Below are 58705 nucleotides of genomic sequence, written 5' to 3'. Positions count from 1 at the left end.
TATACACATAGTTTGATTGAAACAGAATCATTCCTGAAGGTTAAGTGCAATATTAACTTTTTTGCTATCAGCAAATTTGCTTTTCCCAGAGCCAAAGTCACACAGTAAAATCTTCCACTCTGCTATTTCTTCATGGTAGAAATCTCTCAAGACTTCTGTGTAAATTCCTCAGCCATCAGTCATAGGTAGATAGGTTAATTTGGACATATTTTCCTACATCCTGTTCAAATTCAGATTGATGCCTTGATGTGTGATGGTTGAGAACCTCCACAGGACAAAAGTAAATCCTGTCAGGAGAGGGGTGCTCACAAGTACAGCCCAACAACTTCTGTTCATTCACTTACTGCAGCAGCTTTTCTTGTTTCCTTCTGTGCTGCTCTATGAACTGCTGTGAATTCTGATACTTGATTTCAGGACATTCCTAAAACACTTGAACTCTTCCCAGTTGCAGCCAAGAGAAGGGAAATTGCTGTCTGCCCTGATATTTATATAACAGCATCTCTCTGCTGTTATATCAAGGGATGGACATCAGAAATATAATCAGATTTCTTGTTTCCTATTTTTCATTCCTGCTCTGTGCTACCATCATATGTTACTGTACCAATGAGATCAGGAACACAAATCTGTCAGAGGTATGCAATGGTAATTGCTCTTTGTTCTGCTGAGGAAAAATCCCCAACAAAACTGCAAAGCTGAATTTCGGGACACTTTGTAATCTTGGAGATATGGCAGCAGATGTTACAGTGCTAGTGTATTTATCTATATATAGCTCAAAGCACTGCTTCACCAGGATGGAACTCTGCCTTTGAAGGTATTGGCCTTCTTGTTGTCCACAACTTTTTCTCAATTGCATTCAGTAGAACTTGGTCTGTTATCATTTGGGATAAATGTAATCAGTGTAAATCAGAGATCACAATATTTAATGCAATTTCTGCACCATTGTAAGGTCCCTAGTGGACTCTCACCAGAAGAGTTGCTTCTTTCTGGATTTGTTGATTCACAGTTCTTTTCAGTTTGCTGTTTGGGTACAATTGATTGTAGTATTTCTTTTTTTTTTCCCTCATTGCATATTAATTGTATTTTTCTTTACTTGGCCTCTTCACTGTTCTTCTTTTCCATTGCACAATACCATACTGTAAATCAAAATGGACTGAATATTCTTTTTCAAGACTATTTTTTAAACACTTTTTTAAAAATATAAGATTACTTTAGTCAGATTTAAGTGACTCAAGACTTCACTGAGTGGGACATAAATCCAACAATATATAAATACAGATAAACAGTTTTAAATTATCTATTAATCTTTTTTTTTTTTTTGTCTGAAACATTTTGAAGCTATAAAAAGAAAGATGTAGGAAGACATCTTACCAAGAGTGGACTTTAGGTTTTGTCTTTCTGTTACTTGTTTTTTGTAGATTTTCTTCACAGAAAGACATTAGTAACTCCTAACTACCAGCTAAAGCAAATCTGATTATAAAAGAAAGCACAATAGAAAAAACTGGGAGACATGTTTGCTCAGCTGAAATCTAGCAAATAACAGTAGTGCAATGAGTCTTAGGGAAAAAATAAAAAAGACCTTCTCAGAGCTATTTTAAGATCTTAGGTCATGAGTTAGGTCATGTGCTTCTTAGCATTTGGTGTGGTATCTGAGTAGACCCTCGGATTACAGATCAGGGCAGGTGCAGAAGACTGTGCTATAAATAATTTTTTACTTAAGGAGTTCACTCCTTTCTTGAATGACCAAACAAACATTAGTTCTGAAGAGCAAAATTATTAAAATAATTTGAAGCTTAATTTTCCAATAAATCATTCCATAGTTCTTAATTACAAAAGCTAAACTGCTCTCCACCATTACCTAGGAAATGTTACAGCAAACCTTTACAGGGTTACAGCATGTGCTAAGCATGACTGGCATGTTCTGGAGTATTTCTGGACTTATTTGCTGCCTACTGAGCTGTGCAGAGAAGTGGCCATTGGGATTCCACCTTCTGCTTTAGGGCCTTCCCTTCCCTTATGGCTGAAGCATAGATGACCAATTTCCCCAGGGGAAATTTGGTCCTTTTATGCTTCTTTCAGAAATATTGTCCCTCAGTTTCTGTAGTACAAAGCTCTTGGAGATCCTTACAGGATAAAATACGCTGACTGTACTAGTAAAACCTTTCTGATTTCATCAGTATTATTTTATTTGTTTTTCTAGGTGAATGCAGATGTTTTCAATTTCCTATTTTTGATAATATCCTACACTCATGTTGTTGGCTTCCTTTGTCCAAAAGGAACATTCCTGTTTTACAAGGGCAGCAGAGGTCTCAGAGGCCTTTGGAAATTGGTTTATATTTCATTTATATTTGCCTCCATGTGAGGGAACACTCCACTTTTCAAATGACATACAGGCCTGTGAGTTCAGTCTGACTGACCTAACTTGAATCCTTAATAGTCTTTTAGGAGGCATGTTTTATAGAACTGGCAGAACCAGTTGTTAGGTGTCATTTCCTGTATATTCCTTAAAACCCACACACACACAAAAAAAACCCCAACCCACAACCCAAAACAAAGAGAGACCTAGGAGAAGAATAAGAAGTAGGAAAAGCAACTCCAAAGGCATGTTTGAAGTTTTTCCAAGTGAGTATGTCCATCTCCCCTTTTGTCTGTTCTCACAATCAACCCCCTATGACCAACCCAACCTATGCCCAAAGAGCAGATCCTCCTCAAGGCAAATTTCTGCCCATGCCAAGGGATAGGTGGCATGACAGAAACATCATTATATGAACAAGTCTCAGCCTTGCTCCTTACTGTATTGTCAGTAAGCCTGAACTGTGGCATCACCTGCTCACAGGAGGAGTTGGCAATTTCAAAACTAGGTATTCCTTTCTTGGTGCTTTGAGCTTGCTGTCTTGATTTTCTGAAGAGCCCAATTAAATTAACAGAATTCAAAATCAGTTCAGTAGGTACTCCCCAGAAGAAAGTGAAACTACTGCTAGGGAGTTCCTGCACCATTTATCAATGAGAGGGGATGAGATGAGATTAGATGAGCCATTGTGGTGAAAAACAAGAGGTGACAAGTGACATTAGAGAATTGCTACTATGTCATAAAAACAAAGTTGTTCTGCCTTCTTTTTTCAATAAGTAAAACTAATTTGCATACAATCTGTCTTCACATATCAATTAAAGAGGGAGAGACTATACAAGCTATTTCATTTCTAAACCTATCTTTCTTGGCCAGCTGGAACAGAAGTTTCCAAGTAATTGAAATTGTTAATGAAAGGTATAGCAAGCATGTTAACACATGTCTGTACTTTTCATATTCTCTCCAGGAGGAAAACAAAAATTAAATCAGCATCAGCCAGTTCAGCCCCATGGATACAGGTCATCTTGCTATAAACAAAGCTTATTAACTGGACATTTTCATGTAAGTAGAACCTCAAGATTTTTTTTTTTTTTTGTGAAGGTGATACCATCCTTCACTTTTTTTTTTAATTAAAAAAAAAAAATTTTGTTAATTTTTTTTAAAACTTCAAGTTCTTTCCTTCTGCCTGTACCTCATACTTTCTCCTATATCCTAGAGGCTCCCATGTCATGGCTAACATTCTTTTAGAAAACTCCAACAGGAGCTGCACAGGCATTCTTTTAGGAGCCTATCAGCTACCACTCCCAAATTACCCAGACAGTTGTTTGTTTAATTTTGCAAAACATTTTCTTTCCCCAAAGTGAGAAGAGCTACCTCAGTGAATTCCCAGCCATGACACTCTATGTTTTTAAGGCACCCTCTGTGGCAGAGGAATATGTTCTCCTAAACTAGGGTTAAAACATACTGACCTAAACTAGGGTTAAAACATACTGATACATTTTACAAAGCAGTCAGGTTGTTGAACAATATGTAACTAGGTATCTTTTAAATATTCACTATACTTCCCTCAGAAAGGCCCTAATCTGTTCTACCTGACTATAGTGTAAAATCAAGGTAAGTGCAAAGAGAAAAACTACACTTTAGAGTGGTTGCAACTAAATCTGTAGACTTTTTCAATACTCTTGTGGTTTAAAACATTCTGTGGAAGTGCAATAATTTTTTCTGTTATTGTTGGAGTAGTTTGGTTATTAAACCAATGCAGTGAGAAATCATCTTTTCTTTAAGTAGGCATAAGGAAAGCTTCTGTATTGACAGTGGAGTTCTGCTCCCTAGGAGCAGTACACATGAATCCCCATGCCAAATCATGAGCCTCTGAATTTTGTATAGCACCTAGGTTAATTCAGATTATGGCTTTTCTGAGCACCTGGGGACTGTAACTGTTGGTCTGAAGCCTCATCAGGGGCTTTGCTATCTCGTAGAGCTGAGGCTTTGTGGTGCAGCCTGTTTAAGCTCTCCAGGAGCTGGCCTCCATGGCCTGCTTTGCAAATCCAGCCCTTATCTGCCCTGCTAAGTACCATGGGCCAGAAGTTGTAGGACATTCCCTCCTCCTGCTAAGTAACATCAGCTCAGCTGATGCAGTGACAGCACCAGGGAGGAATTTTCTGCTACAAGGATTGAGTGTAGACAAAGGCTGCCTAATTTTCTCTTTGTGTAACCCACATCCTGTGGGACTCATGCACATCCCTGTACTTTCTACCCTGTACAGGGGAGCGTGCGTCCTGAGGACAACATGTTGTGTCTTGCTCACTCTGCTGATGAGACTGTGAGAGACATGCCAGAAGTGAATTAAATAGGTCTTCACTTAATTATATGTAATTTTGTTAATTATCTATCTGCTGCTGTCCCTCGCTGGCATTACGAAAGGGTGCAAGCCACTCTGTAGCTAGATTCCCTGGCCCAGCTTTTCCTGGGCTCGTTCCCTCGGAGCCCTGGATACCCCTGGCAGGTCCTGGCCCCAGCAGTGTTCCCGTTGAGGGTCTCAGTAGCTCCCGTTCGCTTTTTTTGTTCACTCCTTGCGTGTGCAGCACCGAGGCGCGTCTCTCTGCAGGGCCAGGAGCCCCGGCCAGGTGCTGCACAGAGAGCGGTGCACTTCGGAAGCTCTGCCAGCCGCTGGCACCTCTGCCTGCCCCGGCACTGCTCCGGGGCTCGGGGTCGCACCTCAGCCCCTTCCCCTGGCCGTGGGTCCCGGCGGAAGGCCAGCCCTGCCCGGGTCTCTCCGCAGAGTCTGCGATTCGTGCCCGGCGCTGCCCGCATCAGCAGCAGCCTGGCTGTCGAGCAGAGGTGCCCCCTCCTCCTCTCCTGCTCCGGCTGCCGGGGGGAGGTCTCGGAACGCATTCATTCCGTACGTGCATGCGATTAACCCCTTAGTGCCCGTCCTGCAGCCCCCGTGCCCCGCCTTCCCCTGCCGCCTGATGCGGTCGGCTCCGCCACCCTCCTGCTGTGGAACCGATTGATTTCCACGGGCGGGGACGGCTCCAGCACGGGGCCGGTGTCACCCACACAGGCTGCCCGCTGCGAGCAGCCTTCGCGCCCGTCTCCTCCGCTCCCCGCCGAGCTGCCTTCGTTTTTTTTCTTTTTTTTTTTTTTTTTCTCCCAGGAGTAGCAGCGAAATGTCCCGTCCTGCCTATTTGGAAATGGGAACAAATTGCTCCCCCGCCTTACCTCGCCCATCGCATCCCATATATAGTCATATCTGCGGTCAAATGGCAGGCGGCAGCGAATGGGAAAGCTGTGCCTCCCAAAAAAACCCGGGGGGCAGTGAGAGAGGGAAAGGGGTAGGGACGAAAGGAGGAGGGAGGGAGGGAAGAAAAAAAAGCCCTTTCCAAAAAAGTATTGGATGTCTTGAGGAATGCAGTCAGCCCCCTGGGAAAGTACATATCTGTGAGGCGCTCGCTGCCCGCCGCTTGCATTCGGCCGGCGCCCCGTCCCGCACGGATCAACCCTGCCCGGCAGCTCCGCTCCGCTCCCCCGGGGCCTGCGTCCGGACTTGGGGCTCTCCCGCAACTTTTCAAGTTTTTCTTTCGGAAGGAGTTCGCGCGGGGACGCGCCCTAGACCACTGCCACCATGGATGCCATCAAGAAGAAGATGCAGATGCTGAAGCTGGACAAGGAGAACGCCTTGGACAGAGCCGAGCAAGCCGAAGCGGACAAGAAGGCAGCGGAGGAGAGAAGCAAGCAGGTCTGCACCGAGGGCCCGGGCGCAGCGAGCGCCGGGGCGCAAATCTTTCCAGACTATTCTTCTCTTTTTTTTACCTCCACCCCTCTTCTTCCCCCCTCACCGTACTTTGTTATATTCCACCCCCGCGCCCCTGCAGAACTGGTTGAACTTTCCCTAAGGCAGAGCTTCAGCCTGGCAGCCGCCGGCTGGAGGTTCCCAGGGGCGAGGCAGGAGGTTCTTCCCCCTTCCCCACCGTTCCAGCTGGGGAGCAGGGCCCTGGGACGGCTGCGTGGCCTCTGTGCCTTTGTCACAGGGGGAAGGACGGCTTAGAGAGGCTGCCCAGAACGCCTGGTTAGCACTGGGCAGATGTGCGGCGGTTTGGCAAAGGACGGTGAAAGCTGTGTTCGCCCACTCCAGCATCACTCAGCTGATGTGTCCGATTCGAGCTGCCCTCCCGCCCCTCTCCGGACGCATGCCCCACTTTTTTGTCCTCCTCCAAGCCCCTTCTTTACACCTGGGGCTTCTCGATTCAGGGAGGGGGATGCATTGATTGCACGTTTCTGGGAGATCCTGAAGGAGGAGGGAGAAAGGAAGAGTGATTTTATGAATTAGTTTCCGTTTTCTAAGCCAAGGGAGAAACATATTTGTGCGTTATATTTCCTCTTGTGCACCTAGTTAGAGAATGACATTGTGCAATTGGAAAAGCAATTGCGTGGGACGGAGGATACAAGGGACCAAGTGCTGGAAGAGCTACACAAGTCTGAGGACAGCCTCCTCTCGGCAGAGGAGAATGCTGCCAAGGTATCGTGCCCTTGCTGCAAGCAAAGAGGATCTAACTGTCTCTCCTTCTTTCTCTCTCTGTCTGTCTGTCCTTTTCTGTCTCTTCTGCACTCGCACCTCTCCGTTTGCACGATCACGCTGCCTGCTGCACCTTTTCCCGCCCGCCCTCCCCTCTCCACCACTTTCCACCCATATCACAGCTGGAGGACGAGCTGGTGGCTCTGCAAAAGAAGCTGAAGGCCACTGAGGATGAGCTGGACAAATACTCCGAGTCCCTTAAAGATGCACAGGAAAAGTTGGAACTGGCTGACAAAAAGGCCACAGATGTAAGTTACCCCCATCCCTTTCACCACAAACCCAACAGAGAAACCACAAACTCCCTCTGCTCAGGACAGCCTGGACTCCTACTCAGCAGCACTGCAAAGCTTTGCTGAAGGCAGGGTCCAGGCACCTCCTGGACAGGGAGGTGGGAAACACAGCACTTCCTCCCTGCATGAGGTTTGCACACTATCAGAGGCGTCTGATTGGGTTTCTGCTCACTTGACGTGTGCTTTTTATGTGTACTTGCCACTCTAGATGTGAAATGGTGACTTATCTATTCAGGTGATGGGTAAAACAACTCAGGGTGGAACAACACTGTCTTGATAGTGAAACAGAAGCAGAGAGTTAACAGTGAGTAGGTGCAGGAGAGGGAGATCCAGAAGAGCAAGGGCTTCTAGTTCTGATTTCAAGAGAGCTGTTCCTAGGTATGCATGTGTTAGAACTGCTGGTAGATACTGGTTTGACTCACTAGTCCCTGAGATAAAAGGTTCTCTCCTGTTTTTTTTTGGTTTTTTTCCCTTGGAAATCAGTGGAACTGCTTCACTTGTCAAAGAAAAGCTCAGTCTTGTGTGACAGGAGATTGTCCGGAAGATGATACTTGCTAGTTCTGCAGTTCAGAGGACAGGGATCTTGGGAGCAAGCTGGGAGATATATATAGCTCAGCACTTTATATGGTAATAAGGCAAGAGCTTGTGCCTCTCCCAGGCCCTCATCCCTCCCACCTGTCTGTTCCTGACATGCATTTAGTGGATCGCATGCATGGAACCATAAGGGTCTGTGTAGTTAAGGTCTTGGTTTCTATTGCTGCTGTTGGACAATTCAATTCTCCTTGAGTAAATCTCAGGTCTGAATTACAAGATTAGATGAAACTACAGTATTTCCAAAGCAGTCACCCTCCTTTTCCTATAGCTCAACTTTAAAAGTCAACTTCAAAGCCAAAATGAAAAGGAGTTTCAAATGAAGCAAGCAAAGTATTTCAGGATACCTTCAGAAATGGAAACGTTACAAACTCCACATAGAAGACAACATTTTTTTATCTTATTTTACTTCTAAAAGGCATAAAGAAAGAAAAGGCTTAGCTTCAGTATGGCAACTAAGTTATAGAGCTTTGAAAGAGAACCCAAGAACTTAACAAACAGAAGTGTTCAAAGGAACAGGGGAGAGGGATCCGTGTATAATGTGGATCAGATGTCTGCTCTGTGCGGGCTGCCATAGGAGAGGCAGCTTCCTAGCAGGACATTTATTTAGCTTGTTCAAAGGAACCACATATAGATCCAAGGGAGATATTCCTTATATGGAAAAGTATGCAGACTATTTGGAAATAGCTTGCCTTGGATGAAGACTGGAGAAATGCTACTAGATTCCCTTTCTGAAACTAAGGATCTTCCTAACTGATCCCCATGCCACCTGCCCCTGCTGGAAAGCAGTGTTTGGAAGCTAGCTGAGGGCAATTTTATTTGCAGTCTTCCCTGAGGTGGAGGGTGGGAGAGTGTCTGGCTTGTTTTCATTGAGGTAAATGTCTTATTTATTTGTATGCATGGAATATGTCTGACAGTTTAGGATGTATTTCTTTTTTTGGCAATGAAGAGTATATTTGGGGCATTGCAGTTGACCCAGTATTTACCTTATTAGTTTGGATAGTTCCAAGCCTTAGGAAAAGGGCAGAGGCAGGGGAGGGAGTGTCGGCTCGCAGGGATGGACTCACCTTTCACTGGGACGAGAAAATCTTACCTGTCCGGTATGACTCATGTCGCAAAAGCCAGGCACATCCCGGGACCCACCCCACCTGAGAGGGGGCAGCTGCAGCCCCCTGTGCCCTGCCCGTGTCTCAGGAGCCAGGCCGGGTGCAGCAGCCCGTCCCTCGATGGCGTTTGGTGACACCGCTCATACGGGGGCGGTGTGCGGGGGCAAAGGTGGCTCCGCTCCGCTCCGCTCCGCTCCGGGGCAGCTCTCGTGCTGTGCCGCCAGGCGGCGCTGCTGCCTCGGCACATCCACGGGGCAGGACCGGCCCATCCCCGGCCACGACCACCCCAACCGCTGTGGGATCGGGCCAGGCCCGGCCCATTCCCCACCACGACCGGCCCATCCCGGTTCAGGACCGGCCCATCCCTAGGACGGCTGGACCGTCCTCCGTCCCCGCCCCGGTCCCAGCCCGGTGCCGCAGCCCCGCCCCGGAGCGCTGCGGCGCGGGGGGACTTCCGGGGCTGCGGCGAGCGGAGGGAGGCGGCGCGGGCTGGGCGAGGTACGGGCATGGCGGCGATGAGCTCGCTCGAGGCCGTGCGCAGGAAGATCCGCAGCCTGCAGGAGCAGGCGGACGCCGCCGAGGAGCGGGCGGGACGGCTGCAGCGGGAGGTGGACCAGGAGCGGGCGTTGCGGGAGGAGGTAGGGCCGCCCCTCGGCCCGGCTTGGGCCCGGGGCTTCGTGGTGCGGGTCCCGGGGCGCGGCTGTCCCGCCTGCCTCCCCGGCCGGGGGACGGGCGGCCGCTTCCTTGGCCGCCGTGCCCGACAGGGTGGCTGTTACCTGCCCGGCTGGTGGCTGTTACCTGCCGGGCTGGCGGCGGGGCCGGCCCGCGGCGCTGCCTTCCCCGGCTCGGTAACCCGAGCGCTGCGTGGGCCGGGCCCAGGTGAGCGCGCCCGGAGCCAGCGCTGGGTGTGCTGGGCAACAGCAAAACCCCGATCTGGAGTGAGCAAGGACTTAGGCGAGATGCTTGAGATGACTTGTTTTGTATTAGGCTATGGGCAAGGTTTTATGGGGTGTTTCTCCCCACAAGTCCTAGTTCTCGTATCCCATCCAGACGAGTTCATTTGTGAGAGACGTCAGCATGGCGACTGTTGGGAGGTACGCAGGAGTGCACCTGCGATGGCCCATGGTACCTGACAGCACCCCAACAATGCCAGGGCACAGCCCCGGTCACTGAACATCTGCAGTGTGTGCTGTTCATCAAAGCTGCTCGCCAGGAGGGGAAAGGAACAGTAGGCTTGGTTTTAGACAGAGGCAGGATCAGGTGTGAGCAGCACAGGCTTACAGAGCAGAGAGATGTAATTATGGGTGGCAATCACAATAAAAGAAACCTGATAGGGCTGTTCTTTGTCTTATCACTGACCTTTGGGAGTTCCAGCAGCTGTAGCTGAATGTTTCCTGCTGTAAAATGTACAGTGTTCTTTGAGGCAGTCTTCAGTGGTTGCATAAAAACAAAGCAAAAGAGCAAAGCTCTTGTGTAGTTTATTACAATAGAAAAAAAATGTGATTATTTGATTTCCTTATAATATGGGCCTTTCTACACATTGTGGGCAGTAAGTTCAGAAGAAGAGCCTCCTGATTACTTGCAGGTGATCTTCCTTCTGGAGCAAAATATGGCCACTTATGCTTGTGTAACTATTGCATTCTTGCAGATCACTTGGCATATCTGGCTTTTTCAGCAAAGAGCCATTAGTCATTTCATAAGGGTTTCTGTTTTTAAAAAACTTGTGCTTGTTTTCTAAGCTTTGTGGAATAAAGGACACAAAAAATCCTACTTTCAGTAACATGTATTATTCTGACCAGCATATTAAGGAATTTCTATTGAAAAGGAAAGTTTTGCTGTTAACTTTTGTGGCAGAAGGAATAGTGCTGGAGAAGTGGTTACAGTCTCCTGGTGAAGCCTTCCCTTAAGAGTTCAGCTACATTGCAGTAAGGCTTAGGACCCTAAAGGTTAATGTTTGTCTCTTCCCTGGAGTTGGTTTATGTGGATGATGTGGAAGTCTGCAGAGTACATTTACATGGTATTTAGGTTTTTGTGTGGAGGGGTCGGTGCTGGGGTGAATAAAGGCTGAAAAAGCTGAACTCCCAGGCACATGTAGACGTGTGCTTTTCTGCAGTGCTGGCTACAGATGAGGGGTTTTATTGTTGCAGCTGTGTTTCTGCATGCCTGAGGAGGGAGGCTGTGAGAGCTCTGCAGCAAGCGAGCTGAGGTGTGAATCTGCTCTTTCCCTGTAAGGCCTTACATGTATGGCTTGTGACCAGCTAGGGTTGTTAGGTGAGGGTTTTCTTCTTCCTGTGCAAGGTACAAATATGCAAACAACAAAAAAGCTACAGCTGTGGCCAAAACATAGCACAGCCTCCAGCTTTTGATTGTTATACCAGATTGTTAAAAGTTTCAAGGCTGTGATTAGCAGCCTTAAAGAAGAATCTTGGTTTGAGTACATGCATCTCAAGGGGCTGTTGGTAACCACTTTTTCAAAATGCATTTTTCTTCCTCCTTCTGGAAAACAGAATCTCCCTTATAATAGTGATAATTAACACCCAGTGGTAACTTACCCATGTCATCACTCATTGTAAAAGTATGTGGTGTGTAAGTGCTGCTGCAGAAACATAGGTTATGTTTGCATGGTAGCAGTGGGAGTGCCCCGAATGTCACTGGGGTTTTTTCCTTCCTTGCCATATAAGGAGAGAAGTCCTGCTCTGCAGAAGAGTAACTGGGGCCATATAAGGCTGATTGGTAAATCCTTAGTGAGTTACTGGAGCAGGAAGTGAAAACTTGAACTTTAGTCACCCTGTGTTTTGAAGCACATTTTATGCTCTTATCATGATGAGCAGTCTTGACATGATAATAATTAACTTGAACATTACAAATTTCCCTAGGGTAGCCCTTATGAAGGGTCATTTTCTTTCTTAAATGTGAAAGTTCAAATTCTTACTGTTTTAAAGCCAGAAGTCCAAAACCAGAGATTTTGAACATTTCTGCTTGATTACATAGCTAAATATTTTATATTTGGATTAATGTGGATTTCTAAGGATGAAGTCTCTTCTCCTTCTGGTTCTGTGTTCGTTGCCAATGCATATTAATGTTCAAAGATATAATTGCTTCCCTGTTCATGTGTTACTTTCAGTCATTCTAGCTGGACATTGTTACTTTTATGTCAAAGGTTGTTTTATTTGTCTGGTCTGTAAGTTGTTCCTTTTTGTGTTATGAACAGCAGAATCTTTGATATGGACAACTCTATCCAGCTACCTCTGGTTAGAGAAGAAAAAGTACCAAACTGATACTTTTGGTATCCACTTTTGCCAGAGGGTTGGTTTTCCCCTCAACTAGACATCATAGGAAATTCAGATGTGTACTTCCTCATATATAGCAAATATATATCATATATGTTTTCAGTACTAATTAAGTGTTATTCTCTGAAGTAATAAACCTTTTAGAATAGTTACCCTTTTATATATACTTTGTGCTTAATATAGTTTTGAAAGAAAGTAAGTTTAACGGTGAGGTTACCATAAGAAGAATGTTTTAGAACTTACTCTGCAGCTTAGGCCAAGTGCAGGTTTGGAGCTGTAATATAAAATAGCTTGTAGTGATAAGAGGCAGATGAGTTGCAAGTGTTGTACACAAAGTTAAGTGAACAGGTAATTCAAGAAAGGCAAATTTAGGGGAAGATTGAGGATGGAACTATGGGAGGAAAAAAAAAAGGATGTTTTAAGGGATTGCTGCCTGTACTAGGGTCCTTGCTGGTGCCTTTTTTGTCAACTCTTGCACAGCTTGCCTGTAAACAAAACCTCTGGGCATTGGGGCACTTTTTAAATGTTCTCAAACTCTCTCTTTGGCAGCTGTCTCGTTGCAAATGCTGATCCAGGTGTGTTTTTACATGTTTACACTGAACCCTTCCTACAGGACTCAAGGAAATGTCGGGACAATTCTTGCCAAATACGGTGAAAGGTCATAAATAAAGGAATTGGGGTAACAGAAGAATTGAGTAATTAGCTTGTGTTGGTTTGATTTAAAAAAGAGATGGTCTGTAATTAATGTCTGCAAATACAATAACAGAAAATATTTGGGTAATGGTGCATAATTCTTCCTGTGCAGTTCTTTCTAGTACAAATTGTACAGTCCTTGATGTGCTTCATTGAAAGCAAGCATTAATCACTTTTTTCCTCTGTTAAGCAATAACTTCACAATTCAGTCATGCACATCTCTGTGTATGGACTTTCTAGTGGACAAAGTTAGAAATGACAAAGTGCTGTTAAATGGCACTAGCAGGTAATGGGGTAACCTTGTACAAGGGAAGATGTGTGCCTTACAATGAATTCATTTCTGTTTCTTCCTGTGCTTAGGCTGAGAGTGAAGTAGCTTCTCTGAACAGACGCATCCAGCTGGTTGAGGAAGAGTTGGATCGGGCTCAGGAGCGCTTGGCCACTGCCCTGCAGAAGCTGGAGGAGGCTGAGAAGGCTGCAGATGAGAGTGAAAGGTTGGTGGAGCCACACCTGAATGGATTGTTACCCTTATGACAAAGATCATAATTGCCAGGGTGTGGGTTAGGGACATAAATTAAGCCACTCCTAGGTCTCTGAATATGTGTAATCTGCTCTTCCTTTGTGTACATGGACTTCAGTTGCAGCTTGTCTGTAGAAATGTCCAAAATATCTGGGCTTGGATTCTTTTCCAGCTGTGAAGATGAGATTTAAGTGTGGTAGTAGATGTATCATTCACATCCTGGGAAAACTGCTTGGCCCAGCCCAGACTTCTCTGGTTGGATGACAACTCCTTGTGCTACTCTTGTGCTGTTGGGTGATTCTTGCTTTCATTGTGGGTAGAAAATCTCACCTGGAGAGTAGTGAAGTGCTGGAAGAGGCTTTGGTTCTCCTGTTGGCAAGATTGGTACGTGAAGGTGAACAAAGGAAAGAGACAGATAATTCCTGCACATTTCCAGAAATCTGTAGTGTAAGTTAGGAACTCCAGCTTCGTGACTTTGGAAGATCTGTCTTCTTCCAATGGTACATTATGGCTGTGATAGAACCTTTTATTGTGAAAGAAACCCACACATTCTGCATGTGTACTTCTACCTTACCAAGAATGGAGTCTGTTCCAAAGAAATTTGCCAGAGACTCCCAGTGTGTTTTGAAACACTTAAGGTAATTTTATATCAGACGTGTGCAACATACAGTGTTTCTTGTTATGAAGGATTTAAATTTTGCTTTTAGAGAGCACAGGGAGCTTCTAGGTCTCTGACATGGCAAAACCCAGGGGAGTCTGGCCCACAGACATGGTTCTTTTCAGTTCTGCAAGGGTTCTACATGCTGTTGATGAGTGTAAAAGCACAGATGCTTTCAGTCTTATTAGGTTTTTAGAAGCAACACCCTTTGTTAACCTTTCTATAAGAGGAGTTTTTCCTGCAATTTAAAATGAAAAAGAATTCTACAGCTGAATTACAGTAAGATATAAACAAATCACACTTTTTCTTTCTTCCTAAGACATGTTTTGTTCCTTGAACTTCTGAAATCTAAGTGCACAGGACTAAATCTATGGTGTGAGGACTCATGTGTCTGATGTGCTTCACTCACCTGAATACCACTGTCTGAAAGTCACATACCACAAGGAGTAGAGCTGGAGATAAACTGGCAAACCCTGAACCTTGCATTTCCTGTTTTTCACGTTTTTCAGAGGAATGAAGGTCATTGAAAATAGGGCCCAGAAGGATGAAGAGAAGATGGAAATCCAGGAGATCCAGCTCAAAGAGGCCAAGCACATTGCTGAAGAGGCTGACCGCAAGTATGAAGAGGTCAGTTCTTGAGTGCAGGTCATCTCTCTCTGAAGCCCATGAGGCTGGGCCTGGAATTTTTGTTTTTCTCTTTTGCCTTTTAAGTTCAAAAGTTCACAAACACCCCTCTCCACAGCTGTGGAAGGAAAATCAGGCACTCAGATACCTCAAGGGACAAGGTGACAGGAGATCTGATCTTAGATCTTTCACTAAAATGTTTGAGAGTATTCCCTAAGCTCTTAGGGAGAGAAATATTTTTCAGTTGCCTTCTGGTGAATGAAAGGGAGGTCTTGAAAAATGTCAGATAACTTAGTCTCAAATGAATAATGAAGATATCACATAATCAAAACTCATGTGTTGACCAAGAAATGAAGAGGCCTGGCCTCCTGCTTTGTAGGTTGTAGGAGCAGGTGAGGTGCAGTGCAGCAACATAACATCCCTGATGGATTGTGCCCTGCCTGTCCTTGCAGGTGGCTCGGAAGCTGGTGATCATTGAGAGCGACCTGGAGCGCGCTGAGGAGCGTGCTGAGCTATCAGAAAGGTAAGTGTGCAACTGCCCTGGGTGTATGTGAGGTGCTAGAAGAGAACTATAACTGCATGAAACGTTGGCAGCACACTGTGTGTTCAGCTCCAAGCTATGTTTTGCTCATTTACTGTAATGGTTGAGAGAAATGGTCGGTGCCAAAGTAAATGTGTTCTCTGTGTGTGCGCGTGTTTTGTCACTGCATGCTGTACCTGCACACTGATTTTGTGAATGGCTTTTGTGCATTTCATGTGTTCACTAACAGCCAAGTCCGACAGCTGGAAGAACAGTTAAGAATAATGGATCAAACCTTGAAAGCATTAATGGCTGCAGAGGATAAGGTACTGATACTAATAAACAGTTTTTAGGTTTAACTGCAACCCAAGTGTTTCAGCTTCCATAGCCAGTTAGCTCACTCAGTAGTAACAAATAAGTCCTTGCTATGCTCTTTACTCTCTCTTTGCATCTCGCTTTGGTGGTTTTCTTTGGTCTCCTTTTTTGTTTATTGATTTTTATCTTTAAAACTGATCTCCTGTGCAGCCAAAAGAAGCTGAACTGTCTCACGTGTAAAAGCTCTGTAAATGTTTCTGTGTAAGCCAAGAGCTGTAGATAAATTTCTGTCTGGTCATTGTCTTAATGTGCACTTGAACTGGTATTTGGCATCACAAAGAGCTGCTTTCAGTCTGTGATGGATCAGCTGCTTTTGAGGCCATTCTTTTGCCCTGTAATGGTTTTCATTTTTCTCTATCTTTTCCCCCTATTTTCTCCTATTTCTTTTGCTTGACTGAATCTTCCATCCTCCCCTTTCCTGCCTTACCTCCGAAATAACAGCAAATGTGCTGAGCTTGAAGAGGAGTTGAAAACTGTGACCAACAACCTGAAGTCGCTGGAGGCTCAGGCTGAGAAGGTAGGCTAGAGACTTCTGTGAGAATGTGTCCCCTACACTGTCATCTGGCCCATGGGGTTTTCTTTGTATGCCAATCACTTTGCAGCACTTCTTCAGGGCTCTTGTCAGTAGAGGCATTTGGATTTACTACTCAATTCCTATTTGGCTCCTACTGGAACATAGCATATCTTGTCATTCCAAATAGGTCAGTATTATTTGGCCACATGTTTTGTTGAGTATTCTGACAAGATTAAGTGTTAATTCTAGAATGTCCCTCCGAATGGCATTGTGTACTAGCATTTAATTTCTCCAGAAGACATTCCTCTTTAAAACTGCAGTACTAATTTCTTCTCCAAGTTCCCACCATATTGCACTGGAATGTAACTCAAGGAAAGATTGACTCTTGTAATAAACCATACTGCCACAGCCTTCCAAGTGGAATTAATTTTGTTTTACCTATAACAATTTCTTGTGTACAGATAATCTGTTACAAGAGTTTCAAAGTGGGGGTTTTTTGGGTATATTTAGAATACCCATCTAATACCAGTGATCCTCTTTCTAATTACAGTACTCACAGAAAGAAGACAAGTATGAAGAGGAGATTAAAGTTCTGACTGACAAACTGAAGGAGGTAAAATGAGAGCTGTTCTTTGACACATAGCTTCCAATGCACCTTTGATTCTTTTAGTATAAACACTACTTTGATGGTTTAAGGATGAACATACCATTTTGGAAACAGTTTACTGTTAAATATCTCCCCTAGAAATTAGTTTATATTTGCCTCTTCTCGCTGTGCTTTTTTCCTCACTTGAATTATTTCTTTTCTACTCCTAAGTGCTGTGTGTGTTTCCTAAAGTAGTCTGTATTTGTCCTGACTGCAGGCTGAGACCCGTGCTGAGTTTGCTGAGAGGTCAGTAACCAAGCTGGAGAAGAGCATTGATGACCTAGAAGGTATGTGGGGCTGTTTTTCTACTTACTGTGGAAATACAGATCTCTTATTCTTCTCTTGTGTGAGGGTTTTTGTTGGTTTTTTTTAATACCCAGTTCCACTGGGCTGACTTGTCCTGCTTATATAAATGTGTCTGCCTAAAGAGTAGACAGAATTTTTTCTAAATGAAATGTATTGATATCTTAAATGCTTCAGGTGAACAGTGTTTTGCTCTTGCCTGTTGCTTTTTCTCTTATATTCTCAAGACTCCTTCCATTTTTTTGCTTTATACTCTTCTATTTGGAAGTATATAAATGTTACAGGGTAAATGATCAGATGACAAGTGTTATTATCATCTTAGTGAAGAGCTGATGAAGAGTTGCATTATGTTTGCAATAGTTAGGAATGTAGCAAGCTAACCTAATTTCTTACTGTGTTAAGTGTGGGTTGGGGCAGGCATTTTGTGACCTAGACCAGTTATTGGGTTTTGGTAAAGCTAATAGATTGTATACATAATCAGAAGGATTATTCAACTTCAGAGGATTTGTTTGTAAGGTTTTGATAAATCTGCCAGAACTGCAGCAGAGAAGTAGAATGTGCTTTCTGCCTCTGGAGAAAACAATCCAGTAGGACTTTGTAATTTGAAGTTATGTGGAGTTTGCTATTTAGAGGCATTACACTAAGTGTAGGATTTGAAGAAGCTAAATTGCATGGTGTGGCAGCCTGGATTCTGCATGAAGGTGATGAAATGCCTAAGTAGCTGCTGAAAATTTATGATCCCTGACTCAGGAAGGAAGCAGAGAAGAAAGATAAGTGTTTAGAAGGAACAAAAATTGCTGTAAGAAGCTGAGTTTGACAACACACAAGCCAGAGTGGTTTGAAAAAAAAAAAGGTAGAAAATGGTAACATCCTCCTTGAGTCCCATTTTTGATCTTTTCTCCCTAGCTCCTGTGTCCCCTCTTGATTAAAACAAAAAAGCATTAAAACAAAAATCCAGGGCAGTGAAACATGGATTTTTGCTTCTTTTGTACTCTCTTTTCTTGGTTTTCTGTATATCACAGGTTGCCCCGTTGGCAGTGCAGTTAATGAACCTGTTGCATAAAACTGTTCACTATTTTCTTTCTTTTATTCTTCTCTAATTTTGTTTCATTTTGTCTGTCACAACACCTCTTTCTGTGCACTCTTCCCATTTCCTATGGCTTCTGGATGGTATCCCCATGCCACCACCTTCACCTTCCATCCCATGATCCTGCTCCATTTCCTTGCACACCTCTGCTTTTCCTGGGGGAACACCAGATGAGCTCTATGCTCAGAAACTGAAGTACAAAGCCATCAGTGAGGAGCTGGACCACGCTCTCAATGATATGACTTCCATGTAAATGTCCTCCCAGCCTGTGCCCGCTGCTGCTTCCCTGCCCTCACTGATTGCGCAGTTCCGCCCTTGTGAAATGATGCTCCCTGTGTAGTGGGAGATGCTTTCCTTTAGAGAGAATAGGTGTACAAAATACCATGAACAATTGCTTTACCCTGGCAAAGTGTGGGTGAGTGTTGTGCCAAGCCTGGTAAATACTCATGGTGATTTTGTAAGCTTGTGGTTACTTTTTGATTCTGTGTCTGCAATCCTTGTGTCTTGTGGTGGTTGCCCTTTGTTTGTAGCTCTGTGTTTATCCTTTCAGTTCACCTCTGTTCAAACATTATCTACCAGGCACATCATGTTTGTTTTACCAAAGAAAATTGCTGTGGTACATGTTGCATTCAGAGTGTATTCCTTTGCCTGCTGTCACAATTTTTGCTCTGACAAAGTTCCTGCAAAAATGTCAGAGAAATTTAGATTTAGCTGTATTCTCTGTTAATGACAGTAGAAAGTCTTTATCTAAATTTTCATAGCTGCTCTGAAAATTTCAGCTGTTATCACTGAATTCCATGTGTGAAAATGGATTGAAAATACCTTGTCATTTAAACCCATAAAAGCAACACTTGAATTGTAGGTTTCTTCTGTGTGTTTTCTGGATAGCAGTAGTAATTTTATTTGCATACACCAAAAATGTGGTAACACCAACTTTAGTCATAAGGAGAAAAAGAAAGAGTGGCAGGAAAGTAGGAGAGTCAACAGCTGTAAGGTGTGAGTGCCCAGTGCAGAGTTTGCACCAAGTGACTCTTGTTCCATGGACTCTGAACAGAGGTCAGCTGTGCCACCTCCACCTCCCCGTGCATGAGCACTGCAGCTGACATGGGAGAGGGGAAGGGCTCTGAGGTGCAATGTTTAGTCCCAGCATTCCCTTTTGGAAACCCAGGCATGCTTTCAACAGGACATAAGGTTTGCTTATGTCTTAGAGCTTGAAACCTATTTTGTTTGCACCCGGATTTTAAATGGTTTTTTCTTCATGTTGGTTTTGTCCCCATGTCTGTTCATTACTTTCCTCCTTCTCTCTCTACCAACATTTTAGTAGAGGTCTCATGTTGCCTGCTTTGTATGCTTTGATTCTTTTGTTTTTAAATTCCTCCCCGACATATGGTTTTGCTTAGTGGCTTATCAAGCAAATGGATTTCTTTTTTCCTCCTCTTTATACAGAGATTACAATATTTCTTCAATTTGGGATATTTCTAAGTGGAAAGCAGACTTAAAATTGTAGTCTACTGGTATATGAGGACGTGACTGTACCATTCCAGTCCCAGCATGGTGTGCTGTTTCTCTAGCATAGTCATCTCAGCATGCTGGGCTCTGCTGTGCCATTGCTGCTTTTTGGAAAGTCTTTACTGCACCTTTTTTCATTTTCTACCTTATCTCACTTTTTCTTTTCACGCAGATAATTTTCTTTGCTTCAGTTCTCCAAAGACATCTTCATCGGGTTGGATAAAACATCTTTCCAAGCTTTGGATGTTTCATGGGCTCATTGTCCTGTCTTCTAGCTTAGTTGACTCTTCCTCTATCACCTGTCTCAGAACATGCTCTGTTTGTGCTCTGCTGTACAGAAACTACATTTCTCAATGTAAAATAAATATCCCAGCTGTATCCCTTTTGCTATTCCTTTGCCTTTTATTTATTTCAGTAACTATTTAAGTTATTAATAAAATTTGCCCTTTTATGCCATTAGGGATTTCATTTTTTTGGTGTTTTCATTTTTTAGCTGAAAACACTTTTGCCTGAATGTTGACAATGCCAAGCCAGCAAGTACAGTGTGTGAAAACTGAAAAACTGACCAGTTATTATCTTAGTTTTTCTCAAACTCTGCTGCAGCTAAAATGACAAATAGATGTAATAGGAACTCTTCCAGTTGTTATTGTTAGGACAAAATTTGCAGGGTCACTACTTCCTTGGGGTCATTGGTCGTGGGAGCATGGCTGAGGGAGCAGTTACATCCTTGATGTAACCAGATTTTTCACTTTAAAGCTGAAATCTTTTCCTAGCTTTATGCTGAAGACTTCTTATCTCTATTTAAATTATTTTTATCTCTATTTAATGTCTTTGTTCATTAACTAATATATTTGAAACAGATTTAAAGAGGCAGCATCATAAACTTTAAATTATTTTTTTCACCCAAAAATAATCCTTGAAATGTCTTGCAAAAAAGGTTTTCCCTCTTTCACAGCTCAGTTATTCAGCAAAGATGATGCTTGCTAACATTCTGGGGATTTTACAATATATTTTTCTTGAGTGGCATGATAGTATTGGAAGTTCATTGGGGAGGTTTCAGTAGCTTTCCACTTGTGCTTAGTTCAGACTTGTGAGTTTGAATTGCAGACTCATGAGAAATGTTTCAAAGCTGGAGTAGGAAAATTCTAGTGATTATGATATTCTTGAAATTACTCTGCTGCAAAGTGGAACATCATGGATTTCAGGTTTCAGCTGATTTGTCACTGTCTGATTAAGGATGAAGCATTAAATACTGACATCTTGTGCTCTTTTTGTATTGTTATTTGCAACTAGGGAGTTTATTGCCTTATTTTAACTTTATTTACATCACAGTGGAAGAAGTTATTTTCCATGGAAGCAAAAACCAGATTGATTTCTGGTGATACTGTAACTCTATATATTGCTAAAGTTCCTAAGTCACCAAAGCTAAATAAATTCATTATGCCATAGCTGAACTTTTAGTTTTTAACTTTTAGAATAATGTAAATGTCTCTTTCTTGTTCAGCTTCAAGATAATTCAACAGTGCAGTCTAAACTAGATTTTCTCCCCTCCTCAAAACTTGTTTTCCCAATAAGGCTTGGGATGGATGCATGCCCTTCCTGGCCTGCCATCCTTGGATAACTTTGGCATATCCCACTTTTCTACCTCTGCCACATCCTAATGTTGCTGGCTGGGGGCAGAACCCCAAATACAGGATAGAAATCAGCAATCACAGGCAGTTCAAGTAATAAAGTTCAGTAACTTACCACTCCTTAATTGACACAGTAAATGGCTGTGTGTGAAGGGTAACCAGATAGAATGGGATATATAAAAGTTAACCAAATATAATGGGATGAGCATTTGTAAAATGACTGAGGCTAATAGCTTCACAAATGCAGGAGTTAGGGGATTGTGGTCAACTGTAACTTGGCATCTGAGCCAGAGTGAAATATGCTACAGCAACTCCAGCTTCTTACTATATTGTGTTTTGGTTCATTGTTTTAGCAAAGTTTTTTGTCCCCTCAATTCCTTGCAATACTGGTGTTTCTTAAGAAAAGTAAACATAAAAGCAAAATGCATTGTAGGAACCTGTCAATTTTTAACATAGTGATTTTAACCATCAGTATTAACATTTTGCCTTTTGTGTCAGTCACACATGATCAGCTCTGCACTGAGGGCTGACAGATTGCTGACCAAGTACTGGAAATGAGCAGTGGCAGAATTCCTGGCTGCTCCTGCTGCTCTCACCTTCACTGCAGGGAGCTGTTGTGGTCCCTGCTCTGCTGTGGCTCAGCACTCCTGTCACCCTCACTTGTGCCATTGGACCTGCCATGTCTGGCTGGTTTTGTGCCTGAGGCTTCTTCCTGGGCTCTGCTGAGCTTTTCTGACTCTGCACAGAGCCAGAAGTCCCTGCTTGGCTGCTGGGGCTCCTGCAGAGCCAGCCCCTGCCTCTGGAGCAGATGGACACATGGCCCATGGGGAATCCAGGGCTCACTGTACTCTTGGGAAGTGCTTTCCCTGCTTTACTGGGGGATTTACTTGTTTTGGAAATAGAGAGTGTAAATCTCTGCCTCAGTCAGAGAGGAGATTTCTGTGATGATAGTAAAGAGTAATTTCACATGATTCATTTTTGAATAACAACTATATACATTTTGCTAGACAAAGTGAAATTTTAGTTACTCTAAGGCTTTGTTTTTTCCCACATATGGTGAGAGGGACAAGATCCATTTGTTACTGGAGGATCTGCAGGATCAGAGCTGTGAAATGTCCTGGCTTTACTGAGCTGCCTGTGGGAGTCTGGGCTGGGGAGGAAGCTGGGAGGAGTTGCTCACCATGCAAGCATGTCCTGCAGACCAGCTCACTGCACAGCTTTGCCTTGGCTGTGTCCAGTGCCTGCAGGGAAAGGGGATTCCTGTGGAAAAGAGTCAGAAACAGTCATTTCCTGTAGGGGAATAATCTGGGATCAAGAGGTCAGGAGTGCAGTTATTGAGAAGAGCATGGACAATTTGAGAGCACAAGATAGTGAAAAGCCATTGTGGAACATTTTTTTCACTCTGCAGAGCAACTCTCACTTAATGTGCTGTCACAACATGGCTGTGGCTGTTCTGTTCCAACACAAATTGTCCTCTCTGTTGGCTGTTTTTGAGCAAAGTGTTCATCCTTCCTTTTCATTTTCACCAAATGTGAGTCCGTTTTCATACAAAGTAAAACTCGGCAACTTAAAGGTATTAAAATGTGTGGATTCCACAGTAATATTTACCTATCAGAAATAACATTTCAGCCCATCAGACTTCCTAGGAAAGGAGTATGGGCTGAGCCAGACCTGGTGGTAGTTGCCTACTGGCACCTCTCCTGCTGTTACTTATGCTGGCTGTGGTGCAGTTGCTTTCTCTCTACTGGCAGATGAGCTTCCACTACACTTTAAATAGTTTGCAAAGAAAAATGGCACTCACAAAACAAATTCACACCCTGTACAGAAGAGTAAAGTAAGACTTAGCACTACTAGGAGTACAGCTGCAGTTCTTCCATTTCCATTCCAGTTTTGCCTCACAGCTGTTGCCCACAGCAGGATTCTTAGCCAGTTCTTGCTATGGTACAATAGCTGTTCCTTGGAGTAGCTATTCCTAGAGTTGTAGAAACAGAGGTAAAATGTTTCTCTCTATGTTACTGAACTGTCTGTCATGTGACCAGTTTCTTTAGTAACTCTTATTTAACTGTTTTCTCTGTCTAATCTGTCTTCATTCTGCCTCTTTTTTTCCCTTCTAACCTGCTTGCTGCCTGTACAGACCAACTCTACCAGCAACTTGAGCAAAACAGTCGCCTAACTAATGAACTAAAGCTGGCATTGAATGAGGATTAAACTTTAGTGGGACTGTATTGTTAACTTGTTTGAAACCACCTTCTTCCAAATTTCCTTTAAGAATGAATCAGTAATTGTAGAAATAAGCAAGAAACTTAGAAATTGATTTTTTTTTCTGTTAATTCTGTGGTAAATTAATGAAAGAAAGTCTCTTGGGAAAATCTGGAAATGCTTCTTCTGGATGAGGCTTTTCATTCTGTGTCTGCACACCTCTTTTGGAAGAGCACTAAGCTTTTCTGCTGTGCAGTAGCTTCTTTCCACTTAAGTAAAGAGCTACAGCATTTCATTAACAGTATTTAAAAAATAACAGCCTGTGTTGCAGAAAGGCACTCAGTTTATCCAACATGAATTGGCCCTAAGATTTTTACCACAGTGAGAGAAAAATATTCACTAGAATCCATATTTCTGTACTTCAAAACCAACTTAAAGGATACTACAGCTGTTTTGTCTGGAGACTTTGATAAGATAATTTTGCCTTACTATGAATTTGGCTTGTATTTGACATAAAAAAAAAAAAGAATGGGAGCTCCATCTGACAATACCCAATCAGTTAAAGGTATGCTTGCCTAGTATGAAGTTACTCTTACTGGATTCTGGTGGGATGCACCTCCAGAACATTATGCTCATTTATTGCATTAACTATGTGTGTTAAGTGATTGTCCTAGAAAAGTGTGCATGCAACATAAGGCTACTAACTTTGAGTTAATTTATTTTCTAAAAGAAATAAATTTCTTAAAGGTCACTTCACCAAAAACTATAATAATTTTAATTTTTTTGTTCTTTGTGTTTTTGAAATCTATGAAACTATTAATTGTGTATCTGCAAAGAACTTATTTTCTTTATTGCCTACTTAAAAAAAAAAAAGAAGAAAAAAAAGCTGCTTTTTTATCTCACCTATAAGCGAAGAGTTTCCAGGGCATTGTGTCTCTGTTGGCAGTGCATTTTCTTAACAACTGCAGCTGTGAACAGTTCCAAACTTGCATTATTTGCTGTTTGTTTTATTAATTTGGAATTCTCTCTAGTTGTGTTATCTGGAAACATTGATATTTATGAGCATGCACATTTCTTAACTTTCTAAACCCTCTGAGAGAAGTGATGATTGCATGCCTTCATGTTCAGTGCCTCCAAAGAACTGCTATTCATGTTTCAATTTTCTAATCCCACAACAGAGAAAGTGGCGCATGCCAAAGAAGAAAACCTTAATATGCATCAGATGCTGGATCAAACTTTACTGGAGTTAAACAACATGTGAAAACCTTCTTAGTGGCAACCACACTATTTGTTTGTTTCTTTTTACACCTGCTTGCCGTGAAGCCCCATAAACATGTCTTTATTTTAGTTTCACCACAGTCACAAGAACATCTGCTAAATTATGGAGCAGGGGTCAGGGAAACACCAAAATGGGCAAGCCATATGCGGGTTAAATGACATTACTTTATGGTTTCAACGTGCCATTTCCCAACAAAAATGTTACCTACACTTTGTAGAGAGTTCAGCAATTTGGTAGGCTTAGTCTTTGAAGAATCCTGGCTGTGGCAGAAAGTGTCCCACCTCAAGTGCCAACTACAGTTTTTACACAATAAGAATGATTGGTGTTCAAGAGAGATCAGGTGGAAATGGTGCTATTTTGAACAAAAGGTTCTACTTGAAGTCTTTTGTTTGATATCAAACAAGTCAGGAGTTGTCCAGCACGGTAATTTATTTTTATCAGAACTTGACTGGTCTGTGAGAATTTGGACTTTCTGTGCCTTCTAATTCAGTAAAAGGAAGATATATAAGCAGTGGAGACAAGTGAAGGCTTCTGAAGGTTTTAAATTGTATTCTTGCAACTCAATACAGAAGTGTAGGTCAGCATTTCACCTTGAGTTTTCATTCGATTGTATTTTTCATGTTGAAATGAAAGATTCAATAAATTCAGGACAAAACATTAATTTGGAAGAGATTGTGTTAAAATGTATTTTATTTGTGGGGTTTTGGGGTAGGGGAGGAATTTTTAAACTGATATTTGCCTCACTTTTTTCACACTTTCTTTGAGCAGTCTTAAAAGTATACCTGTATGTAAACATTGTATAATGATATGAAATAAAATGCACATTTTAGGACATTTTGTAAATCTTGTCCTCCTGTGGTTTGTTTTTCATCACATCAGTTTCCTGTGCATCCCTGTGTGAGCTCTGCACGTGTGCAGTGTCTCTCATGGTGTGAACCACTCTTAAAGCACTGGCTCTGGGTCTTTGCTGGGTTCTTAGGCCCAGCTATGGAAATGGGGGCCTTTGGACAGATGTGGATGTGCAGCTGCTCAGAGGGGCCCTTGGAGGGCCAGACTGCAGGAGCCTGGCCCTGTCACTTCAGTGCATGCCCAGCTCTGTGCAGGATGCAGTTATCAATAGCAGATGGTAGAACTTTCCAGAATTACCCATCATTGACCAAAATGGTTTTGGTAAGACCATTGCAGAGCTCTCTGGGAAATGAGTCCTGAAGGCCATGCTCTTGCAAACACTATCATCTATTTGTGTATCTTCCCTGGAATAAGTGCTAATTTACTCAATACAGTGATAAACCTTTGAAAATCATGTTCACAAGAGGTACTTCCACTCAGCTTTTCACTACTGGTTGCTAATTTCTACATCTGTAGGTGGCTTTATTTGAATTGTTAGGTCTGTCAATAGGCAGCTTCAGGACTTGAAAAATAATTTTTTTTCCTTCTTTTTCTGTAGTATATTACTGAAAGCAGATGCTGTCCATCCCTCTAGAAGCAAGGAGCTTGGTAGGAGACAGGTACAGATACCTTCCAGATCACCAAAGAATTTCCATTAGTGAGTCCTTAGCAAGCCACTGAAAACAGATGACTTTATCAGCCCCTGGTGTAAGCTGATGAAGGGGTAAAGTAATACACAATAATTTCAGGTTAAGTGGGAGTCAGAGAGGGAAGATGTACTGGTATGAGCCTGGGGGTTTTTTTTTTATTATGTTTTAAATGGAGGAACTTCGTAACATTTCAAGTTTTTGTGTGATTTATTGACTGCTGCAAAGTCATCCTAAGTAGAAAGGATGAAATCCCTGGCTTCATGTTTCTCTTGTGTTTTTGGGAAGCAAAATACATGTTACAAGGCCTTAGCTTGTACTGAAGACTGACAGATAAAATTCCCACCACAAAGTGCTGAGGTAAGTTACTCTAATCTCTTGCTCCTTCCTTGCTTAGCACAAGGATGAGGTTTCAGGTAGTTGGGCTCTAAGAATTCAAGTCCCCTCCATGTGTGGCTTCCCCTGGTGCTGCTGGAGTCAGGAGGGCTTCCCATAGCAAAGTCTGTGCTGGGAATTGTTTGTGGAGTGGGGCCCAGGGCCACCCAGAGAGTCAGAGGCTGTGCAGGAGTAGAGCAGAGGAGCTCTTGGCCCTGGGCTGTGAGTCTGACCCAGCTGAGTGTGCAGCCAGCCCCCCTTCATTGCTGCTATGGGCCCTTGGGATGTGCTTGAGTCCTAAACAATGGCTCTGAGTGAGCTCAGACCCTTTGTTTGCTGCTTAGATTGCTTTTCAGGAGACCACAAACTGCCTTGTGGTTGGGGGAATCTGAGTTCAGCTCTCCCAGTGTGTAAGGATGTGATAGGCCTGTGGTTTTCCTATCTCTTAATGGTATCATGTCACCATTAATAGGGCAAGCATGTGCAGGCAAGGAGATAAGAATTCATCTGAAAAAAATCTGTTGGCAGACAGGACTTCCCCAAAGTGCACTGTTGCAGATGAATCCATAAAGCTTCATAAAGGGTAAGTAAAAGCTTTCCAGTTTCAAGGAGAGCTGAATGGAGCAGTGAACATGATAATGATGAATCTCACCAAGTTGCTTTTTGCTGACTAGCAACAGACACATAAATACAAATAAGAGCATATTTGCTGGAGCAGGAAAATTGTTTTTACCATATCTCATAAGCTACTGCCCCTCTTGGGGTGTCTAATCAGACAAAAGTCAGTGAAGCTACAAAGCACTGGCTTGTAAAAACAAGCTGAGCCTTGATTTAACCCAATTCTAGAAAATTTGCAGCTACTTTGCTACTTCAACTAAAAATTTGTTAACTCACAGAACCCTGCATCGTTCAGCATTCCTCAAGATGTATGTCCTGGTTTGGAGAGTTACTCAGCCCTTCTTTTAATCCAAAAACCTATTTGGCAGTCTGAAATGTATCCTAATTGTGCAGCCATGCTCTGTAATTGTCTGGTTTGGTTTTTGAGCTGACCTCTCTCAGTGAAATGAGTGGTTCTGAGAGCACCAGAACTGGCAAAACCTGCCTTCTTGCAGATTCCTATCTCATGGTTGGCTGTAAACTTGGAATTAATTATTTTCCAGATATGGATGCACTTTTGTTGTCTCCTGCTCCCTCTTGGGATATTTGGTGTCAGAATACCAAATAATGTACAAGGCCTGCTGCAGGGTGTGCTTTCCTTCCATCATTACCCTCAGAGGCTGTTCTATCTTAATGGTTCCTTATGTTCACAGAACTTGCAGAAATGTATTTTAGAGTTCTGTGGGGTCAATCAGTTCACTCCAGAGTTATTGAATGGGTGAGAGCTAAGAAAGAACAGGAACTTTGATTAGGAAGCAAGGCTAAAGCAGTAGCTGCACCTGTAGAGCACTGCTTCTCAGCTCTGGGTCTGTTCAGTATTTTGTGTATTAAATGCCACTCAAAATCTGGGTTGTCAAACTTCACTGTACTGTTCATATCACAGGAATATCTGTTACACTGGGCTGTCACTGACTGCTAGAATGTTCTTTAGTGACAGAAAAAGAAAAAGTGATTAGCCAACTAAATTTTAATTTTGAGGAAGGAATATTTCACATTACTCAGCACATAGAAAAAGAGAGTACTTTTTCCTTCAGGTGTTCCTCTGGGTGGGCTTCTTTTAATAATAAAACAGGAACATCAGTGAAAGATTAAGTGGGAATTGCAGCAAAAAGGTCAAAGTGGAGGAACCAAGGATAATGCCTTTTATCTTCATGGAGGATTTTTTGAAAATGCACCCAGCAATAGCTCCTTTAATGGAGGGAAGCTGTATAACTTACTGTCTTCAGTGTGTGTTGTGTTCTTTCCAAGGTACAGAGGATCTCTACAAGTTTGCATCATCTCCTTGGCTTCAGTTGCAAACCCATCCAGTTCTCTGTGAGTCAGAGCCTTGCCAATTCATAACTGCAGCTGAGAATGACATAAATGCAGGGTGCCCCTCAATGCCAGCAGCTTAGTGAGCAGTGCAGATAGTCCAGATGGAAACAATGGGAAGCAGAAGCAGATAGAAATCTTACAGACACATAAAAGCCCATCACTCCTTTCCATTTGTTATTTCCTGACTCATAATGCACCAGAATGAAAGCACATTCTACAGTATTTTGGATTTGAGTATTGTGGGCCTTAAGGACACCACAGCACTGGCTTCTTCCTGTATCTTTGCTGGTTTGAGGAATAACTGGATAAAGACTAAACAGCCTCTTTTTCATTAAAAAAATAAAGCAAAGACACACAAAAACCCCAAGTCCTGCAGACTGAGCTGCAGCTGCCAAAAGCACATGTCATAACACACTGACATGCAGGGTTGGGAGAACATTTCTCTATTCTCCACAGCAAGACTATATGGATCATGGGTGTAAAGGGTTGGTACATGTTTGAGTGTTTGGAGAACCTTCTATTCCAGGGCCTGACTATGATCTGCTTCTTGGGATTGTTCCTTTCTTAGATGTAGTTTTGATGCTTTGCCCTGAGACACAAAGGGAAATGTCAAGAATCCATCCATGTGGTCGGTCACAGCCAAAGCTCATGGCAAACAGTGTTTCCTTGGCTAAAAGCTGCCAAGTGCTGCATCTAATGACAGCTGGCTGTGCCACTGAGGAAAAAACTATGCAGGTCTGGTGAAAGAATAATCAGGGTGGAGAAACTACAAAGCTCTGGTAAGTTGTTTTAACTGGGGACACATTGGTATTGATATTAACAGGGAGATCTGGGTGAGTTTCCAGTTTAAAAATAGAGCATTTCTTTGCAGGCCCAATGGATAGTTTATTATGTTTTTCTTGACAAGAATATTACTTGGAGAAATAGCCTGGGAAAATGCTTCAGAATCTTTCCTCTGCTTTCAGGATTATGGTTTTTTGCAGCCAGCAAGGAAGAGCCTGCCAGACTTCTTTCTACTTAATCTGGATTGCTGTGCTACTTCCTTATTTTTTATTGTACACATGTAGACCATGAAATAGGATAAAAGGGTGATGTAATTGCTGCAGGCTTTCCAGAAAAAAAAAAAATCTGGAACATGAATTAGGTGAGAAAATAGGAAGGGAAACAAGATGATAGAATTGCACATGGGGGCTAAGGGCCAGTTGGGAGGGTATAGAGAACACAAAGATGATCTACAGAGGGATGAAGCCTCCCCTCTAAATGCTGCTGTGTTTTCTTTTGTCCTCTCCTGCAGCCTCCACATGTCTGTGCAGCCACCACATTCCTTTGCCATAGGGGAAGATGTTTGCTAAGGTCTAGGTAACAGGAATTCTTTATCAACCTTGTCTGGGTTTAAAGTATGCAGGAAATTTTTCTGTAAAAATCCTTTCAGTGGTTCTTGCCACACTGGCAGAATCTGGGTAAAATTTCACTATGCTAGGACTTCATTATCAATTATCTTAACCAGGAAATTACAACACTTCAAAAAACAAAAAAGTTAACCCACCATTTCTTGCTGCTTGTCAGCAGGTAGCAAACGTGCAGCACATGTGTGTGTGCTTTCATTGCACTCACATGCTGCTAAATCTGAGAGTAAGGCATTTCCAGGGAATTAACAACTGCTGGGAAGGAATTGTGGATACAGGAGACAGCTCAGCTAACCACCCCAACTGGCTGGTAGTCAATGGGAGGTGCTCAGTGCTGAGACTTACTGTCATAAATTGGAATGAAAAGCACATGAGCTTCTGAGTCTGTGTGCAGGAGATTCAGACATTCCTGTCATTTTGAGCAATTAAGTTATTGCCTCCTCCCTCTGCATCTCCTTCAGTTTTTGTGCTGCCAGCAGTAGGAGCACTACAGCTGGCAAAAGGACTGATAGGAAGGGTTTGCTCTAGATCCATTATATTTGTGAATCACAAGCTATTAACAGTTTGGATTTAATTAGAGAAAAATTACAAAATCCAAGTTTAAATTGAGTGCAGATTGTGTAGGGATTTGTGCCATTTCAGCTCAGTTGTTTTAAAGATCATTTTACCAAACCACCCAGGTGCATTCACAGCTTTGGCCATACACACATATGGAGCACACACAGCTCAGGCCTGCCTGTTTGACTAAGCCTTAGTCAAACAAACAGTTCCATTAGAGCAAAGTCTCAGTGTTGCAGAATTGAGCTTTAATAGCCATTGCACAATGAAAAGTTCTCTCTTGTGTCAAAGCTGCTGGATCTTTAGCTGCTGTGACATTTGGTATGTAGGTTTAAAAACCAAACAGTGCCCACAGTGAGCAGTGCAATGTTATATTTCAATTTCTAGAGAAAAAGCTGGTGTTCAGAAATGCTGAGAATTTTTTTCTTAATCTGAGCAGGACATCTGCATACTGTATTAAAGGTGTGAGATGGCAGAAGTCCCTTTTCAAGCTACTTTAAACCCAGGAAGCCCTAATGTCTGTTTTCCCTGTGAATCAATAATGAAGACATTGCTCTCTCACATCAGGTGTGTCACTTATCAGTTATACATGTATTTCTCAGACAACATGGGGATTTAGCTTTGGTTCTATTTTATTTCCCTGGTTGAGAATTTAGAAGAACACAACAGCCCACATAAAAAATGGGTTTTTTACCCACACCTGTTGGTTAAATTTGCCAGGCACCAAGTCAAGTAGGAACTTGTTAGCTTTCATTACAGCACTTGGAAAAAATGTCATCATCCACTAAGTAGAGCACAGCCTCCCTTCCAGCACCAGCAAGCCTTGAGCTTGATTCTCCTCTGATGGATGTGTCCTTATCTCGCTTGTCTTCACACTGCAGATTGCTTTTATTGGTGATGAAAGGATGAGAAGAGCCCAAGCTGGGTGGCAGACACTGAGATGAGTGTGCAGGTAGTGAAACTGTTCCACTGAGTAATGTTAATCACACTGAGGCATAACTGGATATTGCTATACACCAGAAAGTACAAGTAGCATCTAAAACAAGGAAATGGTCCTAGTTGTGTTCAAGGTAAAAGAAATAAATGACAGTATTTCCAATTCAAGCAGTTGATGAGTACTCCAAGTCACCAGAGAGAGGAACTGTCTTACACTTAGAGCACATTAGAGAAGTTACTCATCCCAGGGAGTTGTCTTCCCTCAGTAGCAAAGTTTTTAAAATTTTCTTAGTTGTTTCCCACAGCCCTGCTTGCAAAGGTACAAAAGAAATACCTCCTTTAGTTTTTGCAAATATCCTATTGCAATATAAACCTGTGCAAATGTCATTATACTTGGTTTATCCTGTATGAAAATGGAGTAAAGTAAAATGCCTGCTTAGCAATTTGTGTAGCATACAGTAATTAGATATCTTTAGAGGGGCTTTTTTGAAATACATCTAAGTTTGGGAAGAAAAATATGAAGCAAAGGAATGGAGTTTGTAGTATTCATGGGCTCAGTCCCATAAGAATATGCAAGCCCAGTGCCAAATGCCTCCACCCAAATACCCGAGACGTTACTAATTTGATAAGAGTCCTTTTCCTGTTTTTTACTGGCCTGTGCAGTTTCTCAAGCTATCTGTACTCCTTTCCCACGAGGAGCAATTTTAGTGGCACAGAACACGTCTGCAAAGCAGAATGAAGGTGTAGTTGCAGCACAGGTAGGTGAAAGGACACGAGAATGGGTGGTCAGAGCAGTAAATGTGTGGAAATTGGGCTGGCAACCAGCCTGCACTTAAAGCTGGGGATTTGGCATCAGCTGCAGAGAAGCTTTTGCTTGTGGCAGTAGATATCAGTAAAAATACCTGCTGGGGCTTCAAATAATGTTGAATGGCTTGGAAAAACTGCTGGACAAGGTACTGAGCAGGATCCAGAGTCTTCTGTCTAGAAGAACAGATAAGTACAGTAAATGCAAATCAGGACTGCATTCTTCAGACAGGGCATGCCTGAAGATTCACACAGAAAATCTGGAACCACGTTTTTCCTTCTGCTGCCGTATCTGTCCAAGCAAATGTGCCTGTTGTCTTTCTTGCTGACTTGGAGACTCCTGCTGTGGAGGTGGCACTTGGTGCTGGCCCCTCAGGATGGCTGAATGCAGTGCCTGGCCCACTTCTCTCAGCAGTAAGTGTCAGGCTGAGAGTCCTCACAGCCACATCTTTGACTCTGGGCCATGTTCATTCCATTAAACTTTGTGTTTTGGGGAGAAAGGGTGGGGAGAGAGGTCGTTATCACCTACCTGTGAGGAGTGTGACCATGTTCACAGGGGTCTGAGGGTGAGGGAAGAGAGGAGGATCTGACTCCATGTTTCAGAAGGCTGATTTATTATTTTATGATATATATTATATTAAAACTATACTAAAAGAATAGAAGAAAGGATTTCATCAGAAGGCTGGCTAAGAATAGAAAAAGAAGGAATGATAACAAAGGTTTGTGGCTCAGACAGAGAGTCCGAGCCAGCTGGGCTGTGATTGGCCATTAATTAGGAACAACCACATGAGCCCAATCCCAGGTGCACCTGTTGCATTCCACAGCAGCAGATAACCATTGGTTACATTTTGTTCCTGAGGCCTCTCAGCTTCTCAGGAGGAAAAATCCTAAGGAAAGGATTTTTCATAAAATATCATGGCTACAGAGGAGCTCTGTCTAGAGCAAACTAGAAAGCTTTCCCAAGTGCCTGCACATGTAATTCTATCTTTGGGCATATGAGCCTCACAATACCTTGTTAATATGTTTAATCTTTCAAGTCCTTTACACCTTCCATGGCTCTTACTTTGTTTTGAAACATGTTTGAGTCTGAAAAGATACAACTGGAAAGGGAAACTCTCTGATGCTGTGTGGTGCTTCTGGCACTCTGGGTGGTGATGCACAACATCATTTTCCATGGTGTCTTGTACCTCTGCCCAGTAAGTGGGAGAAAAGCTGCAGAAGGTAAAAAGGTTACACACAGCAATGGAATGCTAATGATAAATGTGAGTACATTCTCAGGCACAAAATTGTCCAGTGCTCTCTGTGCTGTTTTCTACCAGAAGGGATTGTTACCTGGAGAATAACTTCAGGAAAAACAGAAAAAAAAATCTGCATGTTTTCTTTTCTTTGGAGGGAGAGTGCACGTGTGGTGGTTTTCTCTTTTTATACACTGATGTATTTCACAAATATTCCTTCACTACATACTTTCAGCTGGTGAAAATTATTTTTCCACTGGGTCCAAAAAAGTTTCAAGTAGACCCTGAATTAAAACTATGGGAAAATCACCACTGCAAAACTGGAATTTTAAAACCAATGTTTTTGCAAAGAAGAAAAATAAGTGTGTGTGCCCTTTGGCTGATCTGTAACCATAGCATGCTCATTTCAGCATTCCTTTTTTTAACATGCAAAAAATTTTCCAAACTCCCATCCTGTTTTTTTAGGAACTGTGTCAGACTACATGCAGCTTCTGAAACTAAGGCAGTAACAGTGTGGCACTATAATCTTGCATATTCTATTTCATTGAAAATATATAATGCCCAGATGATACATGCTGAGCACACAGGAAAATGAAGCAAATTAAGCAGAGCTGATGATAAATGTGTTGATCTCACTGAAGACCCACTGCTGTTAATCCTGCTCTTTCTCTTGGTTCTCTTGTAAGATGCCTTACATGCTTAAAGATTTGTTCCTGGCTAATGTTTCTCAGCTGAGCTTATGGAAAAGACCCAAACCAACCCAAACAACCTGGGGAAGATTTCAATGCTAAACTCGAGCTGTGAGTGTGCCTTTATTTCTGTCCCTTTAGAGGGATCGTGCCTGGGTTTCTGGCTGCCTCTGACTGCCCCAGCACAGAATGTTACAGGTGCAGATTGGCAGTGCAGCTCTGTTCTGCAGTGTACATACACTGACATCATGCTGTTCTTACCTTATTTGATAAATAATAATACTCTGAGGCCTGCTACACTCACCAAAACCAAGCAAAATAAAAAATGTATTGGGTGAGGAGACTGTAATAACTGAGATCAGTAACTCTGGGACAACCGAGGAAGTTCCCACAGCAGTGGAACCACTCCCTTTGCAGCAACTGCTTAAACTGGTGAGAGTTTTTACTGCCATCTACTGTGCAAATGCTTCAAGCCAGAGGGAAATAAACGTTCTGTCTCTTGGGTCTCAAATAAATGAAATTACTTCTGAAAAGAGAGAGAAAGCAGAGCTTGATTTCTCTCTACATCTAATATTCTCTTTATTTATCTTCTTTTCTAAATCAGAAATAATTTGGGTCTTTTATTTCCTTCCTGTGCTGAGAGTAGAATCATCAGGTTTGAGCAAGGTAATTGTTATCCCTTTACTCTTTGCATTTTCCATCAACATAAGTTTTCCACATATCTATCTATGTATACACAGATAGTATTTTTAATTTTTCTTCATTTTATCTAGTACAAATATAAATTATAATCCTTTTTGACAACTTTAGCTCTTCTCTGTGAATTATATTCCATTAGATTCAACACTTTTAGATCTAGAAATCTTTACAGAAGTTAGTCTTTAATTATTGGAATCCAGTTGGAACAATGGGAATCCATTGGACCATTTCATTGTTTCACAATAAATCCAAAAAAGAAAACAAAGGAGCTTCCTTACACTACTACATTCTTCATTTTTAAGAGACCTTTCCTACACATGCATCCTCCAAGCTTCAGTCTGGGTCTGGGGCAGTTACAAATGGCATTTAACAATGTGATAGAGCAGAGATGGGCTCATGATTGCAGGTCTGCCCAGCCTTTTATCAGGGGAATACTGATACTGATCACTTGTTTTCTATCTTTCAAACCTTACATGTTATTTGTTAAAAACTTTACCCATTTTTTCAATGGAAGGGTTACATTTAAGGGCGTGCCACTGCAGAGTATGTCAGTGAGCTAGAAAAGCAAATGAGATCATCATAGCAAGAAATAATGTGACCAAAGTCCAGGCCTACAAGCAGGAACAGCCATAATAACATCTCTTATTATTGCTGAGACATCAGAATCCACAAAAGCATTTGCAGAAATGCAGGAGGACTGATAGAAGTGATGCCATTATTTTCAAAATCCCCAATTTCTTTTTTTGCTGCAGGAGTTATGTTTTAGGAAATGTTGATGAAGCCTCACAATTTGCAAATGCCTGATGTTTCCACAAACTGGTGACCATCAGCAGCAGAGTGAGCATATTGTACCTTTTGCTGGTGGGCTACAGCCCTGCAGAACAGCACAAAGCTGCTGCCCACCTTGCTGTGGTTCCCCAGCTCACCTCATCAATGTTATGAAAAAGCCAGTGAATGCTGTGGCATGCAGCTGAAGAGCAAGGCAGCTTTGTTTGGAGATCTTGCATTATTGAGCATTTGGTGTTTGTCTTAGTGTTGTCCTCTCATGGCAAAGGTTCCCATGGCTTCTTGGTGATTTCTCATGGGCATCTCCTTGCAGTACTGACTCCTTCACAGCACAGCAACAAACTCCAGCTCTTCTGTAGCACTCATCTTCTTATTGGACACAGCTGAGCCTGTTAAGGGCAGGCCTGTTCCTATCTTTGGTGATTTGTACAGCTGCAACTCCTCAGGGGTGAGATTACCTTCTGCACTATTTTCTTACATTCTATCCCCCCACATCTTAGAGGCTCTAAAACCTTAAGGGATTCTTGATGGTGAGACTCCAGAACTGGGCCCAAGTGGAGGAGAGTGAGCACAGCCCTGCCTTGCTGAGAGACCCATTGTCTCACACCATTCTTTATCATCTCAATAAGGCATATCTCAACACAAATCCAGCAAGTAGAGCAGAGCAGGAGAAAAATCAGCTGGTTTAGTACTAAACCAACCATGTGGAGATTTTTCTACCATGCCAGGGGGGTCTCCAGATTGACTTTTCTGGTTATGTTACATAAAGAAGATGGATTACAGCTGAGACTCTGTGCCTGTACTTCTGAGTCACTGATGGACAAGAATGGAAGAAAAACATTGTCTTTTTTATTAAATTAGAATTGGATAAGCCTAGTGCTTGCTGTCCTCATTTTCTATTGCAATCAGTAGAAAAAGAGTAGAAAATCCTCAAAACATTGTAAGCCTGATAGCTCAGTTCAAAGTTAGCAAACCCAGCAGTTTAGAGGAATATAAACCAGATAACAATAGGCCAAGTTGTGCTACTGGGCTTGGCAGAAAGCTCTTCATTAAGGCAATCAGAGAAAAATGGCAAGCTCTGTTTCTGGCCCATTCAAAAGTGTGATGTCAAAGAGTGTTCATGCTGAGCAGGTTAATGTAGAAATGCAGAGAATCCTGCTGCAAAATGCTTCCAGAGACAGCTTAACACCGTGAAAATGAGTTACAAGAAAGGAAATGTATCATCTTGTACCAGTTGGGTATGAAGTTGCACTGTGATAAGCAATGGAGTTTTATTGAGAAAATACTAATGAGCAATAAATGCCTGCAGTGAAAAGGGTAGCAGCTGGTCTGCATTTGACTTCACACATGAAAGCTATTTGTTCTGACTTTCTGCCAAATCCTGCCATTTTTGAGATCATCAGACATGAAGAAGATTGAAATCTCTAGGTTAGCACCTCAAAGAAGTGAGCCACACTTGTAAGCAGAAGTGGGGAGTCTGTCCTTCTAGAACTCTCCATGTGCCAGCTGTGCCATCCCCACTGTTCTAGGCTGAAACCTGACACTACAGCCAATGCTAGAAGATTCAGCTACTGTAAGTAATTCCTGACAAACCTAGTTCAAATATGGTTATCTTGCAGTTAAGAGGTTTTATCTGGGTGTTAGCCTAGCTTGCTGTACTTCAACCTGGCATATGTTTAGCAGCAGGCTTTTTTCATTTGATTCTGCAAACATTTGCTGGGGAGTGCCCAATTAAGAAATTGTTTTGTGGCTTGACATATTCTTTACCTTCTCTATCTTTTTCTTATGCATCAAAGCAATTAAAGTGTTGGTTAATAGTAAGTTATTTTGTGTGAGCCACAATGGAGCTGGTAGGAGTTACAATCTCACCTCCATCCAGAGGAGGAGTGAGTGGTACTGAGCCTGCTTCAAAAACCTTTCTTTTCAAATAAGTCTTTGGGGAGGATTCACAGGGGTTTGGCTCATTTTGCCAAATACCACCTGTGGACACAGCTGGTGGCTTTTGGTGGTAAACTAAAGTAACCAGCTCTAAGTCCCTGTACTTGGCACTAGTGAGGTCACCTTTCAAGTGCTGTGTCCAGTTGTGTGCCCTTCAGGACAAGAGGACACTGAGGTGCTGCAGTGGGTCCAAAGAGGGATAATGGAGATGGGGAAAGGTCTGGAGCACAAATCCGGTAAGATGAGGGAGCTGGGGGTGTTTAGCCTGGAGAAAAGGGGATTCTGGGGAGACCTTATTGCCCTCTAGAACTCCCTACGCCAGGAGGATGTAGCCAGCTGGGGGTCGGATTTATTTCCACACCACAAGTGACAGGATGAGAGGACACAGTCTTAAACTATGCCAGGGGAGGTTTAGGATGGGCACTAGGAAGAATTTCTTCACTGAAAGAGTGACATCGGAATGGGCTGAGCAGGAAGGTGTTGGGAGTCACCGAGCCTGGGGGTGTTCAAGGAAAGACCGGACGCTACACTTGGTGCCACGGTCCAGTTGCTAAGGAGGTGTTCGGTCACGGGCTGGGCTCGCTGAGCTCAGAGGTCTTTTCCAACCTCATCGTTCCTGTGGTTCCGTTTCTCTCCGTGGCCGGCCAGTCGTGCCGAGCCCCGGGGAAGCGGCCCGAGTGCCGTGTGTCCCGCCGGCGGAGCGAGCCCGTGTGCAGCCCGTGGTGAAGGCGGGCGAGCCGTGCTGCCCTGCTCCAGGCGCCGCAGGCCCTGGCGGAGCCGAGCCCGTCCCTGGCGGAGCGGAGCCCGTCCCGCCGCCGTGGCCGCGCTGCTCCGTGAGGCGGCGGCGCTCGATGCGCTCGGGGCTCGGCCCGGCGAGGCGGTGCCTGTGGCCCGGCGGTGCCATGTCCGCCCCGGCCATGGCGGGCCTGGCGCGGGCCCTGCGGCGGGCGGCGGCTCCCGGGCGGCTCCCCCCGGCCCGCAGAGGGGGCGGCGGGGCCGGGCCGCGGCCCTGGGGCTGGGGGCTGGCGCTGGGGCTGGCGCTGGGGGTTCGGGCGGCGCCGGCGGGAGAAGAGCCGGAGAGCGGGCGGGAGGAGAAGCCGCCGTCGCCGCGGGGCTTCGGCGCGGCCGTGGAGAGGAGCAGGGACCTGGTGCGGAGGATCAAGGTGTGAGGGGGGACCGCTGGAGGCTGGCGGGGCTGCGCAGCTCAGGCCAGCTCCATACAGGGGTGTGTGGAAGTGTGGCACAGTGCGGGGTATCTGGGAACAAGGGGGGCCTTAAAGGCTGCAGGAAGAGAGGCAGGAGCCGTCCGGGGGCACTTGGTTCAGCCTGGAGCAGAGACCTCACTGAGGGCTGCAGCTTCCTCATGAGGGGAAGCGCAGGGGCAGGCACTGATCTCTGCTTTCTGTGACCAGGGAATACCAGGAAATTATGTCAGGAGAAGTTTAGGTGGGTATTAGGAAAAGTTTTTTACTTCGAGGGTGGTCAGACAGTGAACAGGTCCCCAGGTACGTGGTCACGGCTCAAGCCTGACAGAGCTCCAGGAGTGTTTGAACCACGCTCTCAGGCACTGGGGGGGATTGGTGGAGCTCTCCTGTGTGGGTCTCTTCCGACTCGGGATATTCTGTGATTCTGTTCAAAAAGCACCTTGTAGTTGCTTCAAAAATCCAGCTGAAGCTTTTTTGAAATCTTGCCTGCCAGTAGGTGATGCAGTTTGCCAGTTGCATATTAATTGTCATGTTTTGTTTCTCTTGCATGTTCCGTTCAATAATTTAATTGAATTATCAAAGCAAAAATATTACCCTGCTCTTCTTGTTAGGTATGTTTTTCCCAATAGCTGAGTTAAAATGTCAGCTTTGCAAAAGCAGTTTGTACCAGTTCAACCAAACTGGTACATAACAAAATTTCAACTATAATTTGGCAACAATAAGCAGGTTTATTTGTAGGGGTTTTGTAGCTTTTTCAGTTCTAGGGCTTGGGAGGAGGTGTTTTTTAACTTAAATATCCTTCTAAATGTCTTCTGTCCATTTTGTTTTTTTCAGGATGAAGCAGGAATCCCTGGTATATTAGTTGGAGTTTCTGTAGATGGAAAGGAAGTCTGGTCAGAAGGTTAGTATGTGGGAGCAGTAGTTGTGCATACTGTCAAGAACTGATGAACATCTAAAAAATGAACAATTCAGACAAGCTAATCAGGCTGGGATTTTGTCTACTTGATGTCCCATCTCTGGACAGTAGCCAGAAATGGGTGCTTAGGGAGTATCAAATGGCACCTTCCTTGGTAAACTTCAATCATTTCCAGGAATTGATAATTTGTTAACTTCCTGAATATGCTAGTATGTCTCAACAGTTAGATGGGAGAATCTTTCTTCCATTAATTTTTCAGATTAACCTTTGAATGTACTCTGGGCATAGAGCTGTACAGTGCTCTGGTAGCATTGGGTGTAGGAGGTAAAGAACTGCTCTCCCCACAAGAACTTCCTTAGTAGTTAAAGGAATAAGGGCTCACATTTGGTGACCTCTCTGCTGTTTGTGGGCTGAGGTGTGGCTTTACTGGGAAGGTTCAGGATTTAACAGGTGCTATCCTTTCAGAAATTGTAGTTCTTTTTTCTGGTTACACAGGGTATAAATAGAGTGTGTTAGTATTTCTCATATCCTTTAGACATTTGATGTTTAAAAAAAAAACAATCAGAATGTGTATCTGTTCTCAGAAACATTTTCAGGAGTTTCAAAACACTCAATTCTTGGTTGTTTGGGTCTCCTCCTCCCTTCTCCATGGGGGCAAAGCAGGGACAGGTGTGAGCTGCATGTATTCTGTGACCACAGTGCTGAACCTGTTCTCTTGCTGGTGGGAATGGTGTGAGGTTTGGGAGCTGTTTTCACTGGGGGAACATCAGCTGCATCAACAAGCACCAGGCACTTGAGTAGCAGCTATATAAGAGAAAGGGTCTTGGGCAAATGGCATGTCATCTGTTTTATTTCTTGTACTTTGTCAGGGTTTGTGGTTTTATTTCCTGAGCAGTTCATTGTTAGACTACAGTTTTATTTAGACAGAGGTGTGTTGCTTGCAGGTCTTTCTTGTACTGAAAACTGCAAATATGTCATTGCTGCATTTTCTTGCTTTTATGCTGCAACATCACTTTCACTTTTTTCAAACCTCCCTCAAACTGAAGACTGGTTTGGTAGGTTGATAATGCCTCATTAATGCCAGTTCTTGCTACCAGACTTGTGGGTTGGTTACATAGGAAAACACTGTTACAGAGACTGTTCAGCTGTATTTTGATTGAAGTCATGCTGAGTGATATTGAAACATAGTAACACCTGGGTTCTGTGAAACCTTACAGCTTAGGTAATGGGAATGAATTTGTGAGGGATTTCCTCTCTCAGTTTCTGTATTGATACAATAAGACCCTTTGCTGCCTCAGCCATTAGTTCAGAACAGTAAAAGGGGTCTTTATGACTGTTGGTCAGTTATTTTACAGTCTAGATTTTTTTTTTTGGTCTCTTTGGGTTTTTTATGCTGAATATTTGACCTCAGGAGTGTAAATTTTGGCTTCATCTTTAATCTCATTTATCATTATGTTTGTTGTAGTCTTAATCAGCAACTTGAGATGCCATTGTCTAATCCAATGGGCTCTGATTACCTGCTGCTACTACAGTAAAATGTTATTGACTGAACTGAAGCAGGGGCTGGGATAGTCTGTCCAATGCTTCATATCCCAGTTTAGCTGGAGGAAAACTATTTTCAAGAGCCAGTAAATCCAATTCATTGCATGTAAAGAACTCAGCATGTGCAAAGGACTTAGCAGAGGGTTTTATTTCCTGGCAGGTCTGGGCTATGCTGACGTGGAGAACCGGGTGCTGTGCAAGCCAGAGACCGTCATGCGCATCGCCAGCATCAGCAAGTGTCTCACCATGATGGCTGCTGCTAAACTCTGGGAAGAGGGGAAACTGGATTTAGATGCTCCAGTGCAGAAATATGTCCCTGAATTTCCAGAAAAGGTCTACGAGGGTGAAAAGGTATGTAGTTGTTTATTGGTAAGAGTTTTTTCAAATTTTTGTTCCTGTCACTACATAGCTATCTGTGTACAGGTGTCTGAACTGGACCTGTTCCTGTAAAACACTCAAATCATTGAGACAAGTACTGATATTTCCTGCTCAGAAAAGCATATTTGGATCTTCACTTTTATATCAAGTGTGTGTCCACATATACACTTTTTTTTAATACTCTGTTTAATATGTGAGATTTAAAAGGTCTTGCACCTTTGTCTGTTCTTTGTCATGATGAATGTTACTTTTTCAGTGATTTATTGTTTGTCTTTTAATGAAGAGAACTCACAGTATCCTCTCCACCTAGGTCACTATTACCACAAGACAGTTAGTTTCACACTTGAGTGGGATTCGTCACTATGAAAAAGATATTTCAAAAGTAAAAGAAGAAAAGGAAAAGGCAAACAGAGCACTTAAGCTAACAAAATCCCACCAGGATAAAGAACAAAAAGCAAAAGAAGGTAAAGGGACTGAAAACACTGATTGTGCCAAACAGAAGAAAGAACATGATAGTGAGACAAAGAGCCGAAATGCAAAGCCTGGCAGGAACGACAAGGAGTTTGAACAGGAGGAGTATTATTTGAAGGAAAAATTTGAAAGTGTGATTGAGTCACTGAAGATATTTAAAAATGATCCCTTATTCTTTAAACCAGGTGAGTTTCTATTAATGTAGACCAAAATATGCTCTTCTGGTGAGAGTTTTGTTTCAAATAGTTTTACATGTGATGATGATGGTAGAGTCCAGTGAAGAGTGTTTGTTGTGGGTGTTTTGGTTTGTTCTGCTTCCCTCCCTTTTTATTTTTTCTTTGCATGCCCCATTTAAAGCTCATCAGAGAAGTATTTGGTCTGTTTTGCACAAACCACCTGGTCATGTAATATTTATGTCTAAGACTTTTCTCCCAGGAGCAGTAAGTAATGCAGGAAGTGCCCTGAAGCACACCAGTTAGTGGATTTATAAATGGTGGAGCAGAAGATAATTCTGGTAACAAATTTGTATCTACAAAGTCTTTTGTAAGCAGATACCAACTTGCTGTAGTCATGTTCTGGGCCTTCTAGATAGGAAATAAAAAGCAAAATATTTTACTGGGACACTAAATCAGACCTAAAAAAAACATATCTAAAAAACCCCCATAGGCTCACAGAATTACTCAAGTAATTTATTGTTTGGATTATTTAAATTAGGTCTAAGAGGACTTTGAGGAACTTCAGGTGTAAGTTTTAAATGAGTTAGGTTAAGGTAAATTCTATGTATTGCTGATAAACAGTAAATAATGTGCATTTAAGGAGGAGAGGGTAGAAAGAGGGTGAAATTAAACCCTCACCATCTTGGAGAGCTCACTTTAAATAAGTGATCTGTCTCAGCTGTAGGCACTTTAGCAGTTGCTCAATATGTAAATGTTTCATAGAAGGCATTAGCACAAGGATGAGATTTTTTAAAATGAAACATTGTTTTGTAAATAAATTCAGTTGTCTTAAATAATATACATGATTGTGTTCATATAATCTTTTGGGATATTCTAGAACTAGAAACACTGTGCTAAAAGTGATGAATACCCTTGAAAAATGTGAGTATTGCTGTTGTTTTCCCTTCTCCAGGGTATGGACACACAAACAAGTCACAGTAGCTGAGCATCTTTTAAGCAGTAATTGTATGGCTTGTGGGAGCTTTCCAAATCCAGACATCCTTGTTGCACCTGATGTGGTAAATCTCCTGAAAGGATGTTAAATGTCAGTGTTGACAGCTTGGCATGAAACCTGAGTGTACAGAGCTCTCTGGGAGGTTTTAGTGCTGTTCTCTTAGCAGGATGTGTGTCTGCTGCAGTACAGAATTTCTAGGCCTAGGATCAACAATGGTTGATTATTAATTGCTGTATACAGTTTTATTTGCACATATGGTTCCATGTAAGTGTCATGCAATTAACCTGGGTTTTTCCCCTTTCTCACTGTGTTTCTTCAAGGTAGTCAGTTCTTGTACTCAACATATGGCTTTACTCTCTTAAGTGCTGTTGTGGAGAGAGCTTCAGGACAAAAATTCACAGATTACATGCTGAAAATGTTTCGTGATTTGGATATGCTGACAACTGTCCTGGATGACAATGAGGCAATGATATATAACAGAGCAAGGTAAACAGGGGTGCAACTCTGCTTTTTCCACAACAGCTGTTGTCCTTTCTATCTTAATTAAGACACCTGAATTAAGGATGTGTGATTTTTCTTTTCCCAGACATTGGAATGAAGTGTTGCATGTTACTTCAACATTACTCATGTAGCTGTTTCCAGTGCCATGGTATAGGTTCTGTAATTAGCACATAAAATTACAGAAGAAGAAATAAATATTCCTTGTTCTAAGTGTGAATATGGGAGGTGAGGGGAGTAATAGGGGTGACTTCAAAGTTTACATTTACTTTGGGTACAAGTAAGCACATAAATGCAAATTAAATAAGGAGTAACTAGGAAATGATGTTGGAATATATAGTTACTTTAGTTTGCTTAATATACTGGCATTTAAAGGGTTCCATGGAATTGTAATAGTCTCACAGTAACACAGTGTTTTCATAAATCAAATTTCAGTATGCATGTTGACCAGAATTAAAATTCTATTTAACATCAATTTAATTTTAAAATTCATTTAACATAGGAAAAAAATAAACAACACCCCCCACCACCCCAGTCCTACAAAAAACCCCAAACAGCGCCCATAAAACAACAAGCTGAGATAAATTTTGTACCTGGATAATCCATTCCCATATAGTGGATCAGGCTAGGGTTTCTTGTCTTATTTTATTGAATTTCCTGTCTGGGCTCAGAAATTGATTATTGACTCCCCTGTTAAATTTTGGTGTGGGACAAGAATTCTGTTGAATGACAAAGTTTCAGTAACAGTCTCATGAAAATGAGACTCAGACTTTGGAATAGTTTGGCCTCTAAAATGCTCTCAAAGAAAGATGAACACATTGAAACTGAGGTTTTATACTCAGTACAGGTGTATATTGCAAGTGGGTGTGCACAGCTTTACTGCTCTGGTCTAAGATGCTTGGTGCTGGTGTTCAGTTTGCTTGCAAAATTTCAGAGGCTCATCTGGATGACAGTGATGTTCTTATAAATTATCAACCTTGTACAGTCAAGGTTTTTTAGAAGATGTGTATGTTCATCCTTGTATAAAGTGAAATATGGGAGGGATCAAGGAGTTGAGAGAGATGCTCTTCTGGGAGTCTTTTTAGAGGTACTTACTGTTAGCAAATCCATCAGCATCTCAGTTTTGCTTTCCAGAAATTGGAGCTTGATGCCTCAAAATAGAATGTATTGAGGTGTTAAGGTTTGTTTAATGGTTTGGTTATACTATATTTGTCTAACAGGAAAATGCTAAAAAAAATCCATGTTCTAGATCTTTTAGAGGTATAAGTCAATGTCTTTGTAGCAGGGTTTTTTGTGATCAAAAAACTCATTATAGGGACAACAGGACACTAAATCACTGTCACTAAATCACTGTAGTCTTGCATCCTGGACCATTCATCATTCTTCCTTTGTTTCAACCTCTGACTTCCAGTGTTAGAAGTTATTCAGAAGTTTGCTAGAAAGCTTTCCAATACAAGTGAAATCTAGGTAGGGCTCTTCCTTTTCATAACTTTTGAGGGACCTTATTTGGTCTAAACACCAAAGGCTGAAGTTCCTTGGGTTATATATTTATTCAACAGGTCCTTTTCATATGTTCTATGAAATTAATCCAGTCATGATTGGGTTTCTCTCAAAAGCACAATTTGTTCTGCTCTTCTGTTGCATTGTTCCTGACAGTTCATTCTGCAGCTCTGGTTGGCAGTTTCTACATTTGTGTTCTGCAAGATTTGAATGCTCCTTGCTTTTTTCTAGAGTACAGCAACCATAATGGGGCAGTGGGGGGAAATCAACCATAAGTGGAAACTACTGTCTGGGAGCAGTCACCTAAGCCTCACTTGTAGGATTCCTTGTTCTTTTAAACACTTCATTTCTAGTACAGGCATTTAAGAAAAAATCTGTGTTGCCTGATCTATTTATCTCTGTCACATCTCTTATTTGTATATTGTCTTTATTCTTACTATATCCTAAGATTAGGCAGGATTAGTACTTTGATTGAAGTTCAGCTTCTAACCTAAAAAGTCACCTTAATTTTTGTTTTTCTGTCTGAATTACTTGTTGATTTTTCTGCACTAAATATATTTTAAAAATGTATTTTAAAAACTCCCTAAATGTTCACATTCACAAGCTAATACATGCTCAGTTTGCTCTTTTAAGGTGTAGGGCAGCTTAAAATCATTGTGCATAGTCCATGAGAATGACAAGTTGAATTTTCTTGCATTTCAGGTGTTACATTTACAACAAAAAGGGACGGCTGGTAAATGCACCATACGTGGACAACTCTTACAAGTGGGCTGGTGGTGGCTTCCTGTCATCAGTAGGTGACCTCCTGAAATTTGGAAATGCCTTGTTGTACAGTTATCAAGCTGGACAATTTCAAAACAAGAACAGCAAACTTCTTCCAGGGTACCTCAAGCCAAGCACAGTTGCAATGATGTGGACTCCAGTGCCAAAAACAGAAGTGTCGTGGGACAGGGATGGTAAATACGCCATGGCTTGGGCTGTGGTAGAGAAAAGCCAACAGTGTGGCTGCTGCAGACAGCAGAGACACTATGCATCTCACACTGGGGGGGCTGTGGGGGCCAGCAGCGTCCTCCTCATCCTGCCTGAAGAGCTGGGGCCTGAAGCTGGGGGTACCTGGCCAGGGGCACCCCCCAGAGGGGTCATTGTCACCATTATCTGTAACATGCAATCGGTTTCACTCAACAGCACCGCCTTAAAGATCGCCAGGGAGTTCGAGAGAGAGAAACAGGCACAGTGTGTGGGCTGAGAGAGACCTGTGGCACTGAAAACAAAGGGTGCAACTGGGCTCCGAGTTCACTAGGAATATGGGAAGAAAAGCATAAATAATTCACTTAATTAACCTCTGCTAGTGGTGCTAAACTTATGTCTAACTGGAATTCATCTCTCAGGGAAGTTCCTAACTTACAGAAAATGAGAATGTAACAGTCAAAGATAACTTCCTGTAGTATCTGTGTAAATGATCATTATATTAGCAGGTTATTTTTACCAACTAGTGAAACACTTGACCAAGATCAAAAAAATAGCCTTTTTTTTTTTTTTGCACTAAGTACCAATTACCTAGCTTGAATGTTAAACTTTGGAAAAATTTCACATCTTGATTTGACCACACCAATATGTTGCTTGTTATTCTTACAGTTCCAGTCTGCCAAAACTATTCAGTATTACTTTTTAAAGAAAAATTGTGTCACCATTGCTTTTTGTTTTCACATGCTACTTCCCTTAGTTGCTTAAAAAACCAACAAAACCCAAACCTTGAAGCTACCTCCAGAATGCAGATTTATACCAGAAGCAGGCTTTTATCAGAGCTGTGGATTAAGAGCTAGAAAAGAATTAATCTAGAGCAATGTAAGTAAAATTCTTTTTGTTTTTTAGATATTATCTCCTCCATTTTTATTGGACACAGAGAATGTGTCGAATTAGTTTACTGTGCAATAAAAGTATCATTTCTAGAGTCAAGTCCACCCAAATAGCACAACGTGGCAAGCTGTCAAACTGTCCTGTTGTTTTTGAGTGATAAACACTTGGTAGTCAGAAATGGCTCTGTGTTCTGTAGCCTGGATACTCCCTTGTAAACAGGAATTGGGAACTCCAGTAGCTCAATACAGCTCAAAGCCCATTCCTGAAGCCAGGAGTAGAAGTCTCACCAACCCAACACAGCCCTGGCAGCTGGAGCACAGCTCCAAGTGCTGCATCCAGGGGTGGGGACTCCACCACCCCCATGGGCAGCTCCTCCCAATGCCTGATCCCCCTTTCTGGAAGAAATTCTTCCTGTTGTCCAACCTGAGCCTCACCTGGTGCAGCTTGAGGCCACGTTCTCTTGTCCTTTCACTTGTTCCCTGGGAGAAGAGGCCAATCTCCCCTGGCTCCATCTCCTGCCAGGGAGCTGTAGAGTGATAAGGTCACCCCTTCTCTCCAGGCTCCTTCAGCTTCTTGTCAGACTTGTGCTCCAGACCCTTCCCCCAGAGAAAGGCAGTGGCCATTCTCTCTTTCTCTGGACATGCTCCAGCTCCTCCATGCCTTCCTTGAAGTGAGGGGCCCAGAGCTGGATGCAGCACTAGAGCTTGGAGATTTTCTCATCTTCAGTTTCACAATGGGAATAAAGCAGCATCTGCAGTGTCCATTTGATGTATTTCAAATGGCATGGGAGATCTCTGTCACCTCAAAGGTTTACCCCCACCTCACTTCCCCTGCAGTTACATTAGACAGTACTTTCAGGCTGACACAAAACAGAGGAGCATCTTTAGGAAAGGTTTCAATACTTCCTCTCCTGCACTGCTCTGCTGCTCTGAATTTAAGGAGCAAGATGTCTTGGTTAGCAGCCAGCAGGAGACAGCCCTCCCTGCCTCTTTCCCAAAGTAATGCTTTGAGTGTTATCCTCACAGCTGTCCCCTGCCCTGTGAGGATACAGCATGCTGCTATCTCTGCTCCCACTCTGCCTATGGTAATATTTATTACCCAACACCAAGAAACCAGGAAATTTAGGATTTTGAGAGGTCAGTGTTTTACCTACATTTTTAATTGGAGCTAATAAGACTAGTTTAGTATATTTTTCATAATTACAATCATTATTATACCTTAAAAATGGTTTGCTTGGGGTTTCTGGCCCACTCACCAAAATTTCACTTTTTTTATTCATTAATAATTGTCTTTATCTCAAGAGTATCCAATCATTTCGTCTTCTAGCACCTGGAACAAAATGGGTCTTTGACAGTCTCTGCTTCGGTATTAAATTAATCATGAGTTCTTATCTTTTAGGGTAGAAAAGGCAGAGATACGAGAGACTAGGAATCAATGTGGCCTTAGCACATGTATTCAAGTCACAATTAATATTGCTATTTTGATCTTTGTTCTAAAACCAGTAATTTGATGGGCTGGCATTGTGTGTGGTAAACCAACTAACCCATGTCTGGTCAATTAAGAGCAGCTTTCATGGTAAACTTACCTGTGAGTGAACCTTTGTTGTGAGAGGCACTGACATGAACCCCAACTTTTCTTAGGAGGCACATGTATTCCATTGGTACACCTGTTTCTGTATCAAACACCTCCTTCTGCATATGGTAATTACATGTTTGCTGTTTGAAATAACAGAAATAAAACTTACCTTGCAAATGCAACCAATTGGAGTATCAGGTTTTGGTTTATTTTATTGACTAGACATGTAAGAGTTTTCAAAGTCATAAAAAGAATACTAGCTAAGTAGAAAATCCAAATAATAATTAGCTCACCAAGACAGCTGATACTTTTAAAGAGCAGTTGAGACATAACTTGAGATATTATTTAGTAAGATATGTGTAAGATTTTGTTTTAATATTTTCTCATGGTTAAAAACAAAATCCATTTTTACCAGCCATTTAGAAAGACATGGCTTTCAAAAAATAATGATATCCTTTTCCTTATTGCAAGAAGGCAATTATTTAATGCCAGTATTTAATAGTAACAACATGCACATTTGCTGTACTTGTGCCTAGATACCACTCACACCTCCTAGTGTAGTTCCATGACTTACAATTGTTGATATGCCAGTTGTACAATTGTTGATGTGCCAGTTGTACAATTGTTGATGTGCCAGTTGTACAATTGTTGATATGCCAGTTGTACAATTGTTGATGTGCCAGTTGTACAATTGTTGATGTGCCAGTTGTACAATTGTTGATATGCCAGTTGCCTTCTCTGTGCTGCAGGTTTTCAGTGCTTTGCAAAGCACTACTTTTGGGGTTTTTTTTGGATAGACATCTCAGTTTAGAATACCAAGTGCAGTTCTTGAGATCAAATTAGCAGGAGGGAAAATCCATGCATTCCACAGAAACAGCTGAATAGAGGTGAGTAACTTTTCATTTTTATTTATCACCGTATTACCCAAGAGGGGGAAGGGACTACAGCAACACTGAAAGCAAATGAGCCATTTTAAATCTTATCTAGCTTTTGCAACCCTTGCAGTTATGGTAGCTGCAGTAATAAAATACACAAAATGCATTTTTAAAGCAGTTTCTGTAACTATATGCATTACACTGCTGTAGTTTATGATTAGCAAGGGGAAGGATGCAGGAAGTCCAAGGTTTTCACTGTTCAAACTTATAAAAATAGAGCTTGGTTGTCTGCAAACTTACAGGAAGAACTTGCACTTCAGATCATTTATTGAAAAAGAGATTCCAGCAGATTAGTCAGCAGTAGCATGTAATTTGTACAAAATCAATCATAATTACATTGTTGTTGTAACAGGCATTTTTAAACTGGTAAGGCTTTCAGGAACACAGATCCAAAAATCACATGCTGAACTGTTCAGTGTTGCTTTCTTCTAAATGAACAGCCTGCAAAGAAATCACATGAGTAGAGATAGGAATAGTCCTTAAATTGTTAGACTGCCTTGAAAAATTGCCCATCCAATGAAAGTAGAAAAATTCATGGATTAAATTTAAATGTCATGTACCATAAGAGGTGAAGATTTAGCACTGTAAATCTTCTCTAGTTCAACCTGAGCAACATGGCTGTCATGCAACTCAAAATAAATTTAAGGTGTACTATTTCTTTTCTTCCAGATGCATTTTAAAATTTCAGTCTACTGTTCCATCCCTTGGTGATACAAACCCCAACTGAAACAGCTGCTGTGTGTGGTGTCACCATTTCAATGCTCAACAGCCTCACTTCAGGTATTCTGTGCTCATGTTTACCACCCCTGTGTAACAGCACATTATATAAGCATTGCTATGTGTAATTTGTATACATGCTTACCTTTTGCCCTTTAAATAAGAAATTAATAAAATCTGGATTAATTTTTACATTTTTTAAATCCTAAAGTGTTTCCAGTGCTTTTCACATACCCCCAGAATTGGGCTGCACTCAAAGATACTGCTGTTATACCAGTTATCTGTAGATACATTATTGGTGGATATTTGCTCCCTTATAATTTATATGAAACAAATGTTCTTTGAGCCAGGGAGCTGCTTTGCAGTAGGGCTGTTTAAAAACAAACAGGCAAGCCATTAATGACTAGCAGTGGCACAGGATTGCTTTAGCCTGGCAAAAGTACCCTGCTCCTTTGATGGTGCTTTTAACACTTTAAACCCAGCTCAGAGTTAAACAGCAGCATTCATTACACAATGAAGGGAATGACAAGTCACCTAAAATGAAGTGTGTTTGATGACAATGTAGGTGTTTACCTGCCTGGAAGATCTGTATAACCATTTAAAAAAAGGAATCTGAAGAAAAATTCACAATTCTGGGCCTATTATCAATGTTTCTACTAGCCAGCTCTAAGCAATTTGCAAAATCAGTGTTCCAGTATCAGTTTCCAAAATCCAAGCTAAAATATTTGCAGGCTATGAAATGCATTTATCTAAGTGGCATATTTAGGGTGTGTAACAATGCCCTTACCTTCTGTGAGCCTGGCTTTGCCCCCAGTTGGCTGGCACAGGACAGTTGAGCACCCTACACACAGAACTACTGTCTGAGCATGGCTGAACACCGTGGTGATCTTGTAGCATCCTGAAAAACAACATCATGAAACTTTCCACTGGCTATTTCTAGCATCAGTTTTTACTGTGGTAATTGAATCAGGTATTCTAAACACTTGTCCAAAATGCATCTGTATTTCCTTACACAACACACCAAACCAAACTAAGCAAGCCATGGCTGTGTTCTGAAGTGCTTGCCTTTACTTACATGCATGGAAAAGCAAGTTAGGTAACAGAAACTGCTTTGATTCCCATATGAAAATCAACAGACCCTGCTGGCTGACAAGCCCTAATTTGCCTATCACATCTCCTGTAAAGAATTCAGCAGTTCCAGGTTAGCCTCCTCTGCTGAACAGAGGAACTCATGTAGCTGGAGAAATATTTACCTTGTAACAGTAGAACACTGCTGTTGACAAAGCCTGAAAGCTGGGAATATAAACACTGCTGTTCCAATCTGTGTTTGCTTTCTGTTTAATAATTGGTACATGTAAGGCTTGGTTGCATTCTATAAAACTAACATAATATTTCAATGGAAAGACTTGCCCAGAAAAATTTCATTAATTCCCTACGTAATGCTTTTGTCTACAACTTATAAATTGTATGACTTAAGAAAGGATGAGATCACTCATACATGGGATGAGTGATAGAAATGGGATTTTCACTGCTTTTCAATTTCTTCCCCTGAAAAGTATTTTAATTAGCCAAGAGGTATTTTTGGAGGGAGAAATCCTGTAAAGGATTTGATCTGGATGTGGATATACAAAATAGGTAAAGGTGAGCAGAGGTTGCATTTTCAGCACATGTGGATCAGACAGCTAAGATAGAACATATGTTGTGAGCAGGGTCCTGTGACAAAACATCTGCTTGGTAGGGAGAAGCACTATTGGACAGAATAACAGATCTCTGTTTAAATCACAAAGAGCAACTGTACAAATCTTTGTGAAAAACTGCTAACAGCTACAATTTAATCACAGCAATTTTTCCCCCTATTGAAGCTGAACTTCCATGTTGATGAGTTTTTAATGTTTGTGAGTTGGCAGGGAAATGAGCCCAACCCATTTGAGTATCTAGGTAGGAACTCCCAATTCCACTGGCCAAGGGACACATAAGGCCACCTGCTGTTTTCAATGCCTTGTGCATAGGATTCTATCATTACTGAAGCCCTCCTGCTTTGCTCTATATAGTCCTCAAACACAAAAAACAATTAACCCAACAATAATGAAGATAACCCATGATGGACCTATTTTGACACTAACAGTATCACAGTGTATGCATTCAGGTACTCTGGTTTGAACAAAGTGTAAAAAACCAAAAAACCCCAGAAGCTGAGCCTTCAACCCTGTATTTGTTTAAAAGCAATCAGAGCTTACTTTCAAGTTGTTTAAATTAATTTACCTCACTTTCAGATGGAATATGTCCCAGAGCTTCTTAGAAAACTAAGCAACTAAGAAAGAATAAGATCAGAAAACCTGAGTACCTCAACAACTCTCTGGTTTTAAGTCAGGAAGATCACTATTGTAAGTGTTTTCTTACTGCTAGAATCTTCTTATGCTGCAGCAGTTGCTAGGAAGTTACCACACTGGGCAATATGGATGTAACTGTGCTGAATAAAAAAGCTGTTCACTGGTAGAGCACATTCCTGTCATGGTGCTACAAAATCCCATAGTTCAGTTTATAAAAGTGAAGTTGATTATACCGGTGTCTCTGAGACAAAGTACTGAAGATCTCTGAGAAGTGGACACAGGCAACATCTTATAACCCTTGTATGTGAGTTAGATGGCAGCTTAATTCTTAACAGCACATGGAAAAAGGCAGTGCTGTATGCTTTACTTTTATGTATATGTGCAGTATCCCTGCATATGTCCTTGTCAAAAGTTTTTCCAATTGCTCTTCCAGAACCAACTTACAAAAGAAGGAAACAATATTGGCTTCTGTTTGAAACTTGTGCTATGGATACTTTAAGACATCCATTTAATCTCACTTTTTATACATGCAGACCTGGGGGGTTGGGTTTTTCCCTACTTGCAAGGGTTTTATAATGGAAAAAACCCAACTAAAGAACTCATGCCAGAATCTCCAGAAAAAAAGTGTCCGATTGTTTACATCAACTTTTTCCACAGATGGAAAACACTTGTATTGTTAAAACACCCAAAGCAATATACAGACCTTTTTCTCTGCAGAATACAAACTCAGATAAGAAATAATAATCAACTGTTATATGAAGGTTAACAGTATACAAAATTAGTTTTGTTCCTTCCATAACGCACGAACATTTCAAATATTTACCTGGACATTTTACATCCATAAAGTAGGAGTTTGGGCTCTGCACGAGACGTTTCTTTTTGTGCTTCCTCTTCTCATCCTCTAAGGAGGGATGCACCAGGTCTTTGGCCAGCTGGGTGGGACAAGAGGAGAAGCGCCCAGCGCCTTAGGCGGGAGCCGGGCCGGGCCCGGGGCTGCCCCAGCGCGGCCGCAGCCGAGCCCCGCCAGGGCCGGGCCGGGGCCTCTGCGGGCGGCTCCGGGAACAGCGGGGAGCCCGAGCGAGCACGGCCGCGGCCGCTCCTCACCCCCGCCCCCCAGGTCCCCGCTGGCGGTGGCCGGGCCGGGCGGCACCAGCGGACCGTAAACAACTCACAGGCATGTCCGCCGCCGGGCCGGGCCGGGCCGGGCCGCCCTCAGCGCGCTCCCGCCGCCGCCGCGCCTGTGCCGAGCGCCGGGGGCGGGACCGAGCGCTGCCAGCACCGCGCGGGGGCTCCGGCACTGCCGGGCGGGACACCGGCCCTGAGGGCCGGGCGTGCCCTCCAGAACCGCTCCGGCTTCGCGCTGGAGGGTGACTGAATCATCATCCCTCGATTGAGACAGAATCGTGCAACTGTCAGGGCTGGAAGGCACCTAGAGCGGGTGACGCAGGAACGTGTCTGTGAAAAACGCCAATCGCTTGTTTTTAAAATTTTAAAAGTTTAATAGTAATGGTTATAAAAAATAGTAATACAAGTAGAGTAATAATAATTTGGATAATTTGAATTAGGACAATATGACAATATGTCTCTCTCAATAGAGACAAAGAGTTATGGGCGTGCGGGTACCTTTTTCTGGACAGCATAAACCCAAAAAAGGCCCCACGTTAATAGAGGATTAACCCTTAAAAACAACAGCCTGTTGCATATTCATACACCTCATCCATGATGCATAAATTCCATTCAAACACAGGATTCTGTCTGGGCAGTGTCAGCTTCTTCCTCTGAATCCTAACAGCGCCTTCGAGGCGGGAAGAAGTTCATTTCTTCTGATAAGAGGGCAATAAATTCTTTTTCTCTGAAGGATTTAGGTGTCCTGTGGCTGCTATCTCTCTGCAAGTCCTTTCTTTACAAAAAAAAGTATCCTACATAGCATAGTTTCTATTTTAACATTTTTTATAACCTAAAAATTAACATTTTTTATAACCTAAAAACCTAAACCTATATTTAACACAGTACTTAAGAGAATTAATACAGCATTACTTTCTAACACAACACATATAATATTCATTTTAATATTTGCAAAAAGCCAATCATAAAATATGCATTTTTCACAGAACTGCACTGGCTTCACACTGGATAGTGACTAAATCATCACTCGTATGGCACAGAAGTGTGGAACTGTCAGGGCTGGAAGGCACCTGGAGCAGGTGACACAGGAACATGTCCAGGTGGGTTTGGAATGTCTCCAGAGAGGGAGGCTCCACAATCTCCCTGGGCAGCTGTTCCAGTGCTCTACCACCCTACACATAACTTCTTCCTCGTGCTGAGGTGAAACTGTTTGTGGTTTAGTTTATGGCCATTGCTCCTCATCACATCGCTGGGCACCACTGAAAAAAGTCTGGCACAATCCTCTTGGCACTCACCTTGAAGATATTTATATGTATTAATTAGATCCCCTGTTGGTCTTCTCTTCTCTAGCCTAAACTGGCTCAGCTCCTGCTGTATTTCCTCATAAGATGGATGCTCCAGACCCCTCATCATCTCTGTGGGCCTCTACAGGACCCTCTGCCTGTCTTTCTTGTTCTGAGGAACCCAGAACTGAATGTATGTTTGTTGTTTCATAGTAAATGATACATTGCATGAAGTTGTACCTCAAAAAGAAAAAGGCAGAAGAATTTCTGTTAGTTACCATTCATGTGCTTAAATCAATTTAGAGAACTTATGAGACATAAAAACATTGCAGATACTGGAATTTTTTTTAATTTTTTTTTTTTAGTAACAGGCTGAGTGTTTTTTTTCCTGCAAGTCAGTAATCACAAATGTAATCTGTAAAATCACGTGTATTTATCCTGGTATATTTGGAATATTTAAAAGTGCAGTTCAGTAGAAGTCCTCCTGGTGGCACAACAGACCTTACAAAAATCCTTTGCTATGAAGTCTTCCCAAAAGTCCAATGGGAACGTGTCAGGACACTGCCTTTCTGAGAGGGAACTGATGCATTCAGCAAAACTTATTATAAAAGTTTGCCATGAGCACAAGGGATGATGTAATTTCACAGAGGCATATCGCTCTGACAACAATATTCTCAAGGCTGGGCTTGATCTCTCCAGTGCTATAACAACGTTCAAACACTTTCCACCCTGAACTCTTCCATGATTCTGCCAGAATAGCCCCATGTGTTGCAGTGCTCCAAGCCATTACATTGGTTTTCCTCTTCTCACTGTCCCAGCCCTGTAACACTGTAATGCTGTGTTAGCATTTTTTCCTTATGTGGTGATGACACACAGATAGAGGTATTTTGGAAGAATTTCTTCTTGTATCATGGGGAATTTACTAGGAAGGGCTCTGACTCATACTTTCCTCTGCATGCTGTGTTGTGAAGCTAACAGCATAAACCAGCTACCAGCACAGAGTCAGTTCTTGTGTTTTAAGCTGTTCCTCCTGTCCTTTTCAAATGCATGTCATTTATGTGCAAGCAGAATGGAAAAAGGATAATTGCTTAAGGCTTTTGATTTAGTATCTGCAGTAGAGTTCTGGTTTTCTGTGTTAAAGAAAATATCTTCACCATGTATAAAACACCACTTACAATAAAATAGAACTTCTGAAGTGCCATCCTTCTTCACCTCTTCCTCCCTGCTTTCCCCTAGAGCTCTTTCCTAAAACAACAGAGGCAAAGAGCCTCTGGTGCCTGAGGAAGACTTTAGAGTCACATTAGAAATTGGCTTCCATGGAAGGAAGGGCACACAGGATGATCTGAAAACAGGATGTGTTTTGGACACATTCCTCTGGTTCTCTATTTTGGTTTTGCTTGTAGATTCATTTCCTTTTTGTAACAGCTTGAAGTTCAGTGACCTGCTGTATGAGTAAATTCTAATGGATTACCTTTAATCTTACAATAAGATTTTCATGAAATGTACTCTTAAGAAAACAGAAGTGCAGCACTGAGTTGAAGTGTCAGTTAGCAAGGAGAGAAATGCTGTCTGTTCAACAGCAGCTTGGCCTACTGAGACACAGATAGATTCAGGTCTAAGAGAACAACTTCCTCTTTCCAGCCTTCTCCCAGCAAGCAAGGACTTTGATCTCATTTTAGGAAAAAAAAAAAAAGAAACAGAAACTTTGTCTCTTTGCTAGAATGACAAGAGAAAAATTCCAAAAGCTGATCTGGAAATTTTTTAAAACAACACAATGACAGTTGGGTTTTCTCCTGCATTGTGTCAGTCTCAGGACATGCATTGTGGTGGGTCCCTGCTGGGCTGGGACAGCCTACAAACCCTCCCAGTGATCAGCACCTGCTGCCCCTGGTACTGCTTTATTTCTGCTCCATTTGTGGTCATCTGCACCTGAATTTGGGTAGCTCCTTAGGATTTGCTATCTGACAGCTTTTGGGAGGTTTTGCTACAGAACTCTGCCTGTGGTCACTGACAAAGTGTGTAGTGACTGATTTTAAAAACCCAAATTCACCCTACTAATGCTTATAGTGGCTGTCTAAAATACTAAAATGAGGGTGGGTATCTCTGTAATACTATTGTTAAGAGCATTTAGATTAGCATTTCTTTTTGCTAACCACCTTTAAGCTGCACTCAAAATAAGTTCACTTTGAGTGGTATGTTTGATCCAGAATGTGGCCTGCTTGTGGTTTTGCCATTACTGCAGAATTAGTTTAATTGATTGTAAGCTAATGGTGTAACCTGTGGCATGTAATAACTTGGTTTAATTATGCTTGTGCTCAGATCATTTAGATTAGCAGTGGAAACTGAAGAAACTCCACTTTTAGTACTACTGTAATAGCAAACTGAAATTAATGGATTTTACAGGTGAGAATCTTACACTGTTCTTTCCTTCTGGAATTGAACTGTACATACTTTGTGTAATTTTTTCCCAATAATGACTTCATTTAACCTCTTCTACATAAAGCTCTGCAGTATATACACATGAAAAATTCATACATTTAGATCACTATAGTAGAGTACTGTTCTTTGTACATTAAGCCAATGCATTGATCTTAAAACTAGGAGTTGAAAGCAGGACATGTCAACCTATCAGATGCAGGAAGACAAAGTGTAGAATGAGCATAGAGGTATCCACCTTCTAGTGAAAGACTTATTTACTGGAAATAGGTAATAAATGACTTTATTTAAAGGAGTGTCACATGATGGTTATCTACAGTAATGAATTCCAGAGGCACCTGCCAAAGTCAGAGCTTTTAGAGATAGGCATCAAGAGTATTATTACATTGGGTAGCAGAGTTCAAAAGCTAAGGAGCAAAGCTTATGTTAATGACTTGTGGTTAGGTGGCATTCAGGGCAGGACTGCCTCACAAGATTATTGTTCGTAGGACTTGGACCTGCTGATTCCACTTAGTGCCAAAATAACAGGATCTTATTTCTACCAACATGTTTTAACCTCTGTTGTTGTTAAAACCTTGTACTTAAGCAATTAAGATGCAGAATTGTCTACAGTTTTGTGTGTATTGAGAAGAGCTTCATTGAAAACAGATTTTCACACAGTTGTCTTTTCACCTAACCAGTCTCACCTTTGAACTAAAGGGGGGAAAAGGATCTTTGAAAGCTAGAAGTAATGATGCCTATCATTTGAGAAATTAATAATGAGAGTGGGAATGACACAGCAATATAATTTGGTTTTTTCTTTAAAATGTAGGTGTTGGTAAACAAGTCTTTTCTGGCTTTTTTAATGCATATGTAAAGATTTTTGAACTTAGTGCACATGAGTAGAGGTCATAATTACCCTTTGCTGTTCCTATTAGTTCCTTTCTTGAACTGAGGGCTTTAACAGATGCACTTTATCTACACCCCAGTGACTAAGGGAATTCTGCTATACCTTGATTAGGACTCCCCTGTTTATTGGATGAGCTTGGACTCTGGCACTGCTCTCCTTTTATGAGCAGATGCCCTGCCTGGTGGGTGAGG

General features: G+C 42.2%; 3 protein-coding genes across 3 annotated transcripts; 2 read left to right on the top strand and 1 right to left on the bottom strand.

Moving 5' to 3' along the window:
- Nucleotides 1-5776: 5776 nt before the first annotated feature.
- Nucleotides 5777-25598, top strand: TPM1 (tropomyosin 1). The gene is given in 10 exon segments (XM_077185352.1): nucleotides 5777-6083; nucleotides 6738-6924; nucleotides 6927-7168; nucleotides 13251-13384; nucleotides 14578-14695; nucleotides 15145-15215; nucleotides 16029-16104; nucleotides 16652-16714; nucleotides 16965-17034; nucleotides 24655-25598. Coding segments are annotated over 10 exon segments (1158 nt in total). The 5' UTR covers nucleotides 5777-5969; the 3' UTR covers nucleotides 24738-25598.
- A 12872-nt stretch (nucleotides 25599-38470) lies between these two features.
- Nucleotides 38471-50661, top strand: LACTB (lactamase beta). Its single transcript, XM_054642138.2, has 6 exons — nucleotides 38471-38850; nucleotides 39727-39793; nucleotides 41511-41701; nucleotides 42039-42384; nucleotides 43690-43855; nucleotides 46070-50661. Exons 1-6 carry the CDS (start codon nucleotides 38539-38541, stop codon nucleotides 46611-46613), a joined length of 1626 nt encoding a protein of 541 aa, XP_054498113.2. The 5' UTR covers nucleotides 38471-38538; the 3' UTR covers nucleotides 46614-50661.
- RPS27L (ribosomal protein S27 like) lies at nucleotides 49688-54111 on the bottom strand. Its single transcript, XM_054642139.2, has 4 exons — nucleotides 53954-54111; nucleotides 53605-53713; nucleotides 51239-51349; nucleotides 49688-50175 (listed from the first exon to the last, which is right to left on the bottom strand). Exons 1-4 carry the CDS (start codon nucleotides 53957-53959, stop codon nucleotides 50147-50149), a joined length of 255 nt encoding a protein of 84 aa, XP_054498114.1. The 5' UTR covers nucleotides 53960-54111; the 3' UTR covers nucleotides 49688-50146.
- Nucleotides 54112-58705: the final 4594 nt, after the last annotated feature.

The sequence above is a fragment of the Agelaius phoeniceus genome, chromosome 13 (genome assembly GCF_051311805.1).
Source record: "Agelaius phoeniceus isolate bAgePho1 chromosome 13, bAgePho1.hap1, whole genome shotgun sequence".
In the NCBI taxonomy this organism is placed as follows: domain Eukaryota; kingdom Metazoa; phylum Chordata; class Aves; order Passeriformes; family Icteridae; genus Agelaius; species Agelaius phoeniceus.
Note: the sequence above shows the minus strand (reverse complement) of the source record. Positions and strands in the feature narration are given on the sequence as shown.

What these genes read in the sequence shown, in the direction of transcription:
- LACTB (XM_054642138.2), top strand. Translation starts at nt 38,539, where the DNA reads ATGCGCTCGGGGCTCGGCCCGGCGAGGCGGTGCCTGTGGCCCGGCGGT. An exon ending in ACCTGGTGCGGAGGATCAAG is followed by an intron (nt 38,851 to 39,726) that starts GTGTGAGGGGGG and finishes TGTTTTTTTCAG; the next exon opens with GATGAAGCAGGAATCCCTGG. An exon ending in AGGTCTACGAGGGTGAAAAG is followed by an intron (nt 41,702 to 42,038) that starts GTATGTAGTTGT and finishes CTCTCCACCTAG; the next exon opens with GTCACTATTACCACAAGACA.
- RPS27L (XM_054642139.2), bottom strand. An exon ending in TATGGATGTAAAATGTCCAG is followed by an intron (nt 51,350 to 53,604) that starts GTAAATATTTGA and finishes GTTGTTTTTCAG; the next exon opens with GATGCTACAAGATCACCACG. An exon ending in CAAAGCCAGGCTCACAGAAG is followed by an intron (nt 50,176 to 51,238) that starts GTAAGGGCATTG and finishes ATTTCTTTGCAG; the next exon opens with GCTGTTCATTTAGAAGAAAG.